This window comes from Seriola dumerili, unplaced genomic scaffold (assembly GCF_002260705.1).
Source record: "Seriola dumerili isolate Sdu_G_001 unplaced genomic scaffold, Sdu_1.0 BDQW01000056.1, whole genome shotgun sequence".
Lineage (NCBI taxonomy): Eukaryota > Metazoa > Chordata > Actinopteri > Carangiformes > Carangidae > Seriola > Seriola dumerili.
This window is the reverse complement of record NW_019174311.1, coordinates 3401995-3470581: the sequence shown is the minus strand read 5'-3', so window position 1 is coordinate 3470581 and position 68587 is coordinate 3401995. Positions and strand designations below refer to the sequence as shown.

The window sequence follows — 68587 nt, the reverse complement described above, 5'->3', positions numbered from 1 at the left end:
GCAGATATCTTAGGTAAGGTTCTCCTGGATAACATGCTATCATTACAAGACAGTGTGTCAAGCCAAGACCAACATAACTTTAATTCTAGTCTACAGCATGAAGTGCAACTTCAAACACGGGCTAAAATTTATTCTGAATCACAGGAAAATTGTGTGAAACAGGCACTCCGAATTTTCCATTATTTAAAGTGGAATATTAAAGCTGCATGATTGACAACAAGTGGGCTACTCCCCAAACTAAACTCATGTAAGAAGAGTTTCAAACTGGTACTGTTATAGCAAGCGGCAACCTCTGAGGCTGAAAAATGAGCCAACACACAAGCACCAAAAACTGCAGTTCTTCGAATGTCCACTTGAGTCTGACTCCATAGTTAAAATGTCCAACTTCACAGCAGAAATAAACGTGTTTACAGCCTGGTACAAAAAACGGGTTTGGTCTCTATAGCTTATTTCCTCCTTCATGACAACTGTGCAGTGGGTGAATATTTATTTAACTCACCTGTTTACATTTTATTAAGGCTTGAAGTTCTGCGTAATTGAAGGTGTGGCCGCTTTGAGTGACAGGTGCGTGCGAGTATGCCTACCACAAGCTAGCATTCACCCCAGTGTCAGCCAGCTAATCACGTGGCAGCAGTGAAAAGAATACAATCACGCAGATACAGGTCAGGAGCTTCAGTTAATGTTCACATCAAACATCAAAATGGGGGGGGGGGGTTGTGATCTCAGTGACCGTGGTTTTGAGTATTTCTGAACCTGCTGATCTCCTGGGAGTTTCACACACAACACAACAGTCTCTGGAGTTTTTACTCAGAATAGTGTGAAAAACAAAACACATCCAGTCAGCAGCAGTTCTGTGGACAGAAAAAACCTTGTTGATCAGAGGTCAGAGGAGAATGGCCAGACTGGCTGGAGCTGACAGAAAGACTACGGTAACTCAGATAACCACTCTTTGTAACTGTGGCGAGCAGAAAAGCATCACAGAACGAACAGCACGTCAAACTCTGAGGCGGATGGGCTAAACAGGCAGATACATTAACAATGTGGCATGAACATCATGAATCCATTGACCCAACATGCATTGTGTCAACAGTCCAAGCCGGTGGTGAAGGTGTGATAGTGTGGGGAGGGTTTTCTTGGCAAACTTTGGGCACCTCAATACCAATCCATTACCATTTGAATGCCATATGTGCATCCCTTAATGGCCACAATTTACCATCTTGTAATGCTATTTCTAGCATGATAATACATCACGTCACAAAGTGAAAGTCGTCTCAAACTGCATTCATGAACATGACAGTGAGTTCAGTGAACTTCAGTGTCCTCCCCAGTCACCAGACCTGAATCCAGTAGAACACCTTTGGGATTTGGTAGAACAGCAGATTGGTGGCATGAATGTGCAGCTGACAAATCCGCAGATATGATGTGATTCAGGATCTCAAAGGATTGACTCCAACATCAGGTGGAATCCACGCACGAAGAACTGAGCCGGTATCAGTATGGCGTTCCTAATAAAGCGCTAAGTGAGAGTATAAGAAGTCATACGTCTCAGAACAAAATATCAATCACAGAGCTTTAAAGTTCTCCACCTGAGTGGAAGCGCAAGAACTTTATTGAGGTCAGATAAAACATTCAGCAGTTGAAATCCATTTAATCTTGGATTCTGACTCAGTGCTAGATGAATTCAGCAAGAACGGCGCTGTGTTTAATTCTCCTAGTTGCAATGATGACGCTTATCACAACTCTGATTCACACCTCTGGCTGACTGTTTTTCCATAGCAACAGTCGCTGAGGCCCATGTGTGTAGTATTTACAGTCATTTGCAATAAGTGACACAAGAAAGGTATGATATCCAGTAGATCGAGGAGATTGTGGTGTTTGTATGTTAATGAACACTGAGGGTATCAGTTTCAAACATCTTTAATTTGTTAAATTATGCAAATTTACAGTGGTGAAAAAAAATGTGTGAGAAAACTCATCTTCTGATACCGGCTAGGATAACACGGATGGTCTCAGAACAGGTTTCTTGTCTGTTGTTTCTCTCTTTTTTAAAATTATATTTCCATAAGTTAAAATGGTATCTACTGGACACTAGCAGTGAATCACCTGTAATTTTAGGAAGATATAAGAAAAGATTATTTCAACAATACAGCTTTTAGTATAGACAGGAACTAGCGTTACCTCTATTGTTCATGGTGACAGTTAAAGGCATAATTGGTTATTTTGGGGAATAAGCTTATTCATTTTCTTTCCAAGAGATAGATAAGCAGGCTGATGCTACTCTTATATCTACAGCAAGGACACGATTAGCTTAGCTTAGCATAAACTGGTGGCAGTTTTTACCCGTCCGAATGTAACAAAATCTACGTACCAGGAGCTCACACATTAACACGTAATATAAACATGTTATGTCTTGTTTGTATACTTAGTACAGAACTGCAAAAGACAAGTTTCAGTTTTACATGGGGGTCATGTGCCAGAACACAGTATTTGTTTGGCCAGGTGCAGTGTGTGTCTTGTCGTCACCATTAAGCTGCCAAAAATTGCAACTTGTTGTTTTTACATTTCGGTTTTTGTACAGATTAATTACAGGAGCTAAGTAAGTGTTAATTAGTGAGCTTTAGAGAGACTGGTTGGCAGATTTTGTTTTCTCCTTTGGTCAGAGCCAGACAAGCTTTTCCCCCCCTGCTTTCAGTTTGCATGCAGAGCTTAGCTAACAGGCTGCTGGCTCCAGCTTCATGTAACGGAAAGATATGAGAGTGGTATCAATCCTCTCATCTGCCTCTGGCCAAGAAAGCCAATGAGCATGTTTTCTCAAAATGCCAAACTTATCCTTTTACAGTGACCAAAAGCTAGTAGAGTCTTTCTTAAACCCTTTTCATACTTACTTTTTTGACATGTTACATCAGGAATCGCACCGGTGTATTTAATAAAAAGAATAATTGCTGCATTTGATTTAGTTTTGCTTTTTTGCCTGACAGCTCACGACCATGCTTTACTCCCACGCTTCAATGGGCCAGAGCCATCGTTAATGTTATTAGTTCCACCCGTGCTTGTTCTGTCATCTGATTTAATGTGAATGTAAACTACTGCTTAATGCAGCTCAATATAACTACAGTCAAACGTGTCAAACTGTGGATTAAGCTGTAGTGCTCTGCCTTATTCTCAGCGAACTCACTCAACTAACTCTGTTGGCAACCCTCTAATAACACCTACTTCTTTCTTCTTTTGTCTTCACTATCTACTATTTAGTACTAATGGTTACTTGGCTTTTCTTCATGGGTTGCTTTGGTTCGACTTCCTTCACTAGTCACTTGTTTACTTCAGCCAGCCTTCATTTCACACCAGACAGGCAGCATAAAATCAGCTTGTGTGAGTTTATGAGCTAGGAGTGTCTGCCAGTTATAACATGTGGGGTCAGTGAGAGCCATTGGGACTCAAGCATACATGTACCAGGGAAGCAATATAATGAGCTGCAAGTGGCTGAAAACACAGAGCTGCAGAGTGGGGTGTTAAAATTACTCAAAAATATGTGAGTGTGGCTTCTTCTTTGTGTGCAAGCGGGGTACGCACGGGGGCTGAATGACATCGCTCAAGCTACTTTCTGATTGGAGGAGACTGAAGTGTTGTGGGTACAACTGAACCAGTTTTCCATTGTACCACTCACTGCACAAATAATGCACCTGGCTGTTATGGAAATGTAATGGAGCAGGGACCTGCACTCAAAGAACATACAAAAAGGTTCTATTGATGATATTAATACTGGTGACATTTCTCCCTTAATTGTCACGACTAAACAGGTGCAAATGATAAAATGAATTGAAATGATAGCTGAATTTACTCATCCAACTTTGACCATGTAAGGCGCTACCCTCAGATACGACACGTACGAATGTACCAGAGCCAGGTGTTCTGCCATTCATCGTTATGGTAACAACAGGAGCATACCAGTGGCATGGGATTTAGTTTATTCATATTGTAATTTCAAAAGTCATACTTCTGTCTACCGTATACATCAGCATGTCCGTCCAGCCTGGGAGAGGGATTCTTCCTCTACTGCTCCTCTGGACGTTTCTCTTTTTTCTCCCTTGTCTAAGAGTTTTTTTCCCCCAACTTGTCCGAGTTGAGGGTCTAGGGATAGATAGAGGGTGTTGTATGTTGTTCAGATTGTAAAGCCCTCTGAGACTGATTTGTGATTTTGGGCTGTGTAAAGAAAAATCTACTTTAGCTGACTTGACCATAATTGAAAACTGCATTTGCCAACTGAAAGAAATTGGGTTTCTGTACGTACAGAGCTGCAGAAGGCTGACGTTTCACGGTTTTTGATAAGCATCCGCTGACAGCGTTGGTTCATGTTGAACAGATGAATTTCCCATGACATGACTGGAGAGAAACTGCTCTCTCTTCCGACTGCCTTCCTTTGTATCCACACTCTCCCACTCCCAGATAAACAACTGCCCTTCATTACTCTGTCTGTCTCTTTCTCTCAGACACAAACACTAAATCCGTCTTCTTTACTACCACGGCCATGTCATGCTTTTGTATATTATCCCTCTCCCTTCCAAACACAACAATCACAGGTCACAATATCTCTGCTGGGCCTCATTGAGGCCTAACTTTATTATCTCAGTCTACTAGGAACCCCATTAAACCTACATTGATCATCCTCATTTCAGGCCCAGGTTCCTTTAACATGGCCAGGGCATCGTTAATAATGCTCCATACAGAAGCCATTTGACATTTCCTTTAATTATGCCTGTAATTTATTCATGCACTTGATCCTAGGAGCTTGTTGTGAAAAGCTTCCTCCAGGAATATTTTATCCTGCTCCTCTCGAGGCCTAGGGATTAACCATCTTAATAGCAAACCCCTGAAGGTATTACTTCCTACATTGTGTGTGAGTGTGTCTGTATGTGTGTGTGTGTGTGTGTGTGTGTGTGAGTGCACTTGCAGTATGTGTGAGTATGATAGCAATGAGCATTGTGCCTTGAATGCATGTGTTAAGCTGCAAAAGTCATTAGGTTTTATTTCTCAACCATTACGAGGGCTCGATGTAAATTCTCCTGTATTACCAGCTCGTCTAATTTTGGGAGAGCACAAAGCAAAGTGCAAATGGTTGCAAGATCTGTGCTTATCGCACAATGCAGCGACCCCCATGTTTAACCCAGTTTTGTAGAGGAAAACATCACCGCTTAATTTGCTCACTCTGCAGGTCGGTTTAACAGACAGCAAAACACAGCAATTTCTCACAGAGTGGTGGAGGAAATCTCAAATGCACAGACTTCAAATGGGATTTAGGATGTTAATTATGACGTTTCTTGATCATAGAGCATTGCTCAACTCCAGACTGCACACCTGACAGGAATTCCTCAGGCTGTGTGCGGAAAATGTTGGAATTTGAAGACCAGAGTCTGTGGAGGCTCTTGTTTGAAAAGGACACACACACACACACACACACACACACACACACACACACACACGCGCGCGCACACATGCAACACACACACACACACACACACACACACACACACACACACACACACACACACACAAACAGAGAGAGCGAGGCAATTTGTCACTTGTAAATGGAAAGTAATTTGACAATTTGTCAATTTGGCAGGAGGAAACACTGCAGCTTGCTTTATTATTTCATGAGAAATTTCACAGCTATTGCTGCAAATATGTAAACTTACATCACAATCATTTTTCACTAAACCATAAATCCTCTTCCGTCTTTCATACCCCTTTGTTGCTGCTGTATAATACTTCTGAACATAAAAACATCTCTCACCTACGTGACTGTCAATCTAAAATGATTTGGGTGTTTTCTGCAGTTCACTTAAATATATCACAGAGACACTCCTGGGGGGTCCTCATTCTTCCCCTCTCTCTCTCATACTGCCTCAGTCAGTTTCCCTCATTGTTTTCTTTTTTTTCAGACTTTCTGTTAGCCTTAGTTCATTAGCCAGACTCTTTTCAACAGCCTTGCATAGAAGACTAATGGGCCAGCATGCCTTTTATTGCATACTGCAGTTCCATGGCTGTGGAGGTCCATTACTTTGGAAGATCAAGAATTTACTCTCTACTATAGGGAGGCCTTGCTAGGGGCTAATGAAGGGAAAGATCCACTTTGAGATAAATCCTCCTCCTGTAGGTCAATAAAAAATTTGCTTGGCTACAGAAGAGACCTGCAATTAAAAACCAGCTGGTGAAGTCTGACCTGGGGTGAGTCCAGTAAATTCAGCAGGGAGAGCCTAGGCACTCTGTCCATGCATCCGTCTGTCTGTTTATGAATATGTATATGTCAGCAATACATTTATCATAGGTGGTAATATCTCATTTTAAAAACATTTATATAAATGTATTAATGTTAGTAAGCATGGGTTGGATATAAAGTATCTTGAATTAAACCTGCCATTTTCCAGAAATTACAGTGCTGCATGTAGCGTTTCACCATTAATTATTATTATAACATAAGATATTTTGAAACATAGATTACACATGATAACCATGAACCAATAAAAAAAAATCTACTCCTGATAAACTGAAAACCTCTGCATGCCATTTTTTTTTTTTTTTTTTTACTGGATTTAAATTTTGAGTCAGAGGAATAATGTATTACACTACATTTGTGGCACAAAGAGGTTGCTTCACAACACAGAGGATGAACAGTATTCATGTAGCAGAAAGTGAGCTAAAGCTTTCTTGCAACAACAGATGGCGGCGTGAGTGAGAGACTGATGGAAAAATGACTCTATCCATTATCAGTTCTTATCCTTCTTGCTCTATTAAACAAATGTGCGCAGAGTGATACCCGGGGGAACAAACAGTGGCCGTCTCCCTCACTATCTACAATCACAATCACAGTTTAGCAGCATTTAGAATACCTTTTTTTGTGTAACAGAAACTGTCAATAATTATCTTAACCACATTTTTCAAATAATTAAATCAATTTAACACCAGACAATTGACTTTAATATTGATACACAGTATATTGATTACAGTAAAAATGCCAGATGATGATATGTTGATTAAGATGCCAGAAATTTTCCTTCCTATTTACACATAATGGACAAAATAACAACATAAGGTCTTGTAATGGTCAGTTGTGCTAGAGACTGTAAGAGGTGTTGATTCAACTCGATGGTCATTCAGAGGCTGTAGTTTGTAGTGTTATTAAGCAAATGTCCTGTTAAGTGTTTTTTAGTCGGCGTTGGTGAGGGGCTACTTGTGACCACTGGTGCTCTTTGCTAAAGCAGTTTATCCCGAGTGTGGAATATGTTTATTGAGAAGTTCCCTTTGCTGTATTATACAGTTTCACCATGTTTGAAGCTGTTGCACCTGCAATTTCAGCAGCGACAACTGTTAAAACAAAGCTTCACACAAGTGACTCACTTCTAAGTTGAATGCCATCCAAGCAGTATGTACCAGCTTTACAGAAATCTGAGTTTTTATGATGAGTTTTCAGATCAACATAAGGCAACTTAAAGAAGCAAAAGTCTTACTCTTAGCAGCAGTGCATCACCCTCGCAGTAATTTGGGGTTTAGTGTCTCACTTGAGGGCCCTTAAGCAGTGTTTGTGGCCTGTGACAACAGCCACCTCAGAGCTGATAGTGTGCAAATTTGATGGCTTACATTCCTCACCCAGTGTCAGGAATCAACACAGCAAAGTTTCTTACAGTAGTTTGTTGATAGTCAGTATCGCTACCCCTAGGCCAACCTTGAAGTTTTGACAAGATTAAATTGCACTGACATAATCATCTCCCGATGCCTTTACGGCCCTGGTAAAAGGTCCCTAAATCCTAAAGTCGCAGTGCAGACGGAATTAGACTCACTGCCAGTAGCCTTGCACTGCTGAGCGGAAAACATTGGGAAAGGAGCAGGTGGCAGCAGACATTGCTGCCCACGTCCTCATGCCAGTCTGAACAGGCATTTCCAGAGCAGCTCATTTGGTTATAAAATCTGCCAATGGCAACACACAAAGTGATAACCGAATCAAAATTGCTTTAATGCTTTAGTTTCAGTTGGGACACGGGGAGGGGAGGTGTTAAGTGCGGTAAAGGGTGGGAAGAGGAGATTGTTAAATGGAACAACTTGCCATGTGCTATGAATTTTCAGACAGGAAGTCTATCCTGCTTTTCAGAGATGCTTTACCTGACTGCCTGAAAGAGATGTACAGATCTAAATGATGCTTTTAGACTTCTGAAACGCATTATATCCATAGAGACTGACAAGCCGTGTGTCTATACTCACCTAGACATCCCCCAATGTTTAGGCTGTGGGGCTGTTCCATTTATTTAAGCAGCTATAAATATTTAAACTGTAAAACTGTTATGGGAGATGATGCAAAAGTACTCTCAGCTGAATATTCATTACTCATAAGTATTTTAGCTCTCATTTCACCGGTTTTCCATTGACTCATCATTGTGTTAGCACACACGTGAGTATGTTGTGTTCAGGGTTCAGTTTTTGCTGGCCAGCATTCAGTTGTCCGATGTCTGCAATCAATAAAACTACTGAACCTACAAGGTCAGTCTGCTTCACAAGAGATGGGCAATTTTTCTCTTCTAAGAAGCGGCATGAATCTCCACAATCACACGTGGTCTTCGGTGGCTTCAGGGTCACATTTTATTCTCTTTAATATTTCTGGAGATCAGAATTGGACAGAAAAGAGAGAAAGCTAATATTTACTTCACTAATTTAAAAATGAAAGGAAGTGAGCAAACTATTTGATTAATTATTCATTATGTAATATCATCTCTCATGCATACTATCTATTTGAATATCTGCAGACATCTTTTGATGCCCTGACAAGGGTCAATGCTTATTCAAATGAAACACAGTGCCCCTGTAATCATTAAAAAACCCATCCACAATATAATCTACAGTATTATTAGCAGAAAAAAAGTGTGTGGAAAATTCTCCAGCTTCACCCATCTTGCTTAACCTGACAAGTACTGCCTGGCCCAGTAGTGTGCCTCCTTAAATAAAATGCTTGCCTCCCTCATGAGAAAACGAGGCAGTTGGGAGTTGAGTTTACTTTCATTTTGAGAGCATTAGAGGCTTAAATGTGAACCCTGCAATGTGATGGAACAAACAATGGGGATGCCACCAAAGTGGGTTCTATCCCATACTTTTCCTCTTCAGAGGGGGCTCCTGAAGCCCAGTGCTCCACACTTGCTGTTTTCACACACTATTCTCTAGTATTCAATGAAAAGATCTATCCTAGGTGATTGGGATTTAGATATGTATAGGTCCAAGGTGCAGACTGCTGTATAGATTTTCAATAGTCTCTTCCTAATGAATGTTTTCACTCTCTGCTTGTCAATGACACGCAACGATTCCCCTTCACTTAGCATACATTAAAGGCTACAAGAGCATTAGCTTGTGTTTTAAAACAAAAAGGATCACTGTTGATTTTTAAAGGTGTGTTTTAGTAGCAATTAGACACCAACATCAACACGCAACATATATATTCCCATCAGCACACTCAAGAAAATGCAAAAACACAGTCAGCCTCAAACAGCTGGTAATGAGCGACTACTCTGCAGATCTCCAGTGTTAACTCGCACATTTTTTGGTGGCAAATGATGCAGAAATAGTGCAAAGTTCTCTCATTATGTCCACCATGAACAGCACTACGTGTGCTTGGCTCTCAGATTTTCATGTGTGATCATTAGCTGGTTAAGGGTGAACACATCTGTTTCCCTATGCCTTTGTATAGCTTAGCATTCAGGATGTCAAATACATGAATTATTCAAACATTTTAATTAACATAAAGCATCCTTTAATGGTCAACATGCTGACTTAAGGGTGTACATGACATGGAAAATCTATTCAATAAGATACATTATATATAAATCATTGCTGTGAATGTGCTTGTAATAATCCCTGTGTTCCCTTGTTCCATGTTAGTATTGAAGCTTTAATGAAAAGTTTTGTCATTACTTTTATACAGATGACGAATAAATGATTCTATAACTCTGATGACTATTATTGCTGGTTTTGGGCCGTGGGCCTCAAGCAAGTGCAAGAAACAGGGCGCTAAACTTTGACTTTGACCAGTTTGAACAAAGCGATATCAAACCAATGACGACAGTGACCTCTTATTTGGAATAAATTCCATCAATTGACATTGTGCTTTTTTTTTTTTTTTTACAAAGTTGGGATTCTGAAATGAAAAGGTCAGAAGAGAAGTGATTCATGTACTAAGACGTTGTTTAGACAATTCAAGCCACATACACAATCCAAATTTTTTGTCACCCTGTTGCTGTTTTCATGGCAGCTACATATTCAATGTACGTATTTGTTTTTCTCAGCACCTTATACAGTAAGGCACATGTACATACAAACACAGGCTCGATCTATCCATCTGTCACATACACACACACAGGGAGAGAGAGAGAGAGAGAGAGAGAGAGAGAGAGAGAAAGAGAGAGAGAGAGGGCGAGAGAGTCATATACATAGCAGAGCACAGAACAATACAAGGAAGAATAAATGCAACGCTTAGTCACATATTCCCAATATGCACGTGTATTAAAGTCATTTAACATTTCAATTTCAATTTTTCCCCTGGGCACCAATAGTTTAGCGAGCTGCTTGTAATACGGCTAAGTGGTGATGATGTAACTTCTCTTATTCCTCTGCAACGCAGATATTACACACATTCTCACACACATTCACACCCCTGGGTCTTGAGTCAATAAATGAAGGCAGCTGGCTTTGATTGCACTTATCAGTCAACATTTATTCCCAGTCCACCTCTATTTAGCGCCCATTGCAATGCTGTAATCTTGTTGGGGAGGAGGTACGAGATAATTCAATGCCATTATAACTGTAAATTTTGCATGACGTGTCTGATGTCGCCGGTGACGTCCACACAATATGATCAGTCATTAAAAAACCTGCATGCAGCACAAGCATTTTCCTCAGCTGCTAGACACATGTTCTGTATTCTTTGAAGCATTATTCCTCAGAAAGAGCATTGCTCTGCATATCAGTCTCCTTTCTTTACACCGGCCTTTTTACCACTCTGCCGCTCTTTTATGAAGCTGACACTCAACGGTAAGGTTGTGGGAATCAGACGCTGCAAAAAAACAACTGAGTTCTGCATGTTCTGCATGTCAGGCCAATATTGAACATTGTACTGAAATGGATGGATGCAGAGGAAGATCCCTGCCATCTTCAGGTCAGTGTGCCCACATGCTGGGTAAAAGTACAAAGAAATCCATAATTGGATGATTTCATACATCGAGCAGTGGTTCAGCCTTGTGCTATGGATAATCTTTGAAGCGTTGCTTATATTCACAGTCTGAATGATAGCTTTGTAATGACAAAATGACTATCAGTCACAAGCAGATGCCTGTGCAGAAGCCCACTGAATTTTGGGTTATATGGCTGAAGAAACATCTAAAGATGTGAATCCTATGGTCTGTAATTCAAATTTCTTCTGAGCAAAAATTACACCAAGTGCACTTATAGTTATCTGTCATCTGGAGGAAGCCACCATCAATCAGATATTACACTTACTTTGGTAACATTTTTGCTGCTTCAATTTTATTACTGAGCATTACGAATCTGCTATTGAGAATTAGCCAATAAGCCAATTTCAAAAATAATTTTCAAATACATATAAAAATGCTTTAAAAAATGAGTCCCTTACCTGAAAATAGATAAAAAGAAGTATTGTCTTTTCTTCTGTCTACTTTCTGCTTCTCTTCCTCACATTCAACCTCACTCACCTTCTTTAAACTGGCAAAAGAAAAGAAAGATTGGCAACTTTTTTGCAAAAGATTTCAGATTGAGTACCATGAATTTTTTTTTTTTGTGTCTTTGATAAGATGGTATGTCTAGACCAACACGCTGCAGAGAGCCAGAGTCCTTCAGAAAATTTGACAGCTACTTTACAGAGTGCAAGGCCATAGTGAAGACTGTTTTGGATGAGTTGTGAATGTTTTTTTTTTTTCATTAACTGCAAGGTCACTAAATTTGATGATCTGATTTAATATTTTAGTTTATGTCAAAATGCTATACCTAAGATAAATTTAGAGACAGCAGTATGGAAACCATGGGGAAATATACTCAGAAGCGCCCTCTAGAGTTGCAATAAATACAATAAATAAAAACTCTATGTCCACAACAGACTCAGCATATCCAGCAGTAAAGGCACCTGAAGAACATTTCTTGCTTAACTGACTGAAAAATCTACACACACCTTCCACATTCAGCCAGGGAGAAACACTGCAGCTGGTAGAAATTATGTTTCATGCTCAAATGCACCTTAGAAAAAAATGGTAATAGTCCGTCCACAGCATGAGATTGACCCTTTGATTCAGAGTGCATATGTTATCTTCTGTAATATCAAAATTCAACATTCAGATGTACATATTTGGCTTGATCAGTCATCTCACACTCCCCAGCCTCTCTGGGAAATGTGTAAACAGATGATATCAAAATGTAACGTTTTAATATTTCCTACTGAAATTGAAACAAAAGCCTGGTGACTGTAAATCATTTCAAGCTTCCTCAGCGTGCCGCAGTAAGGCTGCGAAATCACTGTGTCTGGATTGTGTTGCTGCTTCCCTGGTGAGCAAGGCCATCTGAGATGTCACTAGGGGGCATTGTTACACCACAGGAGGAAAGACCTGGGAGCCAATAAAATATACATCCATTACCATGGCAACTAGATTTTCTACACTCATTCCCCTGTGTAATAAGTTTTGCACCTTTTTCTCTGAAGCTCAAAAACATAGGGCAGAGGTCAATATGAGCTACCAATGACAAATAATAAACGGCTGTCACAGATGTGAGACTCAACATAGTGGGTTTTCGCTTAATACGAAACATTGTTTTACCTTATACTTTAGAATTACTTCAGTTAATACACACCCAGAGTCAAACGTGGTGAGGAATCCACACATTTCACTTATCAGCAGTGAAGTGCTTCGAGCGAGAGAGAAACACAACTCAAGGTCAAGATTACAGGTCAGCGCAGCACAATAGCCTGATAATGGGTGAAAATGTGTGAACTCCAAGCGGTGCTCCAGTGTGTCTCACTATGGAGGGTAATGTCAGGGTTCAGGACACAGTGTTCACTGCTGGTTCAAGTGGTAATTGGAATGTGCGCTTCTTCTCTATAGCCTTACAATCAAGCCTGGACATTGTGGGAACGGAGCACGCCACGGACAACTTCAAAGTGAAGAACTTTATTTTATTCTATTCATGTTGATTGAAGTAAAGTTCATTTTTTCCCTTTTTTTTCCCCTCAAAAGTTACATCAAATGTTTTTTACTGTAATAAGAAACATATCCACTTGTCATCAAGAATTGTGAGACTTTTGGAAAACTAACAAAAAAGCTACATTTAAATTCCTTTGGTGTCCTAAAGTCTTCAGTTTGAGCCACAGTTGATTTTGGTGTGTATGGTTATACATGTTGTATTGTGTTCTTGTTCTAAAGCTGAATGGCCTTGCCACAACATTTTTGTAAAGATCAGACCTTGATTGCCCACGTATGCCTCAAATTCATAGAGAAAGAGTATTTGTCAACAAAAGTAAATTTTTCACAGGAGTTTATATGTGTGAAAGAGGATTATTATCCTAATTAGTTGGCATAATTAGATGTGTGTTTTCAGTGTGTGCCTGATAAAATAAGGTACATTTATCCAAATAAAGTGAAGATGTATCAGATTCAGTATAATTGTTGAGGAAATTTAACGACCAATTTCATGAATTCACAGTACACTTAAGGTCTAGTAAGTAGATGTAACACATTGAAAGAAGAAATAAAAATACATATGTTCTTAAATTATATAAATGCTAAATACCAGTGATAGGGTTACAATAAATGTTTTTATTTTCCTCTGATTCATTTGATAATAATATTCTTGATTTATTGATTAATCATCTATAAAAAGACAGTAGTCCTTATAGTGGGAAACCGCCCATCACAGGTTTCCTAAAACCCAACAACATGACTATTCAAATGTCTCGTTTTGTCCAACAGTCAAAATCCCAAAGTTATTCAGTTATTAAGTTATTCAGTTCACTGTCATAGAAGACAAAGAAATTCAAGTCAATCTGAGAGGCTGGAACCAGTGATTGATTTAGTGTTTGATGGTTAATTGTAATTGTTTCAATGCTCCTCTATGTTAAAAACCCCTTCTACACTTTAGCTTACAAATAATTATAGCAGATGGTGTGTTCAAATGCACTGGATTTGTATAATGAAATGGAAATTTGACATTTATACTCATCTGAACATCTGAACACAGTCTGACATTATACTATGTGTGTGTATACAGTATGTGTGAGCCTGTCTCTCTCTCCACATACCTGCCCTTCACATTCCTTCAGACACGTGAACAAGCGCCTACGGTGATAGTATGTTTCACCTCTGGGACCATAACATACACAACACATTCTTCTTTCTTGGTGAGTGCTAATTGCTTTTGTCTGGTAGAGCTGATATCTGCTGCAGCTGGAGCGTTATGTGAACTTATGAGGGTGTGGACTGTACAAACAGAGGCATGGTTTTATGTTTTTTTCACCTACACTCAATCTTTTTATGAGTGCATGAGAATAGCTCGTTTCCATTTAGCCTAAATTATAGGTGTAGGCCTATCACCTTTAAACTGGAGCACGCAGATTACTGATCTTCAGTAAAGAGCGGATGAGAAGAGGAAACTCCTCTCAGGAGCCTTTCATCCTCTTTAGTTGCATGAATGAACTTTGTCCTTTGAAATCACCAAGAACAAATGTAACTGATGACTAGTGCTGACTAAAAGCAAACCAGAGCTGTACTCATTTAATGTTATCTATTGTTAATTGTCATTTTGACTATTTGTCTGCTTGTTGTGCTGTTGTTGTCTCTTTGTAGACTGTACATCTGCATATTGGGGTAAGTTTATGAATGAGGGCAAAAAATGATGACGCCCGCTCTCGCGCCTTATTTGACTTTGCCTTGATTGACAATTGACACGCGCGCGCACCTACACGCGGAGCGAAATATTTCCCCACGGTTTGTGTACCCGCTTCGGGTGCATGCCGGTTATAGTATATGACAGCAGTCATTCCACACACACCGTCTTCAGAGTCACTGCGTGTCCTTTGACCTCTGTCGCTTCTAAAATAGAGGGACAACCTTGTGGAGACTTGAGTCATAGTTGCAGTTGTTGACTGCGCAGTTTTGGCCGTCAGTCAAATAGTTCCAGACGTTGAGCGGCTGAAGTAAAAGAAAAAAAGAAAAGAAAAAGTTTTCAACTTGTCGCAAGGTTTTCCTGGAGGAGATGTGACGTTTGCCACACCGTCAGTTATATCGCGGACTAAAAGTCGTCAACACTTTTAAATGTAATCAATGTTCAATGCTTTAAACATTATCTCCAGGGGAAAGTGAAGACGAAACCTCGATACAAGACTGTTTCATCCCTCCAGCTGCTCGTCTCATGGGTAAGTTGTACAGCTACGTTTACCTTTAGGCAGGCTTGTGTTAACCTGGGTGTTGAGTGGCAGAAAAAAGTCATAACCTTGCTTACTGATGCACATAGTGATTAGAAGGGATGCTAGCATGGACCTGTAAAAGAGTCTGATCAGACCATCACGCTGCCAGTTGGATTTATCAGTTTAAATCAGAGTCAGGTAAACACGTTACCTGGGAACCGTTTGATCTGTTTGGAGCTCGGGAAGGACGAAAACTAACAATACATCTGGATCCGTGCAGGATAAGTAAGAAGAATGTAAACACTTACAGTGAATGAAATCAGAAATCCTGTTTTGATAAGATTTTTTTTATTTTTTATCTTGGCTTCTTGAGGTGCTATGTGCTTTACATTTACATTTTTTGCTGTAACCAGAATCATGTAGCTGTTCCTCACAACCAGAATAAACTTGATAACACATTTTCACCCCATTCACTCAAATCTTATCAGAATTTCTGACCCATGGTTTGTGGTGGGATCTCAAAGTGAGGCAGGAGGAACATTACTTGTAGGTTATGTTGATTTCAGTTGAGATATTTTATTCTTATCTTAAATGCTGAGAGACATATATCAAAACAATTCCTGCAGCAGACTGAATAGGGGTTTTACTGACAGTTTCTTGGACTTGTGTGGACGGGTTGTCCACTCACACAGCTGATGTAACCCGCACATGGTGATTTTGCTGTAAAGTCATGTTAAACTCACTTGCTTTAGACATCAAAAGTCAGAATTCCTCACATGTGCAAATGGTTCACCGGGAGATCATATCTCTTTGTACCTGTTCCTCTGTCTGGCCACTCAGAGAGTGAAGGGGAGCGGTGGTGGATGAGTTGCCCAGAGCATTGGCCACGCTCGCTCCTGTGAAGCCGGCCTATTCAAGCCTCTGTAGCTTTGTCATAGCGAAATGGGTCGAGCTTCTTTCTTTGTGTGACCCAACTTGACTGAAATGTGGTAATTGGGGAATCGTGGGGTCCTCACTCCCTGTGGTGATGTTTGGGCCAAGCTTTCAATCAATTCATTTACACTACAACAGGTTGGTACATGAGAAACAGGTCAGCGTTTAATTTAAACTCTGAAAAACATCCAGTTTTATGTCCATTCAGGCGTGGTGTGCTCTCTCAGATCCTCTCCCCCTCACATGAGCAGTGTAATGTGGTGTCATGATTTTGATTACTTTTCATGTAGTGCCATAAACAAGACGAAGTTTCCACATCTAACACTTTGTGAGAGGATGTATTTAAATCTCAACAACAGAATTCAAGTGTAGCTGCAGATTTTTAATCTTATAAAATCAAATATATAAATAAGTAAGGGCTAACGCACCAGTGATGAAACATGTAGTTGATTCATTTATTAGTTGATTGATTTTCCAAGCAAAAATACCAAATTTTGAACTTCTTGAATATGAAGATTTCCAGATTTTTTTTTGTTCTATTCTACTGTAAACTGAATATCTGTTTCTGGACAAAACAAGACATCACCTTGTATTCTGCAAATCTGTGATGAGCATTTTCCGCTTTTTAAAAAAATTTGATTGAAAGATCTATTAATCAAGAAAATAAGAGGCACAATAATTGATAGTGAAAATGTTAATCTGTTGCAACCTTAGTAAACACTCTGAATATTTATTCTTGGATTCAACAGTGCACTTCAACACACAGACATGAAGGGCACTCCCTTTCTCAGCATAAGATTTAAATCTTCTTTTTTTCAGTATTGAGCAGGTTGTTTTGACTCAAGGGTTCTCCACAAGCACGAACTCAACCCTCCACTTCCACTGCTCATCGGCATTTTCTAGTTTATTAGAGGCAAAGAAAGGATGATAAATTCTAAATGTCAGATGTTGAATGGTTTGCCTGAGTGCACTTCTTATGAAGCAAGTGCTTAAATGCAAACTGACAGAGTATTCACGCCGGAAATGTCATAATGCTTTGACACCATGAAATGGAAATCAAACCTCTCCTATAGGCAAATAGCTCCACAGTGGTAACAATGAGAGCGTATAAGGGTAAAAGTGTCCCAGTAAATCACTTCCTGCTACTTTTGCAGAGGTTGTAAACTGCATCATGCTGCAACACTTAAATCCAGCATGTGTTGCCACATGCCAGGCATGCTGTCTCCACCTACCTAGTCTGTCTCCTTCCATAGTGAAAGAAGACATAATTACCTCTCAGCAATCTGTGTAATTGTATAAATGGAGCCTGTCTGAGGAGTTTTACAATAGTCTCTCAGTATTGAAGTTCTAGGTCGAAGCCTGACTTTACATTGGTGGTAAACTGACAAAAACACATCTTATTCTATAATTTTTTTTAATGTAATCTTGTAGGTAGCACATTGATGCAACATGCTGATATTGTTTAATACACCGGAGGGATTTGAAATGCTGCCAAATGTGTCGTGACAGAACAGAGTATATTTAGCTGCTGTCAGCATCTGAACAGCTCATTGTTATCCATTAGGAGCAGGTAGTGCAGTATAAGAGCCTTACCAGGCAGGGGGTGAGTTTGTGATGTGCTGGGTAGAGTTAAACTCCCTGTCAGTCACGTATAGTAAAGACCATTATGCTATTAACATGCAGCCACTGCATGAAGGATATAACATAACCAAATAGTATAGTTTAGTGGTTGTATAAACTGTACTTGTCACTTCCAGAGGATTTCAGATGCTTTATTGTCGAGGCAGACACGGTTGGGGATTCCCTTAAGTAAAATATAGGAAGGGAGGCAAACAGACATTAACTCACAGCATGAGACCAGCAGTTACCTGCTTAGTATAAAGCAATTAAGATTTTTCTCATCACTGCAAAGGATAAAAGTTGTTAAACAAGCATGTTAAATTAGTTAATGTACAAAGTTCTCTAAATGCAGGTGGAACAACCACTAAGAGTAAATTCACACCTGAATCACACACTACAATTTCACATATCACATATTACTACAAACTGATTAAACTGTCTGTGGGAGGCAAAATGCAAAGACGGCAAAACATCTCACTCCTGCTGAAAGGAATGAATCTGAAATGTGACTGTGTTTGCTTTTCTAGAGAAGCACAATAATCACTTATTTTACATATCAATAGTCTCAGAGAAAGCATTCTTGTGGATTAAGTGTTTAAGTGCTGTTTAAGAAGATAATCTGAGAGTGCTGCATGCATGAAGAAATGAAGCAATCTGTGTGTAGTTCTGAATCTGCTCCTGAGAATGTAACTTAACAGCTGTTAGAAACCTGGCGTCCCTGATCTTTGCATGCTTGATGCAAACTGAAATTGGAATAACAGCATCTTTTTGTATTAGATCCAGTTTTCAGTACCACAGCACTATGCATCATCTGCACACATCCCACAGTACAAAACTAATGGAAAAAGGAATCTAAAGGAGATTTTTTACATTTGATAAAGGATGGCAGCTGGCTGTGCTGTGTTGTTCCCATGTTCTTTCCTGCTGTGTGTGTTAGTTTGTGGAGTAACTCCCTGCTTCTGTGCCATAAAAGGAAATGCAGGAATCCCTTCCCCACTTCCAGCCCAATAATTTAATGATGCTTGGTTGGCTTTGGTCAGGAGATGACCATGAAAGAGAGACTCAACGGGTTCAGTGCTGATGTGTGTATTTGGTGAGGAAATTTACTGCTCTGCTCCGAGGACAGCCAGTCCACTTTTGGAATGCTTGTGAAATATTTACAGGAGTCACCTAGACTGGAACTCACCACAGCCAAAACTGCGGTTTAAAATAGAGGGATCACTGTCAGAAACTGATTGTGTCTTCAGCCTGTTTAGCCTGTCTGTCTTCTCAAACAATTTTTGACAGATTTGTTAGTATCAAACTTTCACCTGTGAGGGGATTAAGCTTGAATCCTTTAAAATTCTCAGTAAATCTTTCCAGCGCAGGAACCAGCGCTCTCGTTACCATGGTGTCTGGCATTCTGCCTCTGAGCTCCGGCTGTTCCTAACAACCAAGAGCAAAGGTCATGACCGCTCCAGCCCACAACTGCTTGGTGAAATCAACGCCTCACACAGGGGGCACAAATAACTTTACACCCTGTCTGAATTGGAACAACTGAAGTTTCTCCTGTGAGCACAAGAAGAAGAGCAAGATGATCTGGCTTTGAGGGCGGTCATGTATGCTGTCCTCAGCCTCCCTCCAACCCCCTGTGCCGGACTTTCAGGAGCTTTTGCACGAGCTCAATTGACAATAGGCTGCATTCCTCCTAGCAAGTGAGTAACATGGTTCTGTTGGCACTTGAAGTACTCTTCGCGGCATTCATCTGGATACTTGCTTTTGAACAGTGCCCTCACTGTTAAGACCCCTCTTTTGGGACACTCACTTCAGCGACAGAAAATACAGAAATAAATTGTGACAAACAGATCACATTGCCTTGTTGACAGTGACATCATTTCCCAGTTGCCAGACTATGAAGTAAACATCCTCTCTGTATGTGGCCACCTCCTCCAGATTTTTTAGTGGATCATTGCAAACTCTTGTTTTGTTTTGGTCCTTTAACCTATACAGAGGGAACAACTTTAGATAGGTGAGTTCAAAGTAAGAGCATATCACACAAACAACACTCGCTCAGAAAAGGGTCTGTAAAGTAGTAGGCAGTAGTGCACCATGGATTGATGATGAAAGGGTAGTAGTAGTAGTAGTAGTTTGGTAGTAGGAACTAACTCCACTGCACTCAGTTTGTCTATGTCAGTTGAGCAGGTCACTAAAAGCATGTTACTGGGTGTTAAATTAGATTATTGTCTCGGTATGATCAGATTGATCACATTGTTTCCATAATGGAAAGGGCATTGCTATTTCATGGAAATGTTCTGCATATGTTCCATCTTCTGTAATGATTGACATTGTTTGGTCACTTGTTTTTTCTCACTCCTGGAGCACAGCCCAGATATTTGGTCAAGTGCTCCAATCCAGAACAGAGCAGCCAGATTATGTGCGAGATGCATTAACATCTCGTCTGTTATTCATGCAAAATGCCATTTGGAACAAAACACCCCACTTCTTCTGTGAAAAACTACAGGTTTTTGTTATGGTTATAATACATGTCAAGTGAGCGCTGATCATCTTTATTCTTTATTCGGGTCCCCATTAGCTTCCACACAGTGGTCGCTAGTCTTCCTGCGGTCCACACACAAAAATAACAAATAAAACAAACATATATTAAAATCACACTATAACAATGAAGCAGAAAAAAACAAAACAAGCCAAATACAGAAAATAATTAAAATAACTAAAATAACTCTACATGCAAAACAATAAACAATAATAACTTGTGAAAACTAAATCAAGATTGTCACAAATGCACAATAACAAGAAGAAAATGAACACAAAGGTGCAGAAACCAGTAACATCTAGATGACATTTATCAAATTTTGTTTTATTAACCTCTTAAAAGAAAATCTACTCTTGGTCTGTCTGATGTAAATGGGGAGCAGATTCCAAGCAGAAGAAGCTCTATAAAGGACAGTTCTCTTCATAAAATTTGTTTGTCTGGTGGTGCCAAGACGACCAACAAATAGAACTTCCTGTGTTCGGAATATTTTCTTAAAATTGGGAGGTAGGGCAGTTTTCATCACTTTTGTTAATTTCTCAGGAAATAATGTATGGATCTTGATGTAGCAAGACTAGGCCAAAACCTAGAATATGACTGGACCGTGTATTATTATTGGCGACTCTCTTCTAAGTAGCCATGGTTTGTCCAAAAAAGTCGCTAGATTTGTTGCTGGGTATTTTTGAAAAAGAGTCTCTAAATCTAGCGACAAATGTGCTAAATTGGCAGGACTGCAGGCTGCAAAAGCCCACCTAATAGAAACTGAAATTCATTTTGAAAGAGCAACAGCAAATTGGGAAACTCCAACTCAGTCATGTGGCAATTGGCTGACCAATGGTGGAGCTATGATCACTCAGTCAGTCAGTAAGTCATGGACATTTGCAATTCTAGGGCTGGCCATGCTGTTGCAGTCCTGATGGTACAGATCCAGATAATAATCCCAGGAAGAAGAGTGACCATAGGGTTGCCACCTGTCCCTGTTTTCCATCTTTTTTGAGTGACTGTCCCAGAAAATGAATATTCTTTCCCTGGACATGAATTGTCCTGGTTTTTGTGAAGATGCACTTCTAATTTAGAATTTCATATGTTCAATATTGTGTCCGTGAACATATGAAAACGGATACAACAGCAGGTGGTAACATGAGAGTTAGCAAAAAAAAAACTTCTGCGGGGGCCTGATGGCCGAGTGGTTAGGGTGTATACCATGTGGACATACAGAATGTTTTACAAAGGTAACCCCCCCACCCCCAAAGTCGTCCAAAATGTCCCGCTGTTTCAAAGGTGGCAACCCTAGCGACCACCTTCTGGAAGCTAATGGAGATCCAAATAAAGAAAGAAAGAAAGTGCAAACATAATGCTAAAGAAGTCTTTTGTGTGTGACAGGAGTAAAGAATTTTGCTATGACGCAGTTTCATGTTCATACATGTTACCCTGCTGTAAGGGTGGGATGATCTGCATGAGCCAAAACAGGTCCCCACCACTGAGAAACTAATAGCAGGCTAAAAGCATGTCTCTCTCAGTGCTGCTGCTGACATGTGGCATTTCCAGTGTGTTCCTTAATTTTCAGTAACATACAGTGGACAGTTGTGGTGGAGGTATTTATATCTTTAGTTAAATGAAAATAAAAATATCAATAAAAAAAGCTCAATTACAATTAAATATCCTGAATTAAATATGTTATTGAAATAAAAGTGGTAAAATGTGGTATCAAAAGTATTCATTCAAGTGCCTGATTTTTATAATAACATAACAGTGTTATACATTATTTGATTACCATTACTTATTTATTACTGATTTTAATTACTAGTGTTTGTGCTCATGTAAAAAGAAATAAATGCAGAATAAATATATAGGCTAGAAAAAGCAGTACAACATTTCTCTCTGAAATAGACGAATGCAGAAGCTCAAAATGGAGGTACTCAAGTCAAATAGAGGTGCTTCAAAATTGTAAATGTATTTATACAGCCTCCTAAAATGGATCATAATCTGTATGATTAAGTGTTGAATCTAGGGCTATAATGAACTGTTATTTTAACTTTAGATCAATCTGCCTCTCACTGTCAGTGAGAAAACCCAACGATATTCAGTTTACTATCATGTATGACTAAGAAAAGAATAAAATCTTCACATTTTAGGACCTGAAATCAGCAGATGTTTGATGTCTGGCATTTTTACTTAAACAATGACTCAAACAAGTATTACTTTATCAAAATAGTCGAGTCATTTAATGCAAATCAACGGATTGCCTGAATGTCAAATTGCTACAGTTCTAGTTGAATCATCAAGCTAAAGCACAAATGGCAGAGATATGATTTAATTAACACATCTATTTAAAATATCATCTTAAAGGGGACCTATTATGCTTTTTTGAGTTTTTCCTTACTTATAGTGTGTTATATAGGTTTTTGTGCATTTAAATGATCTCCAGAGTCACAAGGATCAAAGTTTACATCAAAGGGAGAAACTGTCAGGGGAAAAAACCCAGTTTTCTCCTTTGTATGAAACGCTTCGTCGGGGGTCCAGACATTACATCCTGGTCCTATTGCCGTCAATACTTCTCTTGGTGCTGCCCACCTGCAAGCTTGGCACGCCTCCACACAAGGCACAGCACATAACTACTTATGGTGAAGAGTTTTCATTAGTTTTGTAGCCATGCCGAAAAGACAGAGTTCTTAATTTCCTGCAGAAATCAACTTCATTTTTCCACAGTTCTCCACTGCTCCAAACATTATAGTGTGAGCCTGCACTTTAAGGAGGACTGCTTCAGAAAATCAAGCACAGTTAGACGTTTCATTTTCACAAGGGTTATTTCTGTAATTCACACTTGATGTGGCAGAATAGGTGACTTAGCCTCACAGCCTGTCGGTCTGCATTGTTATTGTGAATGTTAACCGCGTTATCGCGACCCGGTCTCGACCTGATCATCTTAGTAAGAAGCAGCATAGCAAAGATATAAATTGTTAAACGTTTGTCAGTGTTGAAATGCTGTACCTCGTTAGCTCAGATAAATTATCCACAGTTTAACTGCTGAGTTCATTTTTCAGTAACTATGCCCACTAACCTCAAATTCATTCAGATTTACCAGCATTGTAAACCAGCAGGAGGTGAAGCGGTGGAGACTCCCTACCTGTTGACTCTCTCTCTGTTCCTCCATTATTTATATTCCTTTAGTCCAGAAGTGTCCACACATTAAAAAAAAACAAAAGGGTTTCTTATAAAAATATTATGATTAGGAATATTGTCACCCAAAGTTTGTCTACACAAGATGTGCAGAACGTGTCGTGGCCATGGTAGTTGCCTGCAAGCTGACCAATCAGAGCACACTGGGAGGAGGAGGGCCTTAAAGAGCCCTGAGTTTTAACAGAGCGTTTCAGACAGAAGGTGAAGAGAGTACAGTATAAAATGTACAGCAGAAGATCATTAAAGCATGTAAATCTTTTTTAGTCGACACCAAGAATGAAATGACGAACACTAAAAATGGCCATAATAGGTCCTCTCTAAAGGCTTCTTTAATAACTAGTACAAGCAGCATTCTCCTTAATGCTCAGAGTTTCAGCCCTATGGCCAGCTCATTGAACAGGTGTTGTACAAGCTTGTTTAAATTCCTACAGTTTGTCATGGTAATACAAGTAGTTTTATCTTTATCATATTTTCCCCAGGCCTCTGAAATCTTTAGCTCTTCCATTGTAGCACAACATGGGAGGATTAACTTTGACCCTTGTATACTCAGTGCATGATTTTGCTCATCTACTGTTGGTCTTCCTGACAACGGGCTCTGAAATGAATGTCTGTCTTTTCCTGCTGCTGGAATTTGATTCATATGCTAATAAGCTGAATTCCCATGGATTTCTCTCTCCTGTGCCATAGATATTACCCTCAAAACTGTCTGCCTCCCCCCTCTCCCTTTCTGTATGTTTTTGTCCCTCTTGCGCTCCCTAACTTTTATTCTTTCTCAGGGTCACAGCCTTTCTCGCAGTGCTTTTACACAACGCACTTTATGTGGTGGTGCACAGTTCTGTCTTTACAGCAGGTGCTGATATGTATCTGCATTTGCCATCAGGCCATGTAGGTGTTCAGGCAAAGCACCATGCATCTCCCTGCTTGTCTGAAACGCTTTTTTCCAATGAATGGATAAAGATAAGGCAGCTTGGGAATTTACCTCAGATAGTCATAGGTGACTTGAGTTTATGACTTTCTTGATTCAACATTCTCTACATCAACGTGCAGTAGCTTATTTTCCTTAATGTAAAAACTGGGGATTGGTAACTGTAATTATACCCTGGCCACAGGAAATACTTGCTTCTGTTTGGCTCACAGGGATCTTTTTAAATTGTCAAACTGTCATTAATCTGTGGATAAGGGAAGTTAATTATTTGTGGTAAAACTAACTAATGTTTCCAATAGTCTGGCCAAAGAGGACAAAACATTACAAACACCTCTCAATATCATATAGTCGAGTAGTACAATACCACCTTTAATTAAGGCTGTGACCCTCAATAATGATCTTATGATTGAATTTACACACTTCTGACAAAGTCACTAAGAAGTGAACTCATATAATTTTCTCATTTACGGCAGAGCCACAGGACTGAATTGCAAAACCAAGGTACCTAATAAAGTGTGCATTGACTCTAAATATCACTGGTGTCCATAACGTTGACCCAGACTCATCTACATGTAGAAAAACATGTTCATCATTACTGCAACTCATACTTTAATTTAGCTCCGTGGCCAAAATTGTTTTTTATTCAAAAATATTTTATTGTTTTAATTTCAACAAGGTTTTTCTACCCGTTGACATCAACACATTATGACAAGAGAACATCAGTAGTAACATGCTTATGCTAGTGCAGGTGATGAAAACAGGGGAGAAGGTTTAGCACTTTTAATCACTCTAAGTACTATTGTACCCTCATCTTCTTCTTCATGGTAACAGGCCTTTTGTGTTACTTTTTATGTTTCATCAAGTTTGACTACAGTGTTGTAATAACCTTCCTAGCAGGACCTGCGTGTGAGAAAAGTGAGGTATTTCATAATTGTTAGTCAGAGATGCCAGAGGGGATATTGCAACCTCTGTCTTATGGTAAAGTAGCTTTTGTTGATACTTGGCTGTGAATGTGAGACCAGCCACCCTGCATTTAATGACAGCCTGTGTTGAAACACTTATTAACCTGACTGATGTTGTCACTTGTGATGTGGCCCTCACACGCAGAAAATTGTCAAGCAGTTAATCATCTGCATACAGATTGATTTGGGCCATGATGTTTCTCGGAACATTTTTTTTTCTTTGCTCTGGCACTTAACTCCGTACACCAGCTCCCAAACTTCCGACCCAACACAGTGGAACCTCTAAAACACTCCTTAATGGACCCTTTCAATTGGGCATACAGACCAGAACAAACACTTTCATTCATGGTGTTCCAAAAATGCTAATGTAGCAAGGCCCTGACACTTTTACAGGGGTACCCCTGTCATGGGCCTGTGTTAGACAGTAGTGAGGCTATCACTCACACAGGGTGATGCGAGGTACAGCTCCTATGGTAGCTGTCCCAAGTGTAATTTAGACCTACCAAGCTGATGGGTCTCCTCCAGCGCCACTGGCTCTGAGCCATAGCAGGTCAAACCAGGTTAGAAAAAGCAGGAAATAAGAAATTGGAATTAGTTGCCAGAAGCAGCTCATGAAATGCCTTAGCTGCCTTTACTGATGTCAAAGTAGCACATTTTATCTACCAAGAGTCACTCTCATATTAGGATGAACCTGATGTGTTAACTTTTCTTGCTGATTGATTAACTCTGATAAATTGACTCACAAATCAACTTAAAGTGGTGTCTTTTATTGATTCTGCATTATAACTTGAAAGGCCAGGGTTTTGTCCTTTTCAGAAAAAATAGTTGTACTTATCAGTCAGATTTATTTTGCATCATGAGCCCCTGTTAGAGCTTGCTGCAGATGTAACGATACTAAGGCACAGCTTTGAGGGTGCACAATGAAGTGACTCATGAGCCGTATTCTCTTGACATGTCGCAGCAGATGCTTCAAAACTCACTGATTGCCAACTCATCACGAGTAGGCGGATAAGTAATTTATTTTCTGATGGGTTTCTCACAAGTGTGATGATTTTGTAAATGCAGTGGATGCCAGATAAATTGCCTTTGCTGTTTTCTTTTTTCTTCAAGAAAGTATGTGGTTAATGAAGAGAATTTCTGCAATTAATTGTCAAGGCTTAACAACATTATTCCTCTTCATTACTCCTAGAGTTGTTGAAAATATTTCACCTTTGTAGAGTACTATGATGCATTCACTGTCACCATTTATACTTATTGCCTCATATTTCAGTGATTAAACGGTATTATATATTTTTTAATTTGCATAGATTATGCATTATACCTCTTAATGTCAGACACTTATGGGATTGGAGTCCTTGCTCAGACTGTTCATCCAGGCAAACAGATGTAAAAGGTGGAAAGATTACTCATCATCCTTTTCTGTGTTGTTTGAGAAGAAACTAGGCTGCAGGTGCGAGCCGTTTTAAGAAAGACCCAAATGCGTTTTTCAAAGTGACAGGAAAATACCCCCTCCCTTTTTAGTCTACCTAAAGCTTGAGGACTGACAGCCACAAAATATGTTTTTAGTGTTAGCAGGGTGGGAGAGGACATGTGGCAGTGGGAGAGTACTTATAAAGGTGTGTGCATGCTACAAGATCAGGCAGGCCTCGCACTTCAGTGAGGCTTTATTACTCTCTGGGTCTCAGCCCTTTTGAAATGAATGTTAATCCCCTGGATTAAACAACAGCTGTTATTTCTAAACACCATAAAATGGCATTTATCACAACTTGTCACTAAGGACATGGGCGTCTCTGTAGCTCTATGGGTGGCTGTTGTTATCAGCTCTTTCTTTTCCTCCCACCTATGAACCTATGAGAAGAGAAGTGAGATGAGAGTGTCATGAGATGTATTGATTATAGACCTGCCTATTGTCTCTGTTGGACATTTTACTGCCATTACACGTGGACATAAGAACTGTCTTTTGGTAGATATGTGTCTGTTACAATATCCATAGTAATCAGTCAAGATTTGTTGAATATTGAATTTTGATGATGGAAATTATATTGTTAAAGCTAAAACAAGAGATGTAAAGCAAGTTTGTTTATTCGGTTAATAAATTGTAATGGTTGTCATTCCATAAGAATTTCTTTGAATACTCATCATAGACCCGTCATGACCCACCTGAGCCATTAAACAAAAAAATATTACACAAATTCCTCTGCAAGGAGGAATCCCTGTGGAAAGCACTACAGTTTTAAAAACTGAATTTACCGTTGTGTTTCTGTAGCTAGTCCTGCACACAAATAGACACACACACTCAGCCAGTATTGTATTTATAGGTCCTCTACCCCAAGCCGCCAACAGCATGGAAATCATTGTTTTAAAATAAATCAAAGATGTAGTCCGTGATGCGAATGTAAGCAAAATGGTCTTCCCATACCACAGGAGTGGAACCTATGACAAATAAAATTGGTTGGTTGAAACATGGGCTAATACTAGAAATTAGTGTTAGTGCTAATAAATAACGGTAAATGCAACAGTCAACAGGCATATTTCCAACTATACTGCAACAAAACGTTTATGTTTTAAAATTTAGCAAATTTGACTTTGGTCAAAATAATGAAGGAGCAGACCTAAATGACAGTTCTGAAGCAAAATGTCTTCCATTTGTTGACAAAGACCCCACCAACCCAACCTAATACCACTTTAGGCCTTCAAGATTATCCCATAAACTCATTACCAGCTTAGTTTGGAGCATAGAGCGCAGCGCTGTTCGCTTATCTGCTGCTCTGCAACAGTGATGAACAATGTGCCAGGGTGAAGGAAGGTGTGAAGAGGTCTTCTGGAGGCCACGGTGTTTGAAGGGATGAAGTTGAGTGTGACTGCTTGTCTCCACACGGTCTCCCTATGTGCTGCTTGCTGTGGCAAACTGATTAAGCTCTTGAATGCCACTCTTTGTCACCCTTCACTTCTACAAGGCACATGTCTCTGTAGTGATTCATGTTGTTTTCTAGCCTGTGTCACTCAGCGGACACTGACTTCTTTTGTGTAGAAAGCTTTAGTTTAGTTTAGTTTTTGTAATAATTTACTATCATAACTCTGCATTTGCTGTGAGCCAGGGAATACTTCCAAAAAAAGCTAAAGAAGCAGTGGAGGATAGGAACTTTGTTTGTTTATGAAATACCCAACCTTCAGGTCTATGTTTTGATAACAGGAGTTTAATGTTATAATGGCATGCCAGCTGGTTGCGTGCTGGGCTCGCTCCTGTTTAGAGAGGCAACCCCTTCACACGTCATTCCGCAAAGCACTATGTGCCAGAGAGCAGGAACCACTTAAACCCCAACTGAGTGAGCTAGGCGGCACTTTAATGAGCGAAACACTACCACAGACCTCTACACAGTACATGTGCACTTCAAAAGTAACTTTTATTTGAAAGGATGAAGGATTCGTTCTACTGCAGGTCAAATGAACCACACAGCAGTGCAGTGGTGTCTGAAACAAAAACATTTAGCAGAAGGATTCAAACACAAATGGTTTTTTACCTCTGACTTTCCACATGCATGTGTTTGGCGTGTTAAAAAGTTTTGAGATATAAGTTGCTACATGCTTTTGCTTTAAACCTGTTGTGCTTGTACCCTACTGTTAAGACTGTAGAGCACCTTCCTCTTTACATAATACTGGAAGCACAGGTTTGATGTGAATGTGTTTGATGTGTGTCAGCGAGCTGTTTGTGTGAATTCCAGGCTTACATGATTACGAGTTTGCTGAAGGGCTTGGGGAACTGAAACAGAGACAAGGCACAAATAACCGCACAGTCAGGTAAGACCTTAAAGGTAATGGGAGTTGTTATTTTATGACCTTAGATAGCTTAAGATTGAAAAATGTAATATGTTTTTATCCTCAGCTACCATAACTGATAAGAATGTACTACCCCGAATAAACATGCTACTGTATCTGAAACTTTACAAATCTGATACAGTCAGTGAGATACAGATAGGACCACAGGAACGTTCTTGATGTTGTCCCGATTTCAGCGCATCTGTTGTTTTAATCTTATCTGCGAATCTATGCCAGCTACCGAAAAGCAGGGCAATCATACAGTATAATATAATAGAGATGGTATATGACACACAGAAAGTAACCAGTCAACATCTATAGGGATCTAATGATTTTTGTCACTCACATGCTAACATCAAGATTAACCAAATCAGTTCTATACCAACAACACAGACAAACTCATCACGAGGCCACATTAAGAAACAAATTACACAAAGCCACAATTGTGTTGCGTGTAGTTTTGAGGTTTTGCTCTTTTGTCCCCAAAACTGTTGATCAAATAAATGATCAAATTCATGACGCCTGGATAACGAACCAGTTGTAATATTTTACAACCTTCTGTGCTATCACATTAACATCCTGAGTTTATAAGAATGAGACCTTAAGTAGCCCAGCTCATTGAGTTTAAATCAGTTTGTTTACTTTGCTAAAACAAAGTAGACAGGGGACAGTTTTGTTTGGAAGAGCACGCTAGTATTTGTTAATGAATGGAGTTTGTCTGAAGGCTGGTTTCTTCTCTGTCAGCCACCCACCCCCAACCCCCCCATCACTGCTGTCATTGTCCATGTTGACAGCCAAGCTTGTCATGATATGTTTCCTTTGTGTGTGCAGTCATGTGTTGTATGCTTGTATGAAGTTTCCACACATAGTTCACACAATTAGTGATTTCAAGCAATGTGTGAGATTGTTATAGAAACAACAATGGGTCACAACCTCAGCTGTTGTTGTGATTGAGTGACAGTACAAACTTAGGTGTGTGCTGGTGACGTTTGATTCGGTCTTTGATTATGCTCATAACACACATGCACACACGCCCATATGTTTTTATACAGTAGTTTTAACACAGTCATCTAATGCTGCAGTATGTGAAGCCATTGGTTTGTCTGGAAGGTGTCTTGTGATTACTGTGTATTTAGGAGCTGATGTATAAAGACAGAAGTAAATAACTTGTAATTGATAAATAAAAAGAAAAAGAAAGTGCCAGAAGGAAGGACTGTCGAGGAGGAAGGGCTTCAGGGCTCCACAGGTGATTGAGGTGTTGGTGGAGACGGGAAGTAGGAATTCACAAATGTCGTTGTATCTCATTTGTTTAACATTCACGTTAATTTAACAAGCACAGTGAGACTGGTCATGATCAGAGACCCTGAAAAGCCTGTGCATTCCCCTCAAATGTGTTTTTGTTTTTTTCACTGTGTGACTAACTAGGTGTCACTCATAAGCTGTGAGTCATAATTAGAACAATGAGTCTGAAATATGGTTGTGTATGTAGTCCACAAAATTTAAAACTCTACACAACATTGAACAAAATTGAGTTGACTTAATTCACACACACACACACACACACACACACACACACACACACACACACACACACACACACACACAGGAAGAAGAAATTGTCATCATCAGTCTGACAGTCTTTCATATCATGTCAGAAACATATGTTATCATACAATATGTGTATTATATTATGTATTAGTGACTGTCATGTTATATTTTCAGTCTCCTTTCCTTTTGGCTCTAACTTTGCTTGTCCCAGTTCTCATAACGGACAACCAGGTGACTGTGTGTGTATTTGCTTAGGCTTGACAGTGCATGTTGTTGCAACATGGTCATGTTACGGCTGTTGTTTTTTGATTTGTATTAATCTTTTGAGCACATTGTCCCATGTCCACATGGCATGTAAAGCTCTGAATGAACGTGCAGGTCCGTTATGCTGATTTCTCTATGTTTACAGAAGCCCTGCTCTCTTACACATGGAAAAGATCCATTTAAAGACAACAGTCTTAAATGGACTGTGTAATTATGTCCAGTCATTCTGCACTTGCAGTGACTTTAGGCTGAATTGCAGGCAAGTCTGAATCAGTCACTGATTTAAAAGTAAAAATGTAGAACAGCATAAAAGGTTTAGCTTCCAATTTTTTTTATCTGCAAATAAGTAAACACAGAAACAAGAAAGAATTATGGAAGAGACTTTTCATTTCTTTATTAGGCACAGTAAATTAAGATCTTTACACTCAAGAACTACTCACTGAAGCTTTCTTTAAAATGTCACACTGTCATTCTTCACTTTATCTGGCATTTATGAATCTCATAGTTAGATCATCTCAGTGTAATACTAACAATGAGCTTGCACTAGTTCGTTTCAACCTCTGATACACTGGACTTTGAATGTTAACCCATATTCCTGCTCACTGGATGACCCTGCAGGGCACTGTGAGCATTGCATACTCTATTGGTATGGTCATTATGTCTCCATTAGGCTTAGCAAATTGTGCTGTTGATTAAATCTCACTTATTCCCAATACAGTACAGATCTGGAAACAAATTGGACAACACTCAGGACAGTGTCCGTCTTGAAAATTGGAAAGGAAAAGCCAAATCACGTATCATAGTCTTCTATCAACAAAGTCACGTCTATTTCAGGCATGTTCTCCAAAGCCTCCATTTATCAATACCCTGAAGCACCTCATGGGAATGAAAGTACATGTCCACAAAAGCTCTGGTCCTCTGAGAGAAGATGACTCCCTTCTCTTTTCAATGGAGCTAAGACACATTGCATTAAAATCATTGAGATGGAGTCGGGTGTAAATGGGCGTGCATAGTTTGTGGAAGGCAGGATGGACGGATCAAGGAAAAATGGATGTAAACCAAGTGAGAGAAAGAGAGAGAGAGAGAGAGAGAGAGGCATGCCTGTACTTCCTCTACACCCATTCTTTAATGCTCACTGAGTTGCCCCGCAGTGCAGCCTTTGTCCCACTCATTGTCACAGGCTTAGAGAGCCTCTTTGCCAAGTGAGAGGCTTTGGCGACATATGTCACTTCAGTGAGTCTCCTGTCGCTCCTTTAGCCGCTTGAGTGGAGGGGCGGGCATGGAGGCGTGTCTGTGCACCAGGAGAGGAGAAACGTGAGGTGGTGGAGGAAGGACATGTCAGAGATGTTGGTTCAGAGAGAGTTGCTGGAATGACCCCTTAATGGTTCTGTCCTGTACTTTTTCTATGGATGTGTAGAGCAGCTGCCTTGGGCCTCTGCTGGAGGGGGACTGAAGATGTAGAATGACTCAAAAAAGAGTAAGTATTGGTCACTTAATGGGAAGTTTGTTATTATCAGTTAGGACAAGGTTTCTTTCTGTACTTACTGTATGTTTATTTGCATGCACATTTTACATTATATGCACATTGCATACTGCATTACTTAACAATCTTTACTTTGCAGTTACACATAAATAGTCTGTGGAGGTGCTGTTTGGTCTGTGGGAGGTTGTACTGAGTTTGAGCTTAGAGGAGGGGAGGGGGGTCATTGTATATAGTGTGTGTTGGCAGGGATTAGTCGTGTAGTAGTCACACTCTTCATGCCCTGGCCAACTATTGGCTTAGGAAACACAATCCCTGCAGATTTGTGGCTGTGATCTGCCATGTGTTCAGGTAATAGATCTCTTGGTTTCCCAAAACAAATGCTTTGTTACCTGTTTACATAAGGACTCCACCCCATTTTATGCTCTAAGGATTTTGCCTTTTAAACAGACTGTGTCAGCCTTGTTTGAGTTCTCATTAAAGTGGCAGGTTGCAGTTCTCCACGTGTGCATACAGCTTAGTAATTTGCCTAACCCACAAGGTTTGTTGAGTGTACACCAGGCAGTGGATTTGCTGCACGTGAATGAAAGTCGTCCATTTGGTTGTTGCTGTGTTGTCAGGATCAAGACAAATCTGGATAAAAGGTCCCACTTCTCATGTCACTGGAGGAGTGTGCGCCTCCCAGCTAACAAGGACTCTGCTGGTCTGATGTGGTTTTCTGTCTGTGATTTAAATCACAACACTGTTAGTTAAGTTGTAACGTATGCCTGTGCCTGTGCAATAGTGCAAAACGTTATCTGTGTGCAGGCGTGCGTGCGTGCGTGCGTGCGTGTGTGTGTGTGTGTGAATATATAGTAAAAATAGCACCAGACTGAGACTGAGAGAGGCTTACAGCTTTATTACAACATGAAAATGTATGTTTACTCCACTGGAACAAACATCTAACCAGCTTTGTGTACCATTCAATCCTATTCACAAAAAGCCCTTATTGCAAATAATACGTTACTATGATCTCTCAATTTGTTTAATTGATTCTTAAGTCAAGCAGCTTAATCCTGAATCTAGTCTACAACAATTACCACATTAACCTTTCTCACTAAGAAGACACAACACATGCAGCCTTGTGTCCTTAGAAGAACCCTGAGTAGCACTCAGTCATTGTTAAGCAGCACACTGTATGACTGCTGGATCTCCCTGCCTTCATTCTCCTGATAGCAGGATTAGCTAGAGGGTGAACCCATTTGGCATTGCCTGTGCTGCCGCCACAGTCTCAGCACTGTGAGAACTAAGCCGTGAAATACTGACGGGCTTAGACCAATTTATAGTCTGCCATCTTGGATCTAGTGATCGTAGCAGACAGCAGCTTATCCTTTGTGCCAGTCGGGTTTACTGTAAGCATGCCATGCAATGCCACCACCCAAGCTTTACAGTTCAAAGGGTAATCTCCAGACAAGTACTCTGCTTGTGCTACGACGTCACAACAATGAGCATCAGCTGATGCTAAAAGTCCTCAATAGGAAATTTTGCATCAGTCAAAGGTAGAATATGTAAGAATGTGAAGCATTTTAAATGTATCAATCACTTTTTTATTACCAACGTGTGAATGGATTGGAATGTAATTTAACAAAAAGAGACTTTCCTGGACTTTCTCAGTTGCCTATAACGGCCTGTGGACTGATTTCTATGTAAAGGGCTGAATTTTCCAGGAAAATCTAAAGGACAATTATGTTTTACCTTGATGCATTTCTTCCAGTGTGCAACACTAGCTAAAAAAGGTTAAATGGGAAACACTGTGGCAGATTAACCAGGTTGTAAGAAAGAACACTTCTCTGTAGAGCTTCATTTATGTCCAAGACACATCAATGATTCATGACAATGTTATACAACACACAATATGCTACAAAGAATGCTCTGACCTATTGAGGGCTGTATTGTAATGTTACACCTGACTTATCCAAACATCTGAAGCGCATTTTCGGCACATTCTGCTTGTGCAGAAGTGTACGTGTGTTGTGCAGCTGTCTATGGCGCATATTACTATCTTGATAATGAGCCCTGAAATTCTTTGCCATTGACTTCAGACAGGTTTTTGTTGGTCACTCTCCAAGGTTTTTGTTTGTTACTCTCCGCTGCCTCAAGATAGCAGTGTGCCAGCAATGCGTCTGACCACACCTCATTTTAAGACCAACATGCTCATGGGTGCTCAGATGGGCACAAGTGTATTTGCTATTTAAACAACGTGGGCGCTAGATGGGAAAAGATAGGGCCCCTAATGTGCAAATGGCTGAAGTTTAATTAATCCTATTTAATTCTATTAAAGTCAAAATTAAGAATAAATAAATATTTAATTTCAGGTTCTTTTAGGCCTTTTCTGATATTTTCTACTACTCCTTTGTGACAGTTCTGCCTTTGAACGCTAAGCCTTCAAATTCATTCAGTAGATGATGTTCTGACTCTGAGGCAGAGCATGTTTGAAATGAAATTATCAAAGTGAAAGATCTTTAGTGTATTTTAATTGGGATTATCATATGAAAACCCTGCAAAGTATATAGATTTGATTGGATTTCATATTGTCAGATCTTATTTATGTTTTTTTCTTCTGGTTGTCTTTAGTTAGTGTGAATGCTGAGTCAGCATTCACACTATTCTTTTTTTTTCTTCAGCACCTAACTACTCCTTCATACTTTGTGTTACAGAAACCATTCAGGTATCAAAACATACGGCTTTTTCAGGAAAAGAGTTCTTGTATTCAACTTTTTGATATTTATAATATTGGAAATATAAATCTTTTTCTGCCACTTTTTTTGCCATCCAAATGAATGGAGACAATGCTCAAATCCTTGAAAACTTCAGTCTCTTTGAACTTAAACTACTTAGGCAAACAAGTTCAAACTTTAAATGTTTCACAAGACTTTCAACTATTAAACTTATATTCAAGTTTTTGATATCTTCTACAGCTTTGAAGTTGTCACAGTTTAAGTTTTAGGCTTTTTTCTGACAATTTTTGAGTTTATAATGGATGTGTATATTGTTCAGGGCTAGAGTGGATGACATCACCGCTAGAGTGGGAGAAGCTCAAAAACTAAAAAAATAACTTTAACTCGTCTTCACGACCGCAAATTTCACTCTTCACTCATCATTTTTTCCCAGAATGTAGGAAAATTTGTTTTCTTTCAAACAATGTGTCCATCAAAGCAGAGAGACTTAATGACATGATTAGAACTGTGAGCCTCTGAGTGATGGGAGTACCATCCAACTGCCCCATACTGCAATACAAATTCAGAAATGGATTTTTCAGAGAAATACTGAAAGAACCCTTTTTTTTAATTCGCTCCTGTTTACACATTTTTTGACTGGGAACACCAAAAGCAAATCGATGTGTTCAAGAAGGTCTTGTGGTGCTGTTGATGTGAAAATTTTGTTGATGTTTTGTACCGTTTTCTATTAAATGGCCAGAGTGTCTTCCAGCTGCAAACAGCTGATGGATATTGCTTGTTAACACACACACACACACACACACACACACACACACACACACACACACGGGGACAGAAAGCTGATTTCAGTACAACAGTAAATACAGCAGCAGATATATATATTGAATTTAGCCTGCTCCACTGGTGTTAGATTTGAGATCCTCCTTTTACTTTCATTCTGTCACTAACCATTCAAGTATCAAAGCATTCAGCTCACTGAGGAGATTTCTGCTATTATCTTTCTTTTCTCTAGTATTTATAATTTTTGAAATATTCTACTTTTTCTAAATCATAGTTCTGCCATTGAAAATTAATTGAAGAAGACAGAAAGACAGAGTTCTCAGCTTTTGCAGCTAATGGACTTCAGCTCCCACATCCTTCAGTTTAACATTTCAGCATTTACATTAACTTTTCAAAGCACTGTGCTTTAGTCAGTATGAGCTGCTTTTTCACTCAATTCAGCATTGCCTCAGAAATGTAATTCACATTTGAGCTTAAAAGTTACAGCTCAAAGTTACAAATTCTTTTTTAGGTATTTTTCAGTCATTTTAGGCCATTCAGCTTTCAATTTACACATCTTGCTGTTTTGTAAATTTTATATAGTTTTGTGATGTTTTTTCCACTTAGCTTCAACAGTTTAGGCCCTTTTCTACCATTTCATGCCATTCAAGCTCCAGCTTACAAGTCATAGTTGCTTTGCTGTCCGTTTGGAGCAAAGCAACTATGTAACCCCTCAGGGCTGTTCATTCAGCGCTGCATTTCTCTGATTAGAAGAGGTGCTTGTAAGGCTCTTATCTGACCGCTTGTAGAAATGAAAAAGACAGTGTTTTTTTCCAAGTTGAGTTATTTAACCTGGGCCTTAAATTTTTTGACATTATTCTGTCTCTTCCAGGTATTCTGTGCCTTACAAATTCTAAGTGACGACAGCTGATCAGCACGTTTTGTACTGTACTGCCTCCAGTAACCAGTGGAGAGTAATGAGGTTGGCAGGGAGCCTGCAGCTCGCTCTGCTTTTGGCCTTGACCTTCAGGGCGGCAGGCCTCGAGATTCCTCTGGAAGGTACGAGTGTCATGATACTTAATAAGTACTTCCCCAATAGATATTGAGTCGATTTATAAGGTTTGATTCAAATGGAAGACTAAAATGATTTTCCTCTCTCTTTGTTCTGAGAAACATATCATTTGTCAAAAAACATGTTCATAAATATAAGCTTTTAAAATTGTGACTAAAAAATAACAACTTAAAGTAAATTGTTGCAGCAGAGGTTTCTTTGTTTAGGGCTAAGAATGCTTTGCAATCAAGTCCTGGTGTGCTATTTTAGTTCACTGTCTATCTAAGCACCTTATTTGTCCAGATTATGCAGACTTGTTGGCACACAACTTTGCCAAGTTGCAGAGTTCTCTTCTTCATACAGAGCAGCAGGAAAGAACTAGAAACTTAATGTCAACATTTAACATTTCTGTGATCATTTTGTATGTATGTTTCTTCATATCATAGTGGAGCAGCCTCCGACCATAACAACTCACACATCAGGTCCTATTATTGCCCTTCCTTTTGACAACATTGTCACTATCAGGTGTGAAGCCAGGGGCAACCCACCACCAGAGTAAGTGACATCAGCATGATCTCTGTCGTAAATTAAAAAACACACCATCACTGATCAAAGATGAGCTGCTTTCATCAGTTGCAAAAAAAACATTGATCACTGATCAGAGATTCGTTGAAGGAAACCTGCTGTATGTTTTGCTCCAACAGATACAGATGGACAAAAGATGGCAAAGACTTTATCCCTCCCTATATCGCAACAAACAAAACAACTTACACAGGTGGCACTTTTGTGCTTCCTAATAAGCACCTTATCCAGTTCCAGGGTAAATACAGATGCTACGCCTACAACAAGGTGGGAACTGCCATAACAGAGGAGACTGAATTGATAGTTCCCAGTGAGTATCCTTTACATGAACAGCTTGTGTTTCTGACTAATGTTTTTCAGAAGCATTTTGTTTAACGTCTGTTTTTTGGATCAGGTGTCCCCAAATTTCCAAAGGAGGAAATTGATCCCATTGTTGTTAAGGAGGGAGAGCCAATCATCCTGAAGTGTAACCCTCCTAAGGGCGTGGCTCCACGTCAGATCTACTGGATGTCTATTGGTAAGCCAATAAGCGACTCTTTATGCTTGTAATTTACAGGGTTGCCTGCCTGGGGTGGGGGTATGAATGGGGACAGTCTTTCCTCAGAGACATTCATGGTTTTGCACAGAGAGCATGAGATAAAAGTTCAGCTCCTGGCTTCTTTCACTTCTCTGTACACCTGGCTAGTCACAGCAGAAAGTGGGTGTCAATGACTGTTACTTGTTGAATGCAGGAAAGAGTGTTTCAGATGCTGTTAGATGATCCAACATGTATATCCTTTGAAGGATGCTGATGCCTTCACTGCTCAGGAGTAAGAAGCTTGTCATTGCACTAGTTCCGTGCAGGGGTCAAGGGATAGTGTAGATAATGTGGAGATGTGATCCTCGCAGGTGAAAAGAAGTAGCTGGTGAAACCCTGTGCTTTGGAAGAAGCATGGTGCTGTCACCATCCACTGGCCTCCAGTGAAGGTGACTATAAGAAGGATAGTTTAGGAAAGGTGCATACTTGAGGCGCACAAGTTTACCTCACAGCAGAGTCCTTTTTTCCCACTACTGCCAAAGGAAGTGATTTACTGTGTAAAAGGTCACCTCACTTCTGTCTGAGGTGTTTTATAAGTAAGGGTTGAGTTTTCTGCCCAGCCCCTTGGGAGGTTCTCTTCCGCCTCCAACAAACCTGGCTGATATGAGAAAGAAAAACATAAGAGGCTGCCCACAGGCATGGGACAGAATGAATGAAAACACCTGTGCAACTCTTGCTTTAGATTTTGTTTAAAGTCTTTGTTTTTTAGTCTTAGTTTCACACATTTATATTTTGAGGGATTGTCACAAGAATCGATACGTCAAAAACATGATAAAATATACTTTCATATGTACCATAGCTTGTCTGAAAAGTAGAGACGCATCAATGAAAACAGTAATGATGTTCTTCTTCACTGTCAGCAGAACATGGTGCTCTCTGCATCCTGTCCATGCGCATGAGTTGAAAAAATATTATTCTCTTCGTATTAGTGGCCCATATTTCCCTTAAGTGCCAAGTGACATAAATCAGAACCAAATATGTTTTTTTATGAGTTTGGCTTGAACACTGACATAACAACCAATGTCTTAAGGCTATGTCTTAAATGAAGCTGTTAAATACTGTGAATGGGCTGACCAAGGAGCGACATAGGGCGCCACTGACCCGTAACTTTAAATAATAGCTCTATGTAAACCAAATATGCTGTCACAGTGCACTTATGAGTTCCCTGGCACTATACAAGGAAGCTCTTTAGGGCATTTCCATTAATGTCTTGTGAATATGAGGCTATGCTGTGTTGCAGTTTCTCTTCTCCTGCCCTGAGTCTCATGATGAGATTTTTGAAGTAATTTTCACCTTTGAGTTTTGTCCCTCTGGTGCACACAAGGAATATATTTGAGAATGGATGTGAAAGTCCCAATTTGTGTCTTTTTTATAGCCACAATTAAGAACAAGGGTTGACATTAGATACAGACATTGCTGACACTGATGGCTATTATGTTCTTTTCCAGGTCTCCAGCACATTGAGAAGGATGAGAGGGTTTCCATGGGCGTTGATGGCAACCTGTACTTCTCTAATGCCTTACAGAACGACAGTCGTCGGGATTACTGTTGCTTTGCCGCCTTCTCCAGAATACGCACCATCGTCCAGAAAACCGCCATGGCAGTCGTAGTCAAGAGCTGTAAGTTTGAAAAAATGGCTTTAACCTAAATACAGCTGTACAACTACAGCTCACTTATTTAACATGACATCAATAACAGATCCCAGAGGAGCAAATCTGATACATATCTTAAAACACAAACATCAGTATAGCCCATTTTAGCTTTTTCCAAAAGTGCAAAGCGAGGACATTTGTATGTTGTTCCATGTACTTTTATGAGTATATTTAAGATATTCATCTACTGCATACCAAGAAGCAGGGCTTGCCTTAACATGTTTATGCTCTAAGAAACTCTGTTGTGATGCTGGATTGAGCAATACATGTTAGTGAAGCATGTTTATCACTGTCATTACCAGAATTATTCTCACAGCATTTTGTTTTTGTTCCAGTGAAAGCTGACAATGAGTCTGACAGCAGCGATGACAGTGAGTGATCTTCCCATGGCAAAGCTTTCACAATAAAAATCAAAACAATCTTCATGAACAGGCAACACAGTTGGTTTGCATGTTGCAAAAAGCTGCAGATAATAGACTGACTATAAACTTGTTTGTAGTATTAATGACTGTTGATTAAAATGATATATTTGGGTGACAAAGACTGTTCTCTATGGTCAATGCTGCTGAAGCCCCCCCAGTGAGAAAACCTGGCCTGCTGCTGCCCTCTGGTGTTCAGACGGAGAAGGTGTTGTTGAAGGGAGAGGAGCTACAGCTCGAGTGTATACCAGAGGGATTGTATGTATATATGCTCTATTATCACCTCTGCAACCACATTATCTCTATTAACACTACTTATCATATTTATCTGCCATTACACCTCATTACTTGTCACGGTTTCATGTTGTAGCCCCACTCCATCGGTACAGTGGATGAAAATGGGAGATAAGCTGCCTTCGCGGACAAAATTTAACAACTTTGGAAAGCTGTTGACCATCTCTGCTATAGATGAAACGGATGAGGGGAAATACATGTGTAAAGCCAACAACTCTGCTGGACAGGCTGTCCACTACTTTGATGTAATAGTGGAAGGTAGGTCAACATCAGGGACTAATTATGTATGTATTTGTGGGTGCATTTGTTTTTGCTTCAAAGAGAAAGCTGTTGGCACAGTGATGACAGTTGTTTTGACTCAGACCAACACAGCTCTCCTTAACATCTCCCAGAGCCGCCAAAGTGGCTGACAGAGCCTCCTCAGAGCCAGCTGACTGTGATTGGGTCTGATGTTCACATCAAGTGCTCGGTCAGTGGAAAGCCAACGCCAGACATAACATGGAGGAGGAATGGTGAATTTCTCCGAGGTGAGTGGGAATAATTCTAACTGTGGTTTTATACATCTTTTGCCACTGGGCAGAAGGACGGTGCACCAAACTTCAAGCACATAACCACAAGTTCAAGTCGACAAGCAGCTGTTTTGCTAAGTGTTCTTTAAAACTCTTGGGACAGGCTTGACTAGAAATTGGATTTGTTTCAGAATTTAAAATACACTGAATAAACTGGATTATACACTGATAGCATTAGAGGAAATATTAGTCTTTACTGATTATAAGTAACAATTATTTTAATTATCCATTTATCTGGTCAGAACTTCCAAGGTTGCAGAGCTATCTCCAACCAACAGTTCAAAACCCAAATAGTAAAATGTAAAATGGTGAAAAGCAGCAAATCTTCACATTTGAGCTGCTGGAACCAGAGAACGTATAAAAGTCATTTTGACTTTCAAAATAGTTATAGCCAAGTTTCTGTCAATCAAGTAACTGATTAATCAATTATTCAATGACTGCAACTCTAATTTTTTATCAGATTTTTAAAAAACTTTCAAGTAGTGACATCAGCGTTAGCCTTCAAACATGTGACCTTTGCTTTAGCGTAGCCCTTGTGGAATGATTTTGGTGTTGTGTTTCTTTGTTGCAGACGACCCAGGGAGCAACAGGCGAGTGCTTGACGACACTGTGGTGCTCCATAACGCCAGGTCCGAGGACAGTGCTGTCTATCAGTGCGAAGCCTCCAACCGTCATGGCAGTGTTCTGGCCAATGTTAACATCATGATCACAAGTGAGTGTGACCAGCAACACTTTAACCCCGCCTAGCCAGCGAAGACAAAGTTACTAGCTAGTAAACACAGTGGCTACTTTATCAGGTACAAGTGGGTCTGGGAAATAATGTGTAGTTTGGGTGAGCTCAGTAGCATTTCACAGTTCCTTCAGAGTTTGAGTCGGTTCATTCTCTTTACAAACAGTGTTTAATCTGATCCCATTAGCATTCTGGAAGCATTTGCCTAACGGTCGATTATAACCATGACAGACAATGCCTGGCCAGCAACAGTCTTTAAGTAATGGATTGTAAGATTTATATTGGCTGCTGCAAATTAGCAACATAAAATAAATAAATTAAAAGAAACGCATAGCTCTAAGATTGTCTGCAGCTGTCTCTTGGTTCTACAACTAGAAATGCAGCACTGCATGTTGCTCTAGGCTGTTACAGACTCAAGGAGTTTTTTTTTCTCTCAGCTGAAGTTTAACCAGCTCTTCTATTTATAGTTCTAGAAATGATTTGTAGTTTAGAAAATTATATGGTGAATGTCTACATTTACATATAAAGTGCTTTGGTCCAATTATTTATACTTAAATATTTGCCTCTCATTCACCCATTCACCCATACACTCACACACTGATGGCAGTGACCTACCAAGCGAGACACTGGACTGATCATCAGCATGCAAACAATTTGATCACTTACTTCTATCGCAACACTCGTGAATATTACTTTGATTGACTGTCTTGATTAATTGATTCATTATTTGGTCAATAAAGTGTCAGGAAAAAAAGCCCATCACAATTTCCCAGAGCTCAAGTTGACATATTTAAACAGTTTGTTCTGTCTGATCAGTTGGTCCAAAACAAAGACACAGGACTTCCTCTGCTATCGTAGAAGACACAATTACTGAAATGATTCAACAATTATCAAAGTTGTTGCTGATTAACTATCTGTCAGTTGATTAATTGACTAATTGTTTCAGGTCTACGGCCATCTTTCACCTAGTCATGACCACTCTACATAACTCCACTAACTGCTAAAACAGTAATATTAAACTATAATAATAATAGTAATATTAATTTTATAGAAGTACACAGTTCTTTTGTAGACATTGCACCATTACAAATGTCAGTGTAGTTCTGAATGAGATTTTCTTACTTAACATTTCTGCTCTCTGAGATGCTTGTGCCTACATATGATTTATATCTGTATTTCCAGTCGTCTTTTCTTCTGCCTCTATTTCTTGGGGGAAAAAAATCTCATGGGGAATAACTTGACATTTGAGCAGCTGTAATCTCTCTTCTTTCCACTTACCTTTAGATATCGCTCCTCTGATATTGACAAGGGACTACCACGAGTATGCTGTAATAGTAGGAGGGGACATCATCATGAACTGCAGTGTTTTTAGCTCTCCACCACCTACCATCTCTTGGTAAGTGATCAACAGGCAAATCAGGAATTAATCTTGGTGACATCCTTCAGTGCGGAGCTTCACATAAAAAGAACTTGACACCTTTATTTGATGTGATATGTTCTCTTCTCATAACTATGGTTTTATCCATGCGCTCACATCACTGCATCAGTGTGTAAGGTGTGCAGATTGTGTGCAGTGTGTAGATGTCTGTGCTGTAGCCCAAAGAATGAACCAGAGCACACAGAGTATCACCGCAGTGAGTCATGCTATGAATTCCACACTGCTGCAGGTGTCTGCATGAAATAGTCTGATGTTGACACTTATGTCTGTTTAATGAGATAATCCTCCTTCCGCTCCTTGAAACTGGTCTAATTAAATCCTGTTAACTACCACTGTGTCTCTGCTACAGTTCCACAAAGGGGAAACAGGATCTCAGACAGTCCATGACAAAACACATTTGACCTTACAAAAACCCACACAACATGAGGATAGCTCTTCTGATTCTATTAGACGATGCTCCACTTCAATCTCATCAACAAGCCTGACAATGTTTTGCTTTAATTTAGATTAGGATTCAACCCAAACCTGCTTGAGAAGCTTTGTTGTACAGTTCTTTTAAAAGATGAGTGTGCAGTCAACTGAAATTCAAAGGAAGAAAATAAATGATACATTAAATTATATATGACATACTGAAGATCATTCAGGGTGCGGAAGAGAAATAGCTGAAAATGACAGTGAAAATTAAATAGGCATTTTTAACTTGGCTCAAAGGTGTGAAAACTTTTCTGCTCTAGGGCCAAAGATGATACACCAGAAACTATCAGGGGAGAGCGATTTATTTCTCTCCAGAATGGATCGTTGCAAATCATCAGTGCAGAAAAAGACGACAGTGGGAAATATGTGTGTGCTGCCTTTAACACGGAGGGGGATTCAGCTGTCACTGCTGTGCTGGATGTGAAAGGTATCTCAGCAAAATGATTATTGCTTTCTTTGAGCAAGTGTAGTACTAGTCCCTGCATGCGATCATTCATTAAATGGCCAATTCACCCAAATGATGAACAGTTTCAAATATTTCAAGCTGTGTGGATAAGCAGGTGAACTGACCCTTCAACATGAAAGTCAATAAAATTGGCCCAGTACTTTTAGAACTGAGACATCGGATTTTGCAGGTCATTTGTTCAATAGAAGACTTTGGCTTATTATTGAAAATCACACAACAAAAACTGTGTAAACCGACAGGTTTAAGATACTGACGGCAGAAGGCTTTTTATTTTTCCACATGCTCTGCTTTGATTGATCAAGTGGGTAAAACTAGGTGGTATGTCTGTGTTAGGTTCTTTGAAATATTGCTGTGCTGAAAAGCCAATAAATATCTTCACATCTCTACTTTGAATTCATCTTTCATTGATGTTGTAAATAGATGCAGCATAAATAATAATATGATGGAACATATTTATAAATATGTTTTTCATTTTTACCAGTTACCAAGAAAATTTATCGAGAAATATCAAGACATTTCCATTTTGGTTACTCATTTCACTCATCAATGAGGCAGTTACTGTGAGAAAGACTCATTTACATGCAGGAGTTAGGCTACAGCCTAACAAGACAAACATCATTATCCTGTCTGTTTAATTGTGTTTTATCTTTAGACCCTACGAAAATAGTGGATCCACCTCAGGATGTGCAGATCATCAGTGGGACCACAGCCCAGTTGATGTGCCAGGCAGAACTTGATAAAAGCCTGTGGAGCACCTTTGAGGTGATATGGAAAAAGGATGGGGAGGAGATCCCACTTTCCTTTGAGGAAAATTCCAGGTAGGTGGTGGCGTTTGATTAGTGTTTCCATTGGTTTTCAGGTGTGTTTGTGTTCGCAATGGCTTTGTTCAGTGTCTTTTCCTGCATGCTAATGCTAAGCAAGAAAAAAAGTCCCAAAGGAGTTTCTTATCTTGATAAGTACAGACGGACTTGGAAGGTCAGATGGAAGGGATGTTGTCTATAGATTTCTATTGTCTGGTTGATGGATTGATTGGTTAACTATGCCAAGGACGTTATATTTTTTTTGGTCTGTATTACCTAGTTAATTAGCAGAATATCAAATCATATGCATGCAATCAATGCATATCTGGTAATTTAGGATTTTTTTTTTTATGATTTCGTAAGTCAGCGATATTACATTTCTGCTTTGCACTTAATTGAATGACACCATGAATCATAAACCTCGATTGTCTATAACTATGTGCATTTTGATACAGCTCCACAGATAAGGATACAGATCTGTTTTTAAATCCCTGGTGCGAGTATATGCTCACTGAATGATTCATTCATCCATTAAGAATAACTGTTATAATCATATATTATTATTTATGTCTGTCTTTTCTCATGGAAGCACTCATAAGTTCAGATACTTTGTGGACGACGGCATGCTGCAGATCATGAATGTGAACCTGAGTGATCAAGGAACATACACATGCATTGCTAGAACCAGTCTAGATGAAGACAGTGCCACTGCACTACTCACAGTACTGGGTAAGATCATTTGTGAATGATATATAGATCATTCATTACGTATTTATTACACATTTTTGGAAGTAATTTATTACATTTTAATCTAATGTTGCTGCTTGTATTTTGTGTTGCAGATGTTCCTGATGCACCAATGAGTTTAAAGCTGTCTGAACTTAAGAGTCCAAGGAATGTCTCCCTGTCTTGGGTACCCGGGAGTGATCACAACAGCTCTATAACAGGTACAGGTTCATCTGAATTCTGCATGCTCTTTAACTTTTAACTTTTTTTTTTTTTTTTTTTTTGGGGGGTGGGTGGTGGTGGTGGGGGGGATGCAACAGAGAAACATCATCAACAGCTACTCGTATACTGTGTGCTATTGTGACCATTGCTTGTTACTCGTCAGTTTACAGATTACACAATGATGTAATTACTGTGCAACTATGGTGCCATTACAAAATAATTAGTGTAGTACAGCGTGGAAGCAGAAGAACAAAACTGCCTCTGAGTATTTTCATTTATGAGGTAATCTTATAAGGTATGAGTCGGTGCCAACTATAAGCCTCTTTAAGATACAACCCTGCTGAGAGAACAGAAGATTCCAACTTTATTGTCCAACCAGAGATGGCAACTTTTCTTCAAAAGATAACATATTAGACTATAGATGATAGCACATACACAAACACACCTTTAGCCCAGGCACACGGATGCAGTTTCAGCTGATTTTGCTCAGTGACTGCTGTGTGGATAATAGATCTCCTCACAGCAACATGTACCACCTGAAGTCTGCTGACTGCTGTTAAAAACTGGATTAGAATTGCTCTTTGATGCAAGTTCTAATTGAGCTAAATATCATGTCTCGTCTGTTGTGAAAAGGGGCTGTTAACAGATTCTGCTGCTGTGATCACTGCTGAGTGCTTTTTTAAAAAGCGATGGCTGCAAATAGCCTTAAAGCGCTGAGGATCCTGGCAGGGAAGCTTGTCTCTCGTTTACGCTTCAATAAGGGAGTCATTTATTTTTGGAACTTAGTGATGATAACAATTTATATCAGTTGATAATTGTGTCCTCTTTTAGGCTTGTAATGTTTTTTAGCTTTGATATGTGTCATCTATGATCAGAAATGAGAACAGATATGCCTGAAGAGCCTTTATGAGTCTGAAATGTGGATTAATTTTAATTTATTTGCTTAATTAAACATCTTGGAGCAAGAGACATTAGTCGTGAGGCCAGTTATTAGCGATATCTGTGGATCACACAGTTTGCATGAATGAAGCTATTGTGGGTTTTGTTTTAAATTCTTTATAATAATAATACTACTAAAATGTTACATTTGCAGAACATTTCAGAAGGTAAATAGACTGCACTATTGCAAGATAGGTATTGACGTTTTGAGAAATTCACCTTTTACATGAGATCATCTCATCTTTTACAAGGTCAGCACTTCTGTGATGTGCATTAAGCGCAGAGATCAAGTCAGAAGGCGATTAACATGAAGACTGGAAGCAGGGGAAACAGCTAGTCTGTCACTAATTAACCTGTAATATCCCTTTTTTTTTTTTATTTGTACATTAACCGAAAATAACTATTTGTTTGTTGGGATGTTACACCATCCTTACTAAGCTAAGATAATTGCGTCCTGACTCCAACTTCATACTGGACTCACACATGTGACAGTGGTATTGATCTTCTCCTCTTCTTATCATATTTATTAAAATGTTTTCTATTATTGGTCTCGTGAAAGTATTAAACCTGTACTGTAGGTAATGGATGAATGACTGTAAGTGAAACAAACAGAATGAGTCTGATGCATGCTTTTGATGACTGAATGTGTTATGTCTCCTGTCTCCTGCTTGAGCACAGAATTTGTAGTGGAGTATGAGGAGAGCCAATGGGATCCTGGCAGGTGGAAGGAGCTACAGAAAGTCCCCGGTAACCAGGCAACAGCTGAGCTGGTACTACACGGACACCTTAACTACCAGTTCAGAGTGTATGCTGTTAATGCCGTTGGGCCTGGACCCCCTAGTGAGCCCACTGAGAGATACAAAACACCCCCTGCTGGTAAGACTCGCTCCCTTTAATTAACATTTTCTGCTGTGGTTATCTGTCGATTGTGAAAGCATGCAAATTTGTAGCGTTTCTTTTGAAACGTGCAGAGACTTGCCATATGGAAAGGCCGGCCTTTGGCCACAGGACTTTGTAGCAGTAGGGGGTGTAGATATTTCTGGGTGTTAGAAGCCCTTAAAGTCCTAAAGTATCCATTCCAGCACATGTTACTACTTAACCTTTGCTCTCATATATGTTTATCATGAAAACTGGATACTTCTACTACCAAAGAGACTCTTTGAGCTGAATAGCATGGCTAGATATTTGCATTTTAGCTGTAAAGGACTACAATCAAAACAGGAAGATTAGCACAAGATATTTTTGCATTTGTAATAATATGATTATACAACTAAACAAATCTCTCCAAAGCACCTGATAGGAACCCAGAGAACATCAAAATTCAAGGCCATCTTCCTCATCAAATGGACATTAGCTGGGAGGTAAGAGAAATATTTTATAAAAAAAAATACCCTCATCTTTAAGACTGTTCACTAGTAACCATTATAGTATGAAATCATTTTAATGATTGCTAAGTCATCCGTACATTGTCCTGTTGTAGCCGCTGTTGCCTATGGAGCATAATGGCCCAGGCCTTGAGTACAAGGTGAGCTACCGGAAACTGGGGGTGGAAGATCCGTGGAAGGATCACCTGGTTAAAAGACACTCCTTTGTAGTGAAAAACACGGGCACGTTTGTCCCCTACGAGATCAAAATTCAGAGCAGGAACAGCCACGGATGGGGACCAGAACCTAAAGTTTTTACTGGTTACTCTGGAGAAGATGGTGAGTTGAAGACTTAATACTTCCTCTACCGTATGCATTCATGTTATTGGTATATTTCATTTAGAATTTCAGTATAAGATATGTTTATAAGCAATAAGCAAAGTCTCATCAGTTCATTAAAACATGCACTCAAGCTGAACTAGCACATGTAGCTGCTGCTTTGCTTGTGACTTACTGTGAACTTCTTGTTACCGTACCCCTCCCTGTCTCCAGTTGTCTTGTGGCATTGTCTGCGGGAAAATGTGTCAGGTTAAGTTCTTTCCTTTTTTTTTTTCCTTTTGACCGTGGTTTTAACCCTGTGCAGGTGTGCAGTAGTGACTTTCCCTCCCCTCTGAGAAAGAAAAAAGAAAAACCCCTTTTCAAATCCAGCAGGTGGCAGGTAACCTTTGTAGAGCAGAGGGATGTCAAATTTCCACTTCTGTCTCAGAAGCTGTCGGAGATTTGACAGATCACGACACACTTTGCACTGTAGGCCTACTCAGGCATAATGGCTGCTTCCCTCTCTAGTGTCCGCTGTGCTTCTGTTCCTCTGCCAGATCAGTAACATGTAGAGAGGAAAATATTTAGTGATTTCATTTTTCATGTTTGGTTTTGAATTTCTTCCTGCTGAAAGAGAAAAAAACAGCTTTGAACGACTGAGCTGCTTTATGTGGTGTCCAGCTGAGTATGTATTTGTGCACTTTCATGCTGATCTGCTAGCACTGGTGTTTATTTACCACCTTAAACAGCCACACATCACTCCTACAGAACCCTAAACCAAAAGAATACCATCTTCTGACTTTAAAGTAACAGCTCAGACCATCTAAATAGGCTGTTTCTGCCAAAAGGGTTTTTATCGTTTTACTTACTATACAGTATCTGCGAGTATTTTTCAGTTCATTTTTCTTTCTTCATACATGTTTTATGGTAGTGTTAAAAAGTCTCCGCAAAGATGACCGATGGTTTGCAGCTGCTCCTGACCTTTCACCATGTGTTCTTCAGTTCCTACCGCAGCACCACAGGATGTAGCGGTGGAGGTGATCAACACCACTGTTCTGAGAGTTAGCTGGACCCCGGTTCCCACTTCCACACTGAGAGGTCATCTAGGGGGCTACAATGTAAGTTTTCAGAGTCCTGAAGCAGGATTTTTTTTTCAGGCTATGCTGTATGACTGAAGGCAGCACAGGAACTCTCAACAACAGCATTTTACAATACAGTAATTGCTTGGTGTTTCCGTGAGATAGGTACATGAGGCAATTACAGTTAATATCCTCAAATAATGTTATAGGGTAACATGTGCGGCGACTACCAAATAATTGATTGACCTGGTAATTGTGTAGGTCTAATTACAGGAACAAAGGTTACCTGCCATTAGTTACTCGATACAGCTGGTGCAAAACGATAATGAGCTACAGCGGACACTGTTGTGTAAAAAGTAGAATAGTTAACTTTCACTTATTAAAGTATCTGTAATTAAAAGGCAAAAAGGCAAATGAGTGTAAATTAAGTGCAGAGTCCTATGACTTAATATGTCTTGTATAATATACCTTTATGAAGTTATTACTGTAATCTAAAATGAAGTTTTATCGATGTGGTTTTTAAGTAATGTCCATTGCCTTCATATTTTTGGAAGGTCAGCAGGCTAGAGAGAGCTGCTGGCTAATAGCACTAGCTTTGATTTGGAAAGTTACTGTAACTTGGAAGGTCAAAATCCTTTACCTGTTTTACCAAGTGCAATTACATCTTTATTCTAGGTTTTTTTTTTTTTTTTTCTAGGTGTCATTATATTCTCTTACCCCTTTTCACTCACATGTCTGCAGTGAGTCATGACCAAAGTCACATCCTCAGGAAAGAGACACCAATTTCTTTGCTTTTTCTGTTATAAGTGCCCTTTTCTACCAGAACTGTAAGTGCAAACAAACATTTATATGGGGCAGAATAGAGTATTCAAATACTCTCAAGCTCCATTGATCATTGAGGCTACCTGAGTTTCCATAGTAGTCTGGCTATAAAGCTATATAGGAACAGAACTTTATGAGTGATGTGTTGCTGCTTGTAAAGCATAAAGCTCACAGTTTTCTGTGTTCTTAACTTGTATGTCTTTTAAATTTGACACATTTATTCTAGCAATGAGCATTCATTATAGTATGGAGTCCATGGAGAAGGATTATTCCCTAAAATTGTAATGATTTAAGATTTTGCGAGGATGTCACAGGCAGAAGTATTTTTTTTTATAATCTGGCCACCAAGGAGAAATGATGAGCAGTACAAAGCCAGCATGTGAATCAGAGAAGTGCCACACCAAGTTGTGAAGATGTGTTGCGCAGCAGGACCTGTCTAACCCAGATGTCACATGTCCATATCTTACTAATGTTACGTGTGTCTTGCCTTTTGCTCCTCTTCACTCATACTTGTCTGGAACTGGATTTGTGTAGTCTCATCTAATGTATGCCTCTCCCTACATTATTATCTATAAATGGCTCCATCTGGGCACTATCTGTCATAATAGAAGCTAAACACTGAACTATTGTCTAACAATGTGAGGTCGTTATGACCTGAACTCTCGGAATGTGAGTGAGGTCTACAAAATGGAAAAAGAAGCTGGAAGGAAGAGCAGTCCTCCTTTCTCCCTCCTCTCTGTGGTCTGTTCAGACTCGTTCCTCAACATCTTCCCTTTACTTCCCTCTAACAGGTTCAGTGGTTGAGGAAGCGGAGTCTGCTGAATCCCAACAAGATTTTAGATGATCGCCAGTCCCTGTCCTTCCCTGGGAGGAGGAGTCATGCCATTGTACCAGGCCTCGCGCCTTTCTCCGAGTACAGACTCAATGTCAGCGTGTTTAACAAGAAGGGCAATGGGCCCAACAGCGACCCAGTCACTTTCAACACTCCAGAGGGAGGTGAGATGTTGAGATCAACACATAGCATACGGCACACAACATATGGGTGCTCCTCACACACTTATGAATACTTGGGCAAAGTACACACAGACTAAAAAACACGCTCAAACTTGCAGAGGGTAGAGAGTATTTTTTCCATATGTCTCAGATCATGTCTGGAGGGATCTTTAAATAAAGTAGCCATTAAAAAGGTTAAGAGAGCTTTCCAAATAAAGTGCACAGAAAAAATATCAAGCATGAGAAGATACTTGAAACTTATTTGTACATGACTGACAGCATCCTAAAATGTTTTTACCACCACACCATTTTTAACCACCTCCAAATAACAAACAAGCTGCTAGAGAAACATGTCTGTACAGTAGAGTCATTAACATCACTGTCATTTTCATAGTTCCTGAACAAGTGCCTGTCCTGACCGCCTCCAATGCCCAGAAAGACTCCATTTTGCTGGTATGGGGACCACCCCTGGAGCCAAACGGCATCCTGACTGGTTATCTCCTGCAGTACCACCTCAGTATGTACACACAATGTTTGTTTGACTAAGTACTCTCTCACACACACAGTAAAGACCTTTGGCCTTGCAAGGTTTTTCAGTAATAAGATTTCACCGTGATCCGAGCTCAGTGCTTTCTCTGTGGCGTGAGGCGTTGTAGGCGACGTGTAAGCAGGAGTGTAGGTGTACCATTGTACAGTGGTGGGAAGTGAGGAAAAGATCGGTCAGAGGAAGGGAAGGAAGGTGTGTGTGGGTGGGGAGGGTTGGGGTGGGATGGGCGTGGAGGGGGTGGGGGGGGGTGGGGGTTCATCTGGGATACTAAAGTTTACCTTTGAGCATGCAGGAGTTTTGATTCCCATTTGAAAAACCTGAAAACATGTTGCATACCGTTATTCCCTGTCCTCTCCCCTCTTGTGTTATCGTACCAGACGCTAGGTGGCAGTGTTTAACACTGAACACTCCACAATGGCTGTGCAGGTTACTTTAGATTTTGGCTTGACAGTTTCCTCAGTGTTTCTTATCTGGTATTTTCCTGGACTGCAGGCTCCCTTCCTAAAAGGATCATTTAAGTCAGTGCTGTTTGTGCCTCTTCTTCAAATTTCTTTGGCATTTATCACTCAGGAGCATTTCCTCAAGGAAAAAAAAAACACCTTGAGTACAGTTAGGATGGATAAATGAGTAAAGTGCTTTCATAACACTCTCCCTGTTTTCAAAGCCTACACTCCTATTGGCTGACATTTCTGAAGTCTTTTGTGTAAAATGTGAAGGCAGAGACAGCCCTTTGCCGCCTCCACCAACACCCTCAGAGTCTGACCAGCTCGTCAATACACTCTGTCCCCCTCTCCTTTCTGCTTTTTTTTTTCCCATATCCAGTGTCAGACCTTACAAAGATATTCCCACACAATGTTCTCTATGAGCGTTGGAGGTTTTTTCAGTTGAACTGATTCACCATGTAACACGTGAACATATTTCAAATTTAGTTTTCTGTTAATTCCATGAATAAAATATCACATGCCGTGCCATATGTACACATCCACTTGGGTCATGGAATTGCTGTGTGAAGTAGTCAATGAGTAACCTGACGGTGTTCACAAACACATGAAATATCCAGTGTTCTCGGCTGCAAACAAACATCAGGTGTTCGAAGTGGTACAACAGGCTTGGCACATATTCTTGGCACAGCAATGACATCAACGAAGGGGGTTTCAGGAGAAGTGTGTTGCTTTCAACAGTCTGCACACATACTGTACTTTGATCTATAATGCATGTTTGCTGATACGTTATGCTGCTTGTGATTGCTACTCTTCTGATTTCCTTTTACTGCTTCCACCGTTTTTTTCTTTCTTTTGCCTCTGTCTTCCTTCTGCTTTTCCACCTGTTCTCATATTTTTTTTCTTTTTTTTTTTTACATTGTTGGTTTTTCAGCTTTTCCTTCATTCAGTCTCCTCCATTTCCTCCTACTCCTGCTTTTCATTTTGCTTCTCTCCTATTCCTTCTCTTTTCATCCATTGCCACTTGTTTACACCCCCCCCTCCCTCCTCTTGAGCTCTCTATCTGCTCCTTTCATCTTCTCTCGCCTTTCTTCATAATGTATTCCTCCTCAGCTCACCTGTCAGGACATGTATCTGCTACATTCACTTTCTGCATGAACTAGCATGACATCTCCTCATCTTCCCCCTCCCTCCACCATTGACCCTCATTATAGTTGTGTTCCTTTAACATACAACATGAGCCAAACAGTGATGACTTTTTCTGCGTCTATCCATCGTAGGCTCACTCACGCCACCTGAACTGACCTGACATCTTTCTCCTTCGTCTATAGTTAATGAGACCACACTTGAGGTGGTTGACTCCCAGGAGATGAACATCATTGGGGCTGACACAACTCAGTGGCAGCTTCAGGGCTTAGAGGAGGGCAGCCTCTACCGCTTCCACCTCAGTGCCTGCACTCGAGCAGGTTGTGGACCTGCGCAGGCCCAGGAGAGCAACACCGTCACTGCAGAATGTGAGTAGATGAAATCAGTGTACCTGTGGTGGTAGTGTAACTAATAAGATTTGTGCTGCTTTTAGCATGAGAGCCCTCTAGTATTAAAAGCGTAATGTGCTATAGACGTGGTAGTTGCAATGTAATAGCTCGCACCTCAAAAAGCGGAGATATTTATTCCAATAATTTACTGCACTGTGCCCCAAATGAAACCACTTTTTTATAGCTACAGGGAGAACCTATCAACTTTGAAAACATTTTGTGAAGTCTAAAAAAAAAAATTACCCCTGATGATGTCATGAGGGTTATCTTGGCCTGGCTTTGGCTTTTTATGTAAAGCTTGTGCTGAAAACTTGATGGAGTCTGAAAAAAGTGGGTGTTTACAAGGCATGGATGATCTAATCCAAAGACTCCACTGAGCTGAGGGAATTGTAGGATCCAGTGTTTTTGGAGCTCAGCCCACACTGAATAGAAGTCAGGACATTTTATCATCAGTTCTCTGTTACATTTCCCGGCCTCTCTGTGTTTTCACTTGTCTTGAAATGAAAAGAAACTTTATTACAATTGTGTCCTTCACTCAAATAAAGCTTGAAGCGATTTAAAATGAGGAGAGAGAGTAAGAATAGAAACAAGAAAAAGGTTGAGCAATAACAAGTTCAAAATGACATGGGAAATGTAACTCAGCATGCTGTACTAGTTATATAATGAGATACTAATAAAGGAAGGAGCTGACAGAAACAGGTAAACATGTAAAGATGCTCAGTGAGGTCATATAGAAAACGGTGCATCTCCGGTTTACATATGATCGTGCTTGTGAAGGTCTAAGAAACCTGCAGCAGAGGATCCAAGTGAACCTGAAGACATGTACAGTAAAACAAAAAGGCAGTCTGCAGTTAAGATCAGTCCTTAGGTCTGTTTAGAGCTTCATAAAAAAAGCAAAAGGACTTTTTGAAAATTTCTAAAGGCTACAGGGAGACAGTTTAGCTCATCTAAAACGGGAGTGGTGTCTTCGTCTTTATAGTTTTGTTTTGAAGTCTGGCAACAGAATTATGAGTAATTTTTATCCTCTAAATACCCTTTTAAAGAAGACCAGTGAGAAGTTATAATAGTCTTTTTGAGATGAAAGCATGAATTGGCTTTGTGGCATCGTGTTAGCTTAGCAGCCGATGTACTCTGACAGTATTTCTCACATTGTCTGAGATGTTGGCCTATACAAAAACTTCATTAGATGAAAGACTGCTATTTTGGTCACTCTGCTGATGTGCGATTTAAAGCTTAACTCAGATTCAAACACACAGGCTTAAAGTATAACTTCTGATTTGATCTGGGGAAGCAGAGAACCAAGATTTTTTGATAGTGCATCTCTTTGGCCTTGAGGCCTTGTAGTTTTTTTTTCTGTGAGATGTAGAAAGGTGTTATTTTTCTAGTTTTTTAAGGCAAGAAGATGGATAAGCTTCAGGCAGTTTGTTTATTTGGCTCTACATACATGTATAATTATGTGTCATCAATATAGTGTCTTAGACATTATACACTCTTCATAAATCACCTTAAGGAAGCATGTGAAGTGAGAATATGACGCGTGAGAGCAAAGCCTCTGCTGTTGCATCTCTGATGATATCCTCAACTGTGATTTCTCTGATGTTTGTAGTTCAAAATTTGTATAAAAAGTTCACAATAACCATCAGAAACAGTATTTTGATTTTAACCAAGTATATTCCAATAGGTTAATCAGTCAGAAACGTCAGCGATAACATTATTGTTTATGCAAATGTTCAGGTTCACATTCATGCTATGATAACTGTACGTCCATGTGCGTCTAGATCAACATCAGTACAGGTAGCTTGATTTGAAATAGCCATAGCAATCCCAGCTCCTCTCTCCCATCATGGCTAACCGAATGGTAAAAAGTTGTAGTTTACTCCATCAGCTATGTTTTCAATTTTGAGACTCCACATGCAAATCTTTCTTAATTATGATATTAATTGATTAAAGCGAATATGTGTTTTCGTTATCACAGCATCATTTAAGCTTCATTCTATTGGGATATTTTTTATTTATTCATTTTATTGTTTTGTTTTTGTTGGAAAAGATGAGACAGTGCTGGTCAGAAATGGTGCAGTCTATGTGCCTATGCATTCTACCACTAGGAGATGCCAAAGTCAAAAATATGTATATCTTACACACACAGTGGCTTTAATCGGATTCAGTGGTTTACTAATATGACAGTTTTACCTGCCACAATTTAATTTCAGTGAGTGCTAGAATTTCATGACAGTTCAAAGTTCCCGAAAGACTCTACCTCCACTCCATTCGAAAAAGATGTTTCTCCACCATCTCTGAATGTTTTAATAAAAATGATTCCTTCCTCTCTGGCTTTTATTTCCTTTGAGAGGCCGTGCGTCTTGTAGGTGGATGTCCGGCCTGAGAGCCATTAGACACATTATTTGTAAATATGGTTGAGTAGAGACTCGGTGGGGAGATAAAATGGTTGCATTTCGGAGCGCTGTCCTCTGGGCATGTTAGTCACAATGCAGCAGAGTAGATTTATGGATGCCAATAGTACAGAGTAGGGGCATCATGAATTTAGAGACACTAATGGCGGGGGATGGAGTGACAGTGAAAAAAAAAGAAAAAGAATGCATGTGAGTTAGTAAGCCCAGGCTCTGAACTGTTCCTTTTAAATGTCACCTTGGTGACTGCATGAGCTTTTAATGCTTATCACCGTTTAGTTGGGATAAACAGTTGTCTAGCTTTAAAAAAAAAAACAAAACAAGGTAAAAACAGAAGGATATAGCCTACCTAACTTAAAAAACAGCAGATGTGTGTGTGTGTCTGTGTGTGTGTGTGTGTGTGTGTGATTGTGTGTGTGTGTGCATGTCCATGTATGTTTGTTTGAAAGGCTTGTAATGCAAAGAGAGTGGCTGAAGTAAGAAATATAAATAAAGCAGAGAACACAGAAAGACGGGGTGAAACATCTGTAAGAATGAGGAACAGGAAAAAGCGGGAGAGAACAGCTAACAGCCATTGCAGATGAGTTTGGCAGACAGAGAAAAATATCTGTTTTCTCCATCAAGTCTCATGAGATAACAAAGCAGCAGAGATAAATCGGGTTACAAACTCGACAAAAAACACAGAGGAGCAGATACCTCTAAAGCCACACAAAAATAACCAGCTCCTCCCGAGATTAAATTATTTGCTTCCTGGCACAGCATTTGAACACCGAATTTGCTAATGGCTTTAACGTCATGTTTGAAAAAGTTTAGCTAGAAACATAATAATCAAGAGCTGGCTTTACATTCGCTCTAATCAGCTCACGATTCAGCAATCAGAGCAGAACAGGCTGTTTCAGTAAACAGCTATTTTTTTTCAGTGTACTGTAAGTTCAGGAAGGGGCACACAATATTCACAGTAGACAATGTGAGAGCTAATACAAAAACGTGCAACTGAAATGATGTGTGTACCACAGCGAATGAAACATTTCCACCAATGATCGCAAATCACTGCAACACTGGAAAATTACAACACAGTTCATCAGACCAAAACCAACATAATGAAAACAAACAAAAAAAAAACAAACAAGGTGACAAATGTATAAATCCAAAACCAATAATGCAATGATCTAACATTCACAAATTAAATTCAGCTTAAACAGGAACCAAACATTTTCTGTGTCGTCGTGTTAAAGTACAAATCCGCAAAAAATACATTGCATATTAATTCTTTCCCTTTTTAGTAAAGAAAATTTCCAAGTAGCACCATGATGAGAAACTGTAGCCGAACCACATGTGAATACTATTCATACGTGTGTGGTCTGACTCTTACCGTACTGTTTGGCAGTTAGCATGCAAGAAATGAAATTTTGAAATCATACAATGTGAAATATGGAAAAGATTTTGTGACTCATTTTCATTATTTCAGTTTTGAGTTGCTGCTCCATTTTTTTTTTGTGCATTGCATTGTGGGATATTATAGTTCATCAAATCATTTGTCATTAAATACACTACATATTCAATTCCTGGTTAGAATTAATAAGTAGAATGTAATGCACAGCGCTCTCTGGTGGTGCTGTACTTCACCAGTCAACAAATCAAAAACACCAGTAACAAAAAAATGTCTCATGCAGGTATCCACATGCATGTGTCTGTGAGCATGCACTGCCCATGTATTTGTATGTGGATATGCATGCATGTGTAATCACACATCCCTACAAATCTGTGTATGTGTGTGTGTGTGTGTGTGTGTGTGTGTGTGTGTGTGTGTGTGTGTGTGATTTTGTGTGTGTGTGTGTGTTTGAGTGTCTGTGTTTGAGTGTGTTTGTGCCTGTTCTATAAACCTTGAAGCCAGCTCTCCATATATTTGTAATCTTCTGCTGTATTTCAATTTCTTTTTATCCCTCCGAAGATTTGTCCCTGACTCCAGCTGTGGCCCCTGTTCAGAGCAGTATGTATCACCACCTGCAGCGGCTGCAGCTCGCTAACACTGAAGTAGTGGTGGTAGAGATATAGAAGGTTGTAGGTGTGTTGCTGTAGCTTGTAGCTGGCTATAGCCTTAGCAAACGTCTGTCCTTTATAGTTGTACAGATACAGATATGGATAACTCTTGAATACCACTTCAGGAAAGAAAATATATTTCTTTGTCAAAAGACACAATCCCTGCTACAGTTACAGTGTGTTTACTATCAGCTGCACTGTACTCGCGCCATCACTGCTAGTTTTCCTGGCTGCTCTAACAATGCTGCCTGCATGTAGTCTACAGAGCTCGCTTGCTGCACAATATAGAGCATTAGACCTGACTGGATTGTAACAGGAATCTTAACATCTGAGGCTTCTCTTTCATTTCAGGCCACAACTGCTCTCGCTCCTTTCCCAGCTCTATCCCAGACAATTCTGCTCATCATTCCTTAGGTATATAGCTCACACTCGCACATGCACAGCCAATAATAACCCTGTGATCTCATCTTGATGTACCTGAACTTTAGACTAACAATGGGATCCGAGACGTGGAGTAGTTTCAAACTGTTCCGATATCCACTCATAGTGGGGGTGTCGGGAAATGCCAGCTTTGTTTAAGAGAGAGTGAAGACTAGATGTCACTCCCGCCCACGATCTCTATATCTACCCTTTATGAGCCAAAATCCAGCTCCACTCAATTAAGTCTGTGGCCCAGCGTTGCCTTTTGAACTGTCGTCTTGAAGTGTTTCTGCTAGCTGCACTGTTCTCAAGCTGCGGGGGGATCCTATTTGCCTCTGCTAATCCTCTTTTCCTGCCTTCTTTCTCCTTTTCTCTGTGCCTGACTGTTTTCCTTTCCTCCTGATTTTCCTCCTACCATTTCTTCTCTCTTTATCAGTTCCAGCCCTGTTGAACATAAGCTCTTATGTGAGTGACACCTTTGCCAAAATCAGCTGGACTGCCAGAGAAGAGCAGCAGGACTCACAGCTTTATGTGGCTTATATGAATAACCGTAAGCTACTTTTCCTGTCCCCGCCTTCCTAAGCATTGATAGAAATTTCAAGTGCTATCATGTTTAAGTGCAACAGGGAATGTTTTCTATAAACATCTAAAAATATACTATAAGCCTAATGTCTGCATGGCAACTTCTATCACTTCCATCATATGAGATGTTTTTAAGGTTATATATAGTACAACAAAGACATTAACTTAGGAACCATTTATTAATTGGCAACAGCTCATCCTATCTTCTTCTTTTCGATAAGCATGAATGCTAATACAGACTTGCTGCTTGTGCACTTCTTGTGCTTGGTTGTGTAGGTGATGGTAACTGGCGGATTTCAGAGGCTGTAAACACTTCTCAAAGTTTCCACGTAATTGATGGGCTCAAACCAGGAATGGTGTACACTGTACGCCTCATGACCAAGAGGCTCCTCGATAATGCTAGCATTTTCGAGGACGTTATCCAGACTCAAGTCAAAGGTGAGAGTTTAGAAAGGTGTCGCAGTCAATAGAGTTTAGTGATTTTAGTTTTAACCTGCCATAAACATGTCAATGACAAAGTGATACTGACTGTGGTGAATGTCTGAGTTTATTTATTTTTCTTACATCTATGTGCATTTGTTTTGTTTCCTTCCTATCTAATATTCTTTCAGAGGAGATAAGAGTGTTATGGCTGAAGGGAATGTGAGAGAAATACAATGTGAGAACATCCTCTCAAACTTGAATCCATCATGTTTTTCATGTTTTGGTCAAAGATAAAGTTGTTTGAGGAGTGCTTGAGGGGGCTGTCATTCTCAAACAGACCAGTGTGTTAAGTCGATCTTTGAGCTCTGTGTTTCTTTTGCTGTTTTTATTCTCAGCTGTGGAAGGTCCGCAGAGTGACTTTTCCACCCGGGGATGGTTCATTGGAACCATGTGTGCTGTGGCGCTCCTCACCCTGGTTGCACTCATGGCCTGCTTTGTGAGGAGAAACAAAGGTGGCAAGTATGCAGGTACGCCGCCGCGCCAGCGTCAAGACATGTTCTCCATGGAAAAAGGTCAGTTAGTCTTTGACCAGCGTTGGGTACGCTTGTCATTTCACTTCTGGAGGTGAACCAAAATTCAGCTCATGAAATATACAGTACATGTAGAAGATATCAGTCAGATTTGGTAACATTAACTTGAATTGTCTCTGACATTTTTGAAAAGCACCATTTTTTGAGGATGATGCTTTGATTTGGCTGTTATTTGGATGTTATTTTGGTTGACCTCTTGAAGGAATGGAAATGGGCAGTGGGCCTCAACCCTGAACTCAACCCTGTTTGGAAATGCACTATGCATGAATGTTGGACACCTATGCATGCAACCCCGCCAAGCCCAGGATCATTAACCCTAAATGAACTGCCCATGGGATGCTTGCAGCTAGTGTATTTCTACTGCATGTGGAATAATTTGTGTCGTCCTGTTGTTTTACTTGGTGCCTGTGATTACATACCTTGTCGAGCGAGATGAGTGAGAATCAGCTGGCTTTGTTCCACTCCTCTCCTCCACCTCTCATCTGTGCAGACCTTCCTGCTCCTCTACCTCTGTGCCTTTGTGCTGCCTTGTATCAGGGCCAAATTCAGTTTCACAATGATACCTACCTGCAAAGTGTCTCCTCACTCGGTTTCTCCTCCACTTCTTCCTCCACTCCACTTCTTTCCCTGCAGTAGCTTTTGACGTGAAGCACTGAATATTTCATCAGCTCCTTTGGATTCCCCCCTTTGCCCATCCAGCTCGTTTCATGAAATCCCTCTTTTGTCTCTCAAAAAGCAACTGGTATTTTTAAAGCATATTTACACAAAGAGCTGATGTGCAGCACTTTGTGCAGACACACAGAGAGGCTTTCAGCGTACTGACTGGATACGAAGTTTACACAGTCATATTTAGTTGCTCTCTAAAGCTTTTCAGTTATGGCTTTTGAATTTAAACTCTTATGTACATTCAGGTCATGTAAAAGTTCAGATCATTCATTGCACCCTAGTGAGTGTAAATGTTCAGCCTTGGTTTGGTTCTAGTTTCCAAGCATCATCTGATGGAAAATCACTGAGGTGATAAAAGCTAACAAAAGGCAGATGGCACAGAATTATTTCCCTTTGGGAAATGTTAAATACAAAAACCTTTATAGTTATCTGAATTTGAAGCATTACAAATGATTTTGTTTCCCAGTACAAATAAGATGTCTTACATCTATGGATGAAAGTGCTGCTCTTTAATAATGGTGCTGAAACCCCTCCCCTGCAGTGAAAGAGAAGGAGGACCTTCACCCTGACGTGGAGTCACAAGGAATGAATGATGACACCTTCTGTGAATACAGGTGAGCTGTACTCCTACTCTGCAGGGGAAAGCTGCAGTGCAACAGTGCGCTGAGGAAGTGATATTTTTTATCTCCTTGAAGTGCATTGTGTTTTGGCAATATTAATCTAACAACCATATGTTAAATATTTTCTAGCTGAGAAGCTCATTTGTCATGTGTCACAGTAATGTTTTTTCTCTCCCATCCCAAAAGCAAACCTTGCATTCATGAGCTTTACCAGGATCAGCCTAGACGCCTGTGTTCTCGTCATTTAATGGGCTAGGTAATCACACAGAGTCGTCAAGAGTAGTGGGTGACACTCAGTTTAAGCCTTGTTCCCCCGTAGTTGGAATTGGCAGTATGTGCTTTCACTTTGTTGTTAGATTCTGATTGTGTGCATGTCTGCACTCAGCAGAGAATGTGAGTCAGCTTGTTTCAGTAGGGATCAGTTAACATATTTTGTGTGTTAGTATGTGTGTGTGCAAACTGGTAGGCTGCTTGTTTCTTGTTATGTGTGTTTTATAATCAAGTGTACATATAGTGTTTTTTCAAGTTTAAAGGGATAGTTCAGGTCATTTGACGTGGTGTTGTGTGAGGTAGTCATGCATAGTCAGTGTGTTACTGCAGTAGATTCGGATCAGCACGCAGCCAGTTAGGAGAGGCAGCAGGGAACACGGTACACTAGCAGAGCGATGTGCTGCTGTGCACGGGGCCAGAGAATAAACATAGACACCTTTAAAAGACACCTACCGAAACAATCCAATATCCGTTTGAATGTACGCATCATGTAGCTTTATCTTCCCGTCAAAACAGCACTTTCCTTTGGAACTACATTTTTTCAACCGCTGAACTACTGTATTCCTACGCACAAGTACAGGTAACGCACCGACTATGCATGACTACCTCACACGACCTCACGTCAAATAACCCGAGCTATGTCTTTAACTAAAATGGCTTTTGCTTGAAAATCAGTGTTGCTGTCTCTCTGTGTAATGTAGTTATAGCTGACTTACAGGATGCGGGTCAAAAACATACTCACACATACACCTCATATACAGACATAATCAGAATTTCAACATCCAAACCCCAACAGCTAGAAAATCCTCATATACAATAAATATAACATAATCCCTATTTTCTTAAACAAATATTGTCTTGTATTCAGTAATATTGTAACACTGCTAACCATGCACATTCATTTTAAAAGCTGAACAAAAGTGAACTTTACCTGCAAGTTTCGTGGAGCCGACTGCAGTCTTGCACCAAAACAGGAAGCTTGTTCTTCGGTGGGTCACGTAGCATTCACTGAAAGTGAATGTCAGGCAGACAACAGCTGTAAGCTCTTAGGTCTGCTTATGCAGAAGGAGGTTGTTAAAACATTAAATGTTGCTGTCTGTTGTTGCGGTGCCTCTGCTTACCTGGCAACTTGACAGATGTAGATTTACCAGTAAATACTGATTCACACTGTGAATTAGGATGTAGTCTGCAGACTACCTTCAACTTTTAATTGCAGAAGAGGAAGCTCCAGAAGCTGCAGAGGTACAGATTGATTTTAGATGTACAGTAATTGCTGGAAACAGGCAAAGACTAAGCATGGCAAATGGGTGGAAAAACTGGGCCTTTGAGCCCGAGGCGGACAGCTGTTGTGTTTTATAATAGCTGTTAAATTTCCATTGTTTGCATTGTTTAGCTGCTACAGTGACAGTTAAGGGAAATCAACTGAATCCTATTTTTCTTTACAGTGCTGAAGCAACTGTGTGACACTGGCGTGTTTGTTTATGCACACGCAACAGAAATCACCTAAAACAGCCTCTTCTGTCTGCGATGATTGTGCTCATCATCATATTATTCAGGACATGATTACTCACAATTGTCTGCTTGCTGCCAATTACGTTCCTTTGATTCTTGCCAAGACTATAATTCTATTAAAAAAGGTAAATGAACTGTCCAGTGTCAACAAATCCCGTTATAAATTGTACAACTTAAAGATATAATAAGTTTTTACTGCCCCAAAGCTCAAAATGACTGTAACTGTGTGGATGAACAGGGCCGTCAGTTGTTGCTGGACACACGTCTTGTCGGCTTGCACACTTACACTATTGTTTTCTGTCAAACCAAGTTTATTTTGGAGCCCATCAGGCGGGAGAAGCCAGATGAATATGTGTTCGTGAGTTGTGTGGCTGCAGCTATCTGTTTAGAATGCCTCTCATGTTTGGGTTCATGATGCTCTTCTGACTACTGTCCCCCCAGAGTGCCCTTAGCCTCACTATGATGTTGTTTTCCTGGCTTTGGGTTGGATTCAGGGCTCTCTTGTGCCCTTTGAATCTCTGAAGGCGGTGGACCACCCACTGGTATGCCACGTGTCTGGGGAGCTGACAAGTGGTAATTATGGTCCAGACGATTTCTCTTCGGAGACAGCCCTCTGCTGCCTTGCCCCTCTGTCCACTGCAGGAACAGCAGGTGTCATAGCCGGATCAGCGCATTTTTTTTTGTTTTTGTTTTTTTTTTCCTTCTTGTTTTTTCACCCCCCCCCGCTCATCTTAGCTCGTATCTTCTCACATTTTTATGTGCAATTCAGGAGATGGCAGCAGATGTGGGGAAGTTTTCCTCCAGACACCTTTAAGCTAAAACAAATACAACTTAAGGTGCAAAGGCAGGGTAAAACATCCATCTTGCACCTGAAGTCTAACCCTAACCCAAATCAAGTCAGCATGGGTCAATGGCAAGACAAATTTAATTACCTTTTGCCTGGTGATGTGCCTCCATCTCTCACCTATTTGTGAGGCTGAAGGAAAGCCTTTTCACAGCAACAGCTGAGACTGAGCTGGATCCCGACCAAGGTCTTGAATGAGCTGCGGCTCACAGGCACTCAGCCCCATTTTATCACTGTATTCAAAGTCACTGTGGGAGGGCTGCAGCGGCTGTGGCATTCCACTGCTCTTAGATAACAGCCACTTATCTTCAGCGCTCTGGAGTCGTCAGAGAAAGAAGGTTCGATAAGAATTGAAATGCGGACCTTATGCGGCTTGCATGGTAAACGCCATCATTAAATAGGACAGATAAGATTGGTTATTAAAAATCCCTGTGAAGGAGACCTGTTTTGTAATCCTAGCTTGAACCACATTTCTGCGCTAAAAATGCTGCTCAAAATGTCTCGCTCGTATTTGACACAGGTGTCATCTACAGCACAGCCTCAGATGGCGATATCATACACCAGCCACCTGAGCGCCGTTTCTCAACACAGGCGCTCTGTGTTATGAATACTAAGCCGGAGAGAGGTGTTACCAAACATGGATGGTTTTTTACGGGAATTAGAAAAAAGAGGTCAGCGAGGAGAAATATCCTCAGTGTTTTGAGGTGACCCCGCGTCTTGTAGTGAGACACCTGCAACTTGGCCAGCTGCCCAGCCTTAAATTGGTATCTAATCTCCTCTGCCCGCGTGTGAGCCCTCTGGGAATACCAGGAATGACAGGCTGTTTGTCTGGGATTGCATATGCCACCCCCCCCGCCCGCCTTCCTTCTCCCTTTCTCAATCTTGGCCTCCCCACCACCCCCTTGCCCCCCACCCCACCCCACCTCCACACACACACACACACACACACACACACACACACACACACACATCTCCCACGCATCTTCTTTCTCACTGCACTCTGGCAATTTCCATCGTTGGCTCTAAAGAGATTTGAAATTGCCTTTGGTCCTGCAGCCTTGGCAATTAGCAATTAGTGAAGTGATTGTAGCAAGCTCTCCCCGCCTCCCCTGTGCTGCTCGCTCGCCTGCTGTGCAGCCACTGCATCCCCCCTGCCTACTGCCCGTAGTGATGTGTTGAAACCATAGGAACTTAGTGGGAACCTGTGTGTGTGCTAGTGATGCCAAGCATTTTATAGTGTATATGTGCTGTACATGCTCTGGTGTTTTGGTATGTATGCCTGTAGCTTTTGGTTGTATGTGGAGCAGTGTGTGTGTGTGTGTGTATGTGCGTGTATGTGTGTGTGTGTGTGTGTGTGTGCGTACTTGTGTGTCAAAGACAGCCGCTTAAGGCCATGTGTGTTGCTTGCAAACATCTGCCTGATGCGCTCTACAATATGTTTGCTTATGCACTGCACCACTGACCCCGGTCATCCTTCTCTGTTGTTGTTGATGGCAGTGACAGTGATGAGAAGCCACTGAAGGGCAGTAGCCTGTGTTCCCTGAATGGCAATGGAGACAGCGTGAGCAGAGACAGTCTGGTTGACTACGCCGACGGCGGAGAGGAATTCGATGAGGACGGTTCATTTATCGGGGAATATTGTGGACGCAAGCACAGAGGTTCTGTTAGCGAGCCCAGTGGACCCAGTGCAGTCACTGCATAAAGCCAGGCTCCAGTTGAAACAGTCAACTTCCTTACTTTTTAAATTCATCTTCCGTGGCATTAAATATAGCTTGAATAGCCAAATATGGAGGAATAAAAATGACTCAAATGTGCAGAAGTTTTCTCCTGAAGACTGAAAAGGAACGAATACGCCCGGCATACACATCAATGTGAAAACCATGTGACTCTTTGTACATACTGTAAGACAATGAAGTGTATTTGTATCATGTTTTATGATTTTATTAATAATAATAAAGTGTTTTTGTACCTATCAAGCCATAATTCTCAGCGGCGTACATCGATTTTGTACTGTAACAAAAAGCAGCAGATCAAAACTTGTGTTATGATCACAAATATCTAGTCCAAAATGCTTCACTGTATATGTACTATAAATTATATGTATACATTTTTGATTTTTGTTAATATATTTGTGAAAGTTGATCATTTGTATTTTTTTAGTATTAAAATGCTCATGATGTCCTTTTATACGGTGGCCCTGAGAGCTCAACGCTCTGCAGCTTAAGGAACACACACGCAAACAGACAAATCACAAGCCAATTCATACACATGCGCTCCAAATACTCACAACACAACCAAATACACAAACACGCTGCAAGTAGCACAGACAACAATGGAAGAGTTTCAAGGGGACACTAAAGACGCACTTAGTGCTCAATCCTTTCTACTTCAAAAGTCAAACTGATGAAGATGTTTTCTGAAGTTGTTTTATGTTTTTGTCTATGTGCATGTGTTTGCTTAAGCTGCAGTGCGTTGAGCTCTCCGGGCCACTGTACCTTTGTGTCATCATATCAAGTGTTGACAGAAACGTCAGAACAACATGAACTCCAGAACAAAGTCAAGTATCTGATTTCCCCAGCACTTCCCCTGGTCGGCTGTGGGAGTTAAAGAAGGGATATTTATTAGCTGTTTAGGAAGAAGGTTAAAGTAATGTGTGTATTTTTGTGATTAGTGTAACTGTGAATACATTTATTTACAGAACTTGTTAAAAGTCTAATTGGTGATTAAAGCTCTCACCTTAGGGAGTCTCCAGTACTGAAGTGGAAGTTTTTAAACCAGAGCAAATTGTCCTACTCCCACTCTTACTTTTTTTAATCATGTGCCTTTATTCTGCATGATATCACAGAGTGAATCACTCTACATCCCTTTAAGATTATCTGGCAGCTGGGCTATTTATTATCTTGAAATTCTAAATGTCGAGTCCTTTCTTCCCATTTTATTTTTACTTGGCGCAGTGATTCATCAGTTTCTATTTGTTGCTCCGTGTCTGTCATTTAAAAAGCACCCACACTTATATGGTAAGCTCACTTTGGAGTTGAGATGACCTTCCATTGAACATGGAAAGGGAAAACATAATAAAAAAAAATTCCTTCTTTGGTCCTGAGCAATTGACGAAATTATACAGCATATTTTGTTCACAAACAAAGCACAATGTGATAGTGAAATGATAAAAAATATGGCTGAATTAAGCTTGATTTTCTCAAAGGTCAAACACATAGCAAATCCCACAAATATTTTGCCCGTTATCTCCGCAATACATGCAGTGAATCCTCACATGCATAATGCATGTTGCTAAAATATTCATCAAGGATATAACTCAAATAAAGTTGAGATTTGACCTATTAGACAATCTTACTTAAACAGATGTAATAAAGCACGATATAGCAGCGCAGCTGCCTACAAAGTGCTAAATGTTTCAGTGGCTAGAGGCTAATTTTTAATGTTTACGATTCTACGGCGAGATCTTTTAAGATACGATGCAAACGTACTGTTTCAGATTGAAGAAAGAAAATGTGGCCTTTTGAAATGCAAACCCCAGAAACTTTAATGGCCAAACTGCATGTTGTGTGAGATTCTTTGAAGATGTTAAAGACAAAAACAAATCCTCCCACACAGTAAACAACATGAGAAAACAATAGTCGACAATAAAGTGTATTTTCACTTCAAACCAAAAAGAACAAAAGTGCTTATAAAAAAGTTTAGCTATGAAATATAGTCAACATTGTAGTCAATCTCTTTCCCATTACTGTACCAGGTCCCATGGCTCCAATTATCTGAACCAAAGCAGTGCTCGCTCCCCCCTTCAATTTCTGAGGGGAAAATATAGCACCTTTGATGAGGCAGAAATCCCAACTAACGAAGATGGGAGACGATCGACTCATCCGTCATTTGGTGGGAACCTTTTTAAATCCCTCTAAAACAGCCCAACTACCCCTCTGATTCACTCCATTATTTTGAAGCCTTTCAAGAATGAGAATTAAAAAAAAAAAAAAAAAAAAAAACGCTCAG

General features: G+C 40.1%; 1 protein-coding gene across 1 annotated transcript; it reads left to right on the top strand.

Moving 5' to 3' along the window:
- The first annotated feature begins 15087 nt into the window (after window positions 1-15087).
- LOC111219053 (neural cell adhesion molecule L1-like protein) lies at window positions 15088-67291 on the top strand. Its single transcript, XM_022741632.1, has 31 exons — window positions 15088-15442; window positions 29306-29381; window positions 37060-37226; window positions 37665-37773; window positions 37923-38110; window positions 38195-38317; window positions 39826-39996; window positions 40365-40400; window positions 40601-40706; window positions 40819-41000; window positions 41135-41269; window positions 41883-42023; window positions 43326-43437; window positions 44214-44380; window positions 45072-45237; window positions 45809-45948; window positions 46062-46166; window positions 47785-47982; window positions 48397-48467; window positions 48587-48809; window positions 49791-49906; window positions 51481-51685; window positions 52077-52199; window positions 54001-54183; window positions 58564-58602; window positions 59004-59066; window positions 59509-59622; window positions 59931-60092; window positions 60473-60649; window positions 61875-61947; window positions 66077-67291. Exons 3-31 carry the CDS (start codon window positions 37145-37147, stop codon window positions 66279-66281), a joined length of 3915 nt encoding a protein of 1304 aa, XP_022597353.1. The 5' UTR covers window positions 15088-15442; window positions 29306-29381; window positions 37060-37144; the 3' UTR covers window positions 66282-67291.
- Window positions 67292-68587: the final 1296 nt, after the last annotated feature.

Coding starts and splice junctions, on each gene's coding strand:
- LOC111219053 (XM_022741632.1), top strand. CDS start 37,145: ATGAGGTTGGCAGGGAGCCTGCAGCTCGCTCTGCTTTTGGCCTTGACC. Junction 45,949..46,061: donor TGCACTACTCACAGTACTGG/GTAAGATCATTT, acceptor TTTGTGTTGCAG/ATGTTCCTGATGCACCAATG. Junction 48,810..49,790: donor TGGTTACTCTGGAGAAGATG/GTGAGTTGAAGA, acceptor TGTGTTCTTCAG/TTCCTACCGCAGCACCACAG.